The sequence below is a fragment of the Limanda limanda genome, chromosome 19 (genome assembly GCF_963576545.1).
Source record: "Limanda limanda chromosome 19, fLimLim1.1, whole genome shotgun sequence".
NCBI lineage: Eukaryota > Metazoa > Chordata > Actinopteri > Pleuronectiformes > Pleuronectidae > Limanda > Limanda limanda.
Window position 1 is genome coordinate 13,927,132 of NC_083654.1, and position 62,230 is coordinate 13,989,361.

Here is a 62,230-nt window from a genome sequence, read left to right on the forward strand (position 1 = left end):
GGCATGGGGAGGCGTAGGCGGGTTGCTCGGGGGGGGGGGTCTTGGTCATTTCTTGTTTTTCAAAGTGTTAAACCGCAGGAATTATCAGGCAGATTCTCCGCAGCAGCAATCAGCTGTGTGTGTTAGTGTGTGTGTGTGTGTGTGTGTGTGTGTGTGTGTGTGTGTGTGTGTGTGTGTGTGTGTGTCTTTGTGTGTGTGGTCAACATTTCAGAAAATTGGGGGAAATGAAAGTTTAGGGTGATGTCTTGACTTCATAGTTTTTGCAAACCTTTTTTTACTTTTAATTATATAAAATTGAGAAACATAACTCACCCTTACTTTTTTAGAAGCCAAAAGTGAATGTCATAACTTGATATCTATCTTGATAACTTGACAACCTAAAACATAAAATGGATTATTCAAATATTCTCCAAATAGTTTGAGGTCTGATTTAAAAATGGTCTTTTTTGAATTCTCAATTAATCTGAAGCTGCAAGTTGATCCTATTAAAAATCCACTGCACAGTCGATACCTTGACTCAACCACATTCCATCAGTCATTTAATTTAACATATATTAATCGTTCCTACGAGTAAAGATATATAGTGCAGGAAATATTATCTGCAGTCAGTCCACATACACGTCTGCATCATACCAGCTCTGACTTTCACCTCCTGATGAATTCCTTGCTACTAGTCATTAATAGTGATTCTAGTCGACATAGACACTCATAATTACATGCCAACGTGGTTGTACAGGCTCCCACCTGTGTCAATAGAACCTCAGTGTATTTAGCAGCAGCTCTGGGCGAAGGGTTCGTTGTTTCCACGTTTGCAACAAAGCCGCGAGCGCCTCCAGGGTCCAAGTGGAAGAAAGATTACATGTGTCACTGTATTAAGAAGCGGACGCGATATTATAGGGTGACATACATTTTACATGAGTTGCACGGAGCGGCTACTGCTCCGAGGTTGTTCGCTTCATTTAAAGCACGGACAGAATTAATTAGGTAAATGTCTCAGAGGTTAATCATTCCCTCCCCCCCCACCCCCCTCCGTCGCCTTTTTCATGAGAGTGTGGGTTTTCTTCTGCGCTCGCAGCTTTTTCATGTTTGTGCTGTTTTCTTTTTCTCCTCGAAATTCTCGTCTCGCAAAAGTCTCTTAAATTGCAAATTACATCTGTTTGTATTTAAAGGGCAAAGTGGTGACTGATTTCTTACAATACTCCACTCTCTCTCCCTCTCTCTCTCCCCCTCCCTCTCTCTCTCTCTCTCTCTCTCTCTCTCTCCCTCTCTCTCTCTCTCTCTCTCTCTCTCTCTCTCTCTCTCTCTCTCTCTCTCTCTCTCTCTCTCTCTCTCTCTCCCCCCCCCTTCACACACTGATTAGGGGTTGCCTGTAAAGCCTCAGGTTAAGTTGATTAATTAACATTGATATAGATTAATTAGCTGTAGCGACACTTTGATCTAAATCACCTCCACATGCGTCGCACACTTTGTCTTTAGCACTGAGGGAGTTTGTTTACGGAGGGATGAGACAACACGCTCCTCAAACTCTTTTGACTCAGCAGCAAGAAACAAAAAAAGTCGAGATAAACGTATAAATGTTTGTCTGCCGTTGACAGAAATGAGCAGAAGGTGTTTTAAAGACACTAACGTGACATTACATTGATGTAATGTCATTTATATGAGTAGTTTGTTAGTTTAAAGTGCCGTCTATGTGCAGCACTTCCTCTGTCAGCCGTCACTCATCCACTGCCTGTGCTGCCTTCAGGAACCATCTGGGACTCGGTGTCTTGCCCAAGGACACTTCAGCATCACATGAGGGAAACTGGGATCGAACCGCTGAACTTCTGGATCTCCTGACCCACCGCCGCCCACCTGAGCCTTGTGTTTATGATGTTTTCTTTGTGAAAGTTGTGTGTTGTCGATCCATGAACACCCCCAACCTCCTCCTCCTAATACGGCCTTTGTCGCTGTTTACACAACTAAAAAAAGTCATAAATCATTTCTCCGGTTGTTCCAAAAGAAGCACAGCAGCGACCCCCCACCCCTCCATCTTCACTTCACTTCCTTCCCTCATCCCTTCGCCCCTGGTTCGCAGCAGAAGAGGGTCTTCCACTGGCTGGCATCATTAAAAATCAATATGGCTGCTTATTTAGAGATTGAACTGTGTGTGTGTGTGTGTGTGTTTGTGGGTGTGTGGGTGTGTGTGTGTGCATTGAAGATGGGGGTGGGGGGGCGGGGGTGGAGGGGTCTCTGACAATTCCCCAGTGCTAAGCCCTCCAAGTCACATGCGGTTTGTCAAGCTTTGTCAGAGGACAAAAAGGGAGAGGGAGGCAGGGGAGACGGAGAAAGAGAGCGAAGGTGTGTGTGTACGTGTGTGTGTGTGTCTGTGTGTGTGTGTGTGTGTGTGCGTGGTAAGGGTGAAAGTGTCGAGGATGAGTGGGGAGGCATAGCTGCTGGGGTCTCCATGGCAATGATGCTAGTTAGCTAGCTTGCGCTCGGGGGCCCTGGAGAAAAGTGACAATACAAGGGACTTAGCAGCAGCCGCAGCTCAGCAGCCGCACTGCATTAATGAGATTTTTCACACTTATTATACACACACTCCCTGCTAGTGCCATGGCAGGAGCGGTCGAGTGGTGTGTGTGTGTGCACGTGTGTGTGTGTGTGTGTGTGTGTGCTCATTGTGCACACATGCAGCCTTCCTTTTTTTTACGCGAGCATGTGTGACAAGGAAATTAAGGAGCGGCCCGTGATTGTTTACGAGCGGGCGAACGAATAAACACGTACAAACACATGAACAATATTTTCCCTCTAAATCAATTTATCTTCCCAAATCTGCTCCCCGACACACACATAAACTAGGATGTGGAAACAAATACACAAACAAACAAAGACCAAATTATGGAGCCAGACTCCAGGCTGCTATTACGAACCATTATGCTCCTGTATTATATCGCCTGTGTAAAACACTCCTGTCGTTCGCCTCCTAGTCCTGCTCATAATTTATCTTTTTATTGCCAGAAACGTTGACGTATAGTAACCTTGGTACAGCTGCTGTTATTACTTCTCTTGTGGTCAAATACTGAGGGTTGTTTTATAAACATTCATCAGAAATAGACAGATTCTAAGTGTAAAGGCAGAAGAAGATAATAGAAATAACATTATTGGTGGTTATTAATTAATCTTGGAATACTTTTAATCTCTATAATCCCAACTCCAAGTTATATTTAACAACCGAGCAAAACCTTAAAATAATGGTCAAATAAAATACTGGGAATTCAAGAAAATCACAACAATAACGTGATAGAATGTTTATTTTTAACAGAACACTTTTAAGTTTTCTTTTGAAATAAATTTCATCTCTTTGTCTTCTGTGCATCAACTTTAAAATATTCTTTCTTATGGATTCAATTGACTTTGAAAAGTGCAAAATGAAGTTACAAAAGGAGGCGTTGTTAGAATAGAAAGTTTGGTTGTGATCATTTAAAAATCATATCATTTTAAAGATACAGTATTGTATAAATTGTTTATAAAAATGTCCACAGATGACTGTGTTATATATCTAGCTAACTTTGTATATGTACATCCTCCTAAATTCTTCCACAATGTTCAAACCCATCACTGATTTTATTCAACTGACATTTCATGTGTCATATCCACTTTACTCGTGTCTCTGCCCGTCTCTGTCCTGTCACTGGTCACTCGTAATGGATCACGATCAATAAGTCCATTTGCTGCGTGTTCTGTCCCCAAAGCTCTCCCAGTAATGTGCCGACACAGAAACACGAGGGAATAAGTGACTCGAGGTGATTATGGGCCAAGAAACAGTGGAGATCGACTCCCAGGATCCCACACCTGATTCACCACGTCACCAAACTGGACCTTTTTGTTCATTGTGTTGATTGAGCTGGCAATGTTACATATTGTACGTTTAAATGAGAAATAAGAGTAAATTTAAATGATCCCAGAAATTGACCTTGTGTTATCATTCATTTTTGAGCAGTTTCCTGAGGACAAATCTCATTCAATAGTTATAATTATATTGTTTTATTATATTTAATTATTTAAAAAAAGGTATTTTCTACTCTCTACTCTTCTCTCTACTCTTCTCCTCTCATCTCATTATTATATACCAACCCACTGTCCATCCCTTTACTGGATTTACCCCATCCACGGACTTTACCACTACATATTCTTATATATTTATATATGTATATATATTTTTTTTTTATATATATATATATAAATATTTTTTTTTTTTATTGTACTTTCCACTCCAGCAGCACAAGAACACTTCCCTACTGGACACTGACACAATCACATCATTGCATCCCATTCCTGTATCTGTATATATATTCCCCGTATGTGATTTATGTACGTATGTCAGTGAGGTGTTTAAGTGTTAACTGTATAAGCTACTGGATGATCTAAATTTCCCTCTGGACTAATAAAGTATCTATCTATCTATCTATCTATCTATCTATCTATCTATCTATCTATCTATCTATCTATCTATCTATCTATCTATCTATCTATCTATCTATCTATCTATCTATCTATCTATCTATCTATCTATCTATCTATCTATCTATCTATCTATCTATCTATCTATCTATCTATCTATCTATCTATCTATCTATCTATTTTAGTCTTACTATCCTGCGACACCTCAGTCTGGTTGAACTGCAAGTTACATTCATTTTCCAGCTTGACTGTATCACACCATTTAACAGAGGGAGAGACGTTCTGCAGTATGTGGGCCGGACAAAAGAATATACATTATAATGTTTCAGAGCAATTCTGATTGATCAGCTTTGTCCTGCGACGTGCGCTGACAGGATCCTCGTCAACAAACCAGAAGGGAAAAAATATCCCTGCATTAAAGAAAATGTCAATTATCCATTTCCTGTGATTTATGCTCACATTCCCTTCAGTGTGAGCAGTAAGTGGAGCAGCGGAGTGGAGGTGACGCGTGGTTCTGCCTGACGGAGGGAAAACAATCGTGTGCAGAGGAAATAAGAATCTCATTTTACAAAGGAAGTGTTCCTGTGCTGCCTGGCTGCTGGCTCACAGATTAAAGCAGCTGTCAATTGATCAAATATTTGCATTCTCCTTCCCTTTCTTATGGTGTGCATGTGCGAAACACACACACACACACACACACGGATACACACTTATTGAATAAAACGTGTATATGGTGTGCACACACATTCAAAAATGAGGCAGAAAAGAGCACACACACACACACACTTTCTCTTTCTCTCTCTGTCTCTATGTATTTCTCTCTCTCTCTCTCTCTCTCTCTCTCTCTCTCTCTCTCTCTCTCCCTCACTCACACACACACACACACACACACACACACACACACACAATCTCTCTCAACACCATCCATTTTCATCAGGGGCTCTCTCTCGACACCCTGAGCGAGGGGTCCTTTTGCCCCCTCACAGGCAGCAGAGGGCAGGGGCCAGAGTGCAAAGGGCACGGCCTTATCACCGTAGTAACATCGCTCTCGGGGGGGAAATTCCCACCAGCGTGAGGTCACTAAATCTAACTAGTGATGCATACATTTATTTTTATTCTCTTGATTGTTGATTTATCTTTAAGTGAAGTTAAACTCCAAGTTTGACTGTTTGCTGAACAGGGACCGATGAAGGTTCTGAGCTCAAATGAGATGAGAACTTCCAGTACTTGATATATTCTTTGAAGTAAAAAAACTTCACTGATCCTCTGGCTTTCAGTCTAGTTCATTTAAAATATTTTGTAAAATCACTCGATGGTCGGTTACATATACTGTTGCATCTCTCACATTTGCCTCATGTTTGATGATTTAAACTAAATTTAAGAGGTTTTATTTTGCCAGTAGCTTCCAACACATGTATCCTGTGGTGTTAGAAGATTCTGCAAAAGTATTTCATCCTCGTTAATTATTGACTCAGCGTTCAAGTAATGTTTAACTTGTGTGTAAATAAAGAAGTACCATGAAGTTTCACATAGCTCCATGAACTGATATTAGATTTTTTCACCCCTTCCCCTTGTTTGTTGGTTTGTTTTGTTTTTGTTTGTAAGCAAACTAACACAAAAACCACAAATCAGATTTCCACGAAACTTGGTGCAGGGATGTGATACGGGTCCAGGAAGAACTTATTAAATTTGGATGCGGAACCGGATTAGGGATCAGATCCAGATCTTTTATCGTTGCATGATAGTGTGTTTTGTATGTTGACATTTTCACAATTTCCTGAAGAAGAATCAATGGCTTTTGATAAAAGACATATTCAGTGAACTGATCTTTGAGTGTGTGAAGTCTGGTGCAGCTGGACTGAGTTTAAAGGGACTGATGGGCCTTATGCGCTCTGCTGAGTGCTATCCCAGTTTGATATGATTTTGCAACACAGTGATTTCATAATAACAAGTAACTATTGTAGATGTTTTTACTTAGCCTCCTGTGTGTGTTTGTGTGTGTGTGTGTGTGTGTGTGTGTGTGTGTGTGTGTGTGTGTGTGTGTGTGTGTGTGTGTGTGTGTGTGTGTGTGTGTGTGTGTGTACATGCCAGCCGAGCAGACATGTTTACAGCCCATGTAAGTATTTGTGTGCTTGTGTATGCATGTCTCACCTCCTCCTCACCCGGCTCCACTGAGAGATGAACAGATGGACACAGTGGGGAGGAGGAGGTGGAGGTGGTGGTGGTGGTGGGGTGGAGGAGCGAGTCTAGCGAGGCGCTGGGAGACAAAAGGATGACGACAGAGGAGGACTTCTCTGTATCTCGCCGCCTTCCTCTCCGCGGTAACGCGAGACGCCAAGCTGTGCCGCAGACGTGTCAGACTAACAGGTGACACAAAGGTGTCTCCGAGGGAGCGTTCGGGTGACAGCGGGACAATGGCGGATAGCGACCCGGGCGACAAAGGTGACATTGTGCTAGGAAAACGACACTGAGAAGGTTTACAGGTGGCACGAATGAGATTTGCATGTCGCTCGCCGGTGACACGACAAGGAGGAAACAAACACGTATAAATTAGGACAGGGCTGTTTATGAGTAACCAGATTCTCCTTGTGTGTCACCTCTGTTGGCTTTTGAGGAATGTGGTATTGACTTTCCACAAAAGATTGACTGATTGAGACTGTAAATTAGGATGGTGAAAAATAAAAGTCTTTAAACACTAGGTCATGTGGAAGGACTCATATCATACACGTGAAAGGTCGGCACAGCAAAGATAAGACCTGCAACCTTTTACTTGGAAATTTTAGGAAACAATTTAAATTTTGGCTTGATCTGAGTGAAAATGTCACTGTTTTGTTTGAAGTGAGACCTTTTCATATTTGAACATGAGCCATTTCTGCATTTTCTTCTATTTACCATGATCCTAGTTGGAATTAAAATGATAAAAGTGTCATATTAGGCTTTGATTCCGTAACTGGTCCCGATGAGAAATGAAGCCCAGGGTCTCATGAAAGGCTCCTGATCGGAGGGTTTGATAAAAGATGACCAGGCATCCGGAGTCGAGGCGGTGCAGGGGTGGAGGAGGGTCACCACCCAATGATCCTGATGAAAACTGAAAGGAAACGGAAGAAAGAGAGGATAAGAGAACGTTTCTAAAGTTTGACAGCTGTCAAGTGATCGGCTGAAAGCGAGCACGTCAGGTTGGGATTGGATGAAAACGTAGATGAGCAGGAAACTGGGGTCGTCCCTTAGAGGGAAGGCAACAGAAGACGGCCTTTACTGACTTTCACTAAACTTTACTTCAATATATATGTTCAAAGGCTCCAGTGTCTCCATAAATCATAAAAGATGAGAGAAAAGGTCAAAACACTGAAAACAGATTGTGTGTCAGAAATTCGTTTTTTGTTCCACCCTTTTAGCCAATTCTTCACTGGGTGGTGTCGCTTCTATCCACCACATTTCAGGGAAATCAGTTTGGTAGTTTTTGAGTAATCCTGCAGGAAGACTTACAAATTTAGATGAATGAATTATGTGTTTCTCTCTTTTGGATGTAATGGATCAACGGGATATTGCAACACCTAAGGTAAATATCCACACAGGTCTTTCTCACTAGAAGAGATTTAGTCTTTTATGCATTTTGCTGCATTAAGTTGATGTTATTTATTAACGTTTATTATGTTGCAGAGTCAGGTCCCTCTCTCTCTCTCTCACTATGTGAAGAGCAGAGGAGTCGAGTAGTGTCAGTTTCACACTTCAGTTCCTCTGTGCATCACAGATCTGCAGACCAAGCAGATTGAATAATATCACGAAGCCTGTGCTTTCAGGTGAGGTAATATCTTCATGTAATTGAGGAACTGTAAGAAACAATGCTTCTGTACGTGTCTTTGTTTTGATCGTGTTCACGTTCGCTTCCCTCCGTCCGCCTGGAAGTGGATGTGATGGGTTTCTTCCTGTGACTGTGTGTCAGCTCCACTTTGCTCTGACAGTCTCCTCAATTTAAGCAGGAATTAGATTTACTTCCCTCTGCCGGCGTCGGCCTTTCATCAACAAATACAGGGCGGCGAGATCACATTTGACAAGTGAAGCGTCGGTAATACACTGACGTATCCATCATTTCAAACTTTTTTTCATGTCGGCCAACGACAAGGCGTAAATCCTGAGGAAGAACAGTGTGTGTTGGGAGGACGTCAGTGAGCTGGTGAATGTCTGCAGGACACGAAGGACTAGAAGCAGCAACAGTAAACTGTTCCTCCCTCAGCCTCCACACTTTGAATAACGTTAGTTCATTTTTTAAGAATGTGCAGTAATAAATTATACGACTCAATAAATCTTAGGGGGACAGAATATACAGTATATTGTTTTCTTTTACCAGTAAATTAAAAGAGCAAGTTGTAGGTGCGACTTCTTCATCAATATATGCAATAATGTGAATTTACATTTATTTATTGATTTTATTCTGGTAATATATAAAAAGTTACTACTTAATAAAAAAAATGAGTATAGCCGAAGTATAGCGGATAGGAGCCGCCATCTTGTGCTTATCATGACGTTAAAATCTAACCTAGCGGATATGAACACTTGAACATGCATCAGTGTGATAAGAACTATTGTAAATATCAGTAAACATCTTAGAGAAAATACATTTAATGTGTTTACTTAACTTTTTTATTTGGTGCACGTCCCACTCACTAACATGGAGGAGGCCGGGTTTTTGATGTATAGTACAGGCGGCCACTAGGGGGCGTCTGTTTATAGTTAGATACATCACATATTAGATAAGTTTAGAATTTGCAGATGTGTTGAACTGTTATTGAAACAAGCTCCAGCCCTGGATTTAGGCCTTTCATAGAAACAAAGATGTGAAAGTGATAAAATGAGTCATATCTACAGCAGCCTGAGCTGAAAACAAACATTATTTCTGTTATGGTTTAAATATTTTATGTAACATAAACAGCTCAGAGCGAAACCGGTGTCAAGTGGAGGTGAGGACGATGTCATGAGTCGTAAACTGCTCCTCGGGGACTTTGCAGCTGACTCACAATTCTTTCTCTGCTGGAAACTCAAGACAGGTTAGGAATCGAGTTCCCTCCCGACACCGTCCTTATGTCTCCATGCATCCACTCCGGTGTCCTCTTACCAAATTACATCACACACAATCCACAAGCCCTCACTCTTATCTCTGTTTCTCTCTCTCCACGGGGGACGTGCAAGTGCTGGATTGTCGAGCTCGTCCTCTGCAGATAGCGATCGGGTCGGACGCTGTTCGCTCGCAGCGCCGCACAGGGAAAAGATGGATGCATTAGCGGCCCCTTTTCATTTATGAGCGAAATAAAACGTTATGCTTGACGGTCTGTGCCAAAATGGATTCCACTCGCTACCTGCAGGGATGTCTGAGGTGCGCTCGTAATCCATCTAATGCCGTTCACGCATGGGACAGCGTGGCAGGTCGGCCTCTGGTGCTGAGTTCCCTCTGTGCTGGTATAAATATGTGGGTATAGTCTGTGTGCATGTTAACGTCTGTATGAAAAGTGTGGGTAATGAAAACGAGATCCTCAGATTAGGCACATCTGTCCCGTGTTCATTCAAAACACGATCACTGCAGAGACACAAATGTACGTTTTTCCTTTCAGAGCAACAGCAAACTGTCTTTCTTTGTTTCAGAGCAGTTTGGATTTACACGAGATATGCGTTAACTGTGAATAAGATCAAGAACAACAATATCTCATTGTGCTGTCTGAGGCGAATGACATCTAAATTAATATACGGTGGGAAGTGATAACAACATAATCTTGTGGAAGTGGTGGGAGTGACAGGATTGATTAGACACCGTGATCTTTCCGGCAGCAGAAACAAAATGTGTCGGAAATCGACTAATTCAGGCTAAACTGATGTCGGAAAAAGAAATAAAACGGGCTGTGATTATGGTGCGAGATGGTCAAATAATTAGACTATTTTTCTCACACACACTTTCACACGCTCCTCCGTGTGTGTGTGTGTGCGCTCGAGAATATGTGCTGAAATATTTGCACAAAGATGGAGATGTTAATAAATATAGCCCGCAGGCAATCAGCAATTGATCACAGTTTGTTTCCCGCTGTTCGGTTTAGTGTGCCATATAAACTGCACACACACACACACACACACACAAACATGACTACACACAGATATACATAAAGCCTTGTAGGTGCATGAAAAATCACCAGAGACGTACACAAACACAACCTCCAGCATCTACACAAACACACACAGACGCGATGGAAATGAGTAACACTGATCATCATTTAGTGACGCACATCATTTTTGTTCAGGACATTGTTCTCATTTGTTCGGCTTGTGAGATCCACACGCTGGAGAAACCACTCAGTGTTTTTGGCACCAGCTTGTATCTTTATAGCTGCTTATTTTCCGCTTGGCATTTGAAAGTCGTGTTTGTGCCTTGTTCAACACTGAGGCCTCATCGTGCTGGTGCTGCTGCTGGCGGCAGAGCTCGTTTTGCATGCTGCTTACACGGCTGCACGATCGATGTGTGTGTGTCTGTGTGTGTCTGTGCACGAGCGTGTGTGCTTGTGCATCTGCAAAAAAGCATGTGTGTTAAAGGTGTGGGTGAGACACTGCAGTGGTTTGACATATATTCGTCTGCATGATCAAACGCACACAAACACACACACACACACACACACACACACACACACAGAGACACACAGGATGTAAGGCGCAGCTTGTGTGAGATAAAGGTGTTTACATGCATTTTACAAGTTGACTTAAAGACACATCTTAAAGTAAAGAAGGTTACCGTACCAGTATATGAAGTAGCATGGGCTCTTATTAGCCAGAAAAATAAAAGATTTAAAAAAGCCTGCCCTAAAGCAGTGGATTAAGTCAGCACCTAATCTGATTTATAGTTTGGGTGTAGTCAGGACACCAAGCAGGTTCATCAGAGATAGTCTGGCAGATTTTCCAGCACATTGCACAACAATGCATCATGTTATTTTAAAGTAAACAATAGATGTATCTAGGATAAGAGGGACGAGGCGTCTCCGCTGCCTTCGAACCTATCCGCTAGAGAAAGAAGCTAAAATATCCCGGAAACAAACATTGCATCAGTCTCAGCCGTCCTCAAGTAAAGTTTAATACTTTAAAATTGGATTAAATACATATATTGAGTAAGTGTAAATAGCTACATGAAGTACATACATTTAGTTTTACAGCCAACAACTGAATGTTTCAACTTGTTCCTCTCAGAGTCCTCTTTAAAAATCTCATCAACATGTAGCTTTAACAAATAGCGTTTCATAAATCAGTGACTCCGGTTCACCAGCACTTTGTCGGATCAGGTTAGAACTCATGACTCAGCGTGGCCCCCCCCCCCTCCAAGCCTCGCCGGCGCCGCTCAATTTCACCACCTTAGCCCCCCCGATATCATATAGATTTACTGAGGATAGCCCATAAACCCATATATGACTTTTCAAACTGTTATCATACACCCGTTGAAATAGAAGTCGTTTAATGGGACGTATTAAACGGCTAATTGAAGTGTAATGTGCTCAGGTTTTATTTCCATTGTAAGCGATGGTGACACGTGAGAGCATAAAGCCCACAGACCATTAAATGAGCTCAATGAATTAATTTTATGCAAGCGCATGAGTGTGTGTGTGAGTGTGTGTGAGGGTGTGTGAGTGTGTGTGGCTTCTAAGTGGTTAAATCTTTGGAGGACATACACTTGTCTGCGCATATTTAAACGGTGTGAGAGAGAGAGAGAGTGTGTGTGTGTATGTGTGTGTGTGTGTCTGTGTGTGTGTGTGCAGTGGGTAGAGGTTCTTGTGTGCCGTTCGTCTCCGAGCTTTTGTTCACATATGTGCCCGTGTTTGAAAGCAGCGCCGTCCCAGAGCCAGTCACCGCCGCCCCCTCATCAACCCGCTAATCACTGTGATTAGTGACTCATTTCATCATTACAGGTTTCACACCACACACTGCTTACCTCCGTACACAGCCGTTCCTGGAGAGAACTTCCTAACACACACACACAGACTCACACACACACAGGGAGAGGCCTGGCTGTTGATCACACACTCCTCCACCTTCACCCCTGCAGTCTGCCATCCATCACTGTGCCACTGGGGAGAGAGATGGAGAAAGAAGAAAAAAGATTTGGAAGTGGAGAGAGAGAGAGAGAACAGAGGAGAGAGACAAAGGAAGGAGTGACCGCGTCTGTCTTTTTACCTTGAGCTGGGCCTCTCTTAATCTCTGCCATGCACGCACACACGCACGCACGCACGCACACTCACACACACACACACACGCACACGCACACTGAAAAAGATATTTGAAACCTGAAAGCCTTAAACCACTTCCTCAAGGGGCACCTCGAGTGTGTGTGCGTGTGTGTGTGTGTGTGCGTGTGTGTGTGTGAGTCTGTGAAGAGGTGCACCAGAAGCTGTATGAAGTGCGGTCAGCTACGCGAGTGAAGCTGCAGCTGACAGACTCACACAAACATGCAACGCAAACACAATAAAAATGCACAGATCACACGTAGAAACAACTGTTAAAAGTTTCTAAATCATAATTTGATGACTCATTTAATTTCTCTATAAAAAAATAGTTTAGAATAGTTTGTAGTTTACAATATTTAAGTTGAAGCTTTTATAGTAACAATATGAAGATTTATAAATGGCCCTGTATTGTATAATTAACATTTTCCTGTTTTGTATATTTTAAAAAACACACAAAAAATAAATAAAAAGTTCTGTATTAAAACTTTCATCAGATAACTGGCCAATTTATGTTAAGAGTGAACTTAGTACTTGTGCATTATCAGCATTTACAAAATCTTAACTTTTAATCATATAAAACAGAGCTTCATACATTTCACATTAAAAGGAGCAGTAGAAAACTCTATGGAATTTGTTTTTATATCATTTTGACAGCACATTGGGAAAATCCACTTGTCTGAATTTGTGTGTGTGCGTGTGTGTGCGTGTGTGTGTGTGTGTGTGTGTGTGTGTGTGTGTGTGTATTGTAAAAACTGCCTGAATAGTTTGCCACTGTGTGAAAGCACAACTTTACAAAGCACATCCTTGACCAGTGGATTACTCCAACAATTTGATCCTTTTACACTGATTTGTAAAGTGTGGAGGGAAATGTCTCTGCAGAACTAATTACATTCTGAACTGAAGTTTAGGTCGTGTGTGGGTCAAAAGTTGTTATTTACACATCCAGCAGTGGAAATAAGCAGCTCATTCATCCATCATGTGGAATCGTGGTCCAACATTCACTCTCTTTTAGCTTTGTGTTGGTCTCTAACACCTCCTGACAGAATGATCTGGCTCTTTAGCTACCACTTGCTTCACTGTGTTAATCAGCAAGTTGAGACTTTTGTCCGTCTAACATTTGATGCAGAGCAGGAGGGGAGCAGTGTTTGGGTTTTTTGTGCTTTTACACTAAAAACAGATGTCTGCTGCAGACGAAAAACAATACTATGGAAGTGGTTAGAGGGAAATGAGACAACTGTAAACTCATTATGAAGCTGAGAGGAGTGAATTCATTACTATTAGCAACCTTTTTCATGTTGTTCTTACATTGTCATCTGAAAAAGAAAAGTTTATTTAGGGTTAGGGTTAAGTAGACCAATGCAAATATTTTTTTCTTTTATAAGCACTGGTTTTTACACCATGCCGCACTGAACTGTATCATCACTAATGCAAACTTCTATATGTGTCTGATGCACAGACAACATGAAGCCACAATCTCCTCTGAACTGCCAGAGAACTTCTTCCAGGAAACACCATAAAGAAACTAGAGAAGAAAACTGTCTCCGTCTCGTTCTCTACGTGTGCGTGTGCAGAACCCTCAGATTGCCTCTGAACATATTTCCTTTGTTTCATTTCCATCGCTCCACCGCTCACGTGCTGTGTCACAAGCTGAGCCAATCCACCTAGTTAGCTTTCTTTGATAGCTTGATCGCACATCTGCGGTTCGATGGCACGTCGTCCGACCGGCTGTGAGTGATCCAGCCGGGCGGGACGCACTCCGAGCTGAATACTTCCCCCTGTGCCAAGAGACTGTCGATACAATAATCCCACCCCAGGTCAGAGTACATTAACAGTCTCTTTTATGAGGTAGCGTACCCCCAGAGCCTTTAAGGAGCCTTTAGAACAATGGAGGTTGTTTCCTGGAGGCTCTGAAGCAAATAAATTCGGCCTGCAGGGACCTTCGAAGGGAACATGGCGCTCACACCGAGCTGCTGTAACTTCTCAGCAGCAGATAAGTGTTAAACTCCAATGCTCCGATTCCCTGCTGTGTACCCGCAGCCGCAAAATATCCACACATGAAATCAAGACTGGGGCTTCAAAGGAAACGTAATAGCTAAGTGTTGAGAAAGCTACCGTACAAATCAGCGCTGGAACAGGTGTGGAACAAAGATAGTGAGACAAGGAGTCCGAGGCCAGACTGCTGGGACAGGGTGGCAGGGTAGTGGGGAACTAATCCTAACCAGACCTCCCTCGTCTGTCTTCAACCAGCAACACCTCATAACACTGAAGAGAGGGTGTGTGTGTGTGTGTGTGTGTATGTGTGTGTGTGTGTGTGTCTGTCTGTCTGTGTGTGTGTATGTGTAGGAGGAGGTGGGGACTGGTCTGCATCATGTTCCATTTAAAAAAAAAATAGAAGGCATTTTCTGCAGAGTCCGCAGCTGCAGCCTCTCTCGTTGCATGAGTGTGTGTGTGTGTGTGTGTGTGTGTGTGTGTGTGTGTGTGTGTGTGTGACAGTGTGAGTGAGTGAGTGAGTGTGTGTGTGTATGTGCATGTGTGTGTGTGTTACAAAAACCTCCCACCATATGGGCTGTTTTACCAGGTAACCCAGCGGACTGCATTACTGTGTGACAGAGATGCAGCATGAAGTCTCATACATCTCCACATCTGCGGTGAAGGTGTGTGTGTGTGTGTGTGTGTGTGTGTGTGTGTGTGTGTGTGTGTGTGTGTGTGTGTGTGTGTGTGTGTGTGTGTGTGTGTGTGTGTGTGTGTGTGTAGGGGGGGTCACAGGAGACGGATAAGATGCAAATTTGTGAGGAGCTCACGCACGCAGCCTGGTTTCTTTCCTCTGAGAAGAAGATAAGCTCGTGACTTCAAAACTGCTTTTTTTCCCCACATGTGGCACTTTACTGAACAGCTGCAAATGTGGACGAGGTTTTAGAATAAAATCACGATTTGATTTCATTGTAATTAGCGTTGTAGAAGTGGTGCAACTCTTTTTTTTTTCTATTTCTAGGTGTGAGCATTAATTGCACTTCAGGGAAGAAAACAACACACAAACACACTCACACACACACACACAAACATCTCCCCAACAGCAGTTCTCCTTCCTCTTCGCTTGTCTCTCCCACGCTCACTTTTCTCTCCTACACAGCCTCTACTTCACCATGTCATGAACATACAGTAAACATGTCAGCTATTTTTAAGAGAATAGGACTTGGTAGTCACAGTGATTTCGAGTCAACATAACTTGAGGGAGTGCTGAATATGTTCTTAAATAAATAAAATGATGCAAGTTACGGCTTTAAAGGTTTAATCTACGTTCCTTTGTTTGGAGCCTGAAAACGACTCAGAGCTGGATTCACACCTCGGTTCCTATCAATGACTTTAAGTTGTAAGGTTCATACAAATTGATCCTGCTCTTTTTTCTACAGCAGCATCAAAGTGTGCCCCGAGTTAACGCCGAACAAAAAGTCCAGAGAGCAGCCCGACGGCAAACAGACAGAAGAGAGGAGGAGGAGGAGGAGGAGGAGGAGGAGGAGGAGCTGGCTGGGGGTGAAGGGAACAGGGGCATGTTTACCTCTGTTCTCTAGGGGGGCTCTGCTTTAGGCTTGGGGGAGGAGGGGGTCTTCACCAGGGTATAAGGGGAAAGGGGAGGACTCTGAGGTGGGGGGATAAAATTAGATATTTAGGGGGAGGCTGTGTTGTTCTCCACGGGCCTGTTTTTTTTAAGCAAGGCCCCTTTTCTGATTTGTCAGAAGGTTCAATGAAACCATGACGATAACAACAAGCCATCCTGTAATGTGGTATCACGCTTACACAGTAGCAGCGTATGTAGTGAAGGATACTTCCCCCGAATAAACTGTTTGTGAAGATGTGCGATATGAAAGCTGCAGAGAAGAGAATCCAAAGCGTCTCACTCTCCACCTGGTGGCGGCTGGCAGTAGAGGTGGAAAACAAAAAAGTTGTCTCCTCCATGTTAGTGGATGGGACATGGGCCAAATTTAAAGTCAATATTATACATCAAATCACTTATTTTCTGGTGAATGGTTTCTGTTATTTAATTTTGTGTCTAGTTTTGTGTAGTTTGGTTTTATTGATTCAGATATTCATACCTGGGATATCTAGCTTCATTTCTGGATAGTGGGAGGAAGTGGGGACGTGTGATTCATGCGATGGAGGAAGAACAACTTCTACCTCACATTCATCCTTTCTTCCCCTCCTCTGCTTCTCTCCTGAGAATGGAAGATAATTAATGTCCAGAGTGCTGCATTAATCTATTTGGAGAAATAGAGCATGTTACAGTAAAATAAATCCAGTGTGAGATGGCACTCTGATTGGTTAATCGCCTATTAGACAAAAGTACAACTCCACTAAACCATGTTCCGGGCATCACAGCATTTTTCTCTGCTGTTACAAAAGAAAAAAATGGATTTGGACACGTTCTAAGATATACATCGTGAGTTTAGATCATTAAAGTAGAGTCTTACTGCTCAATTACGCTCGAAAATAAGTGGGAAAGCAAGTAAACTACAAAACAAACACCCAAGAGTAAATTAGCCAATTGCTCAAGGAGGGAGATGTTCAGTTTACTCTGTTCAGATCATGCATGTAAACATCAGCGCAGTAATCAGATAAACTCCAGCCCACATCGACACCTCTGATCACACCCCCACACCCCCACCCCTCACTCACACACAAACAACACACGCACACACACACACACACACACACACACACACACACACACACACACACACACACACACACACACACACACACACACACACACACAGAGCGAGAGAGGGTTGGGGACCCACCGACTTTGAATACAAGATTTACTCAAGCGTGCTTATTCCTTCTTTTCCCTTTCTTTGCCTCTCTCACTCCTCTGCTGCCCCCTCTCTTTGTTGGCAGGTGTGTGTGTGTGTGTGTGTGTGTGTGTGTGTGTGTGTGTGTGTGTATGTGTGTGTGTGTGTGTGTGTGTGTGAGTGAGAGTGAGAGTGAGAGAGAAAGAAAGAGAGAGAACTGGCACACTCTAACCTTGACACTTGAGCATCATGGGGGTGATGAATGGAAGTGGCCACAATGCATTCTGTTGGGGGGGGGGCATTGGAGGAGATGATGATAGGTGCAATCGAGAATCTGAATTGTGTGAACACACAACACTGTGGACAAACACACACAGTGCATTAATCTATAGATATTCCTCTATAGTAAACATATACTTATATCATAGAGGTGAAAGGCAACAAACAAAATGAGTGTGTGTTTGTTTGCAGAACCTTGTGCATCACTGTGTGTGTCCACTCAGCAGGCAGGGGGGGGGGATCTCTGGTCTAAAGCCTGCCTGTTATTTCAAGGCCTTGGGGGGGGGGGGGGGGTGCAAGGTTGATGTTGTTTTCTTTCAATCAGGCAGGCGTGTGGGACGCGCTCACACTGCAGACTCCTCACATTAACCCTCCTTAGTGCCGAGAGGAGGACGGAGGCAGACTCTGTGTCGGCTTCCAAACCGTCTCCGTCTCCGTCCCTCGTTCGGATCCTCTCCCCATGTGACAGGAACCTTGGTGCAGTAAACACCTCCTCCCGGTGTGTTAAGAAGCTGACGTGGTACAGACAGGTTTTCAATTAAGATGCATCTACGCATGGCGGATTTCATTTTCTCTCACATTTACTGAATACATTTACATTTCTGATATCTCGTTTTGTTTTATACTCTATTCTTCTCAGATTCTTACGGCTGCTTTGCTGACAGCCTGCACTGTTGATTTGTGATTCTTTTTGCTAAAACAGACATAGGACATCCAGTTAAATAAAAATGTCTTCGTTCAAACTAAATATCCAACGTTTATATATCTCTGTTAGTTTGGGACTTTGAGGTTAAATCAGCCCAAAATGCTGTAGTTCAATTATTAAGTTTTAAAAGAGAGATTTTGTTTCTACAGCCCAGAGCCAAATAGAAAAGAATGGAGCGGATCTGTCGGCCTCATTGTAAAGTTTCAAGTCGTTCAAGTTTGTCCTCGATACATGCAAAAAAAATAACTAAGCTACACTTCACAGGAGCCTTTTCTGTCTCTGGTACAGCAGATATTCACATCTCAGCAGCAGCCCAACATACTGGTGACGTTCAGCTCCCCCTTGAGTCTGCAAAGCAGGAAGAGAATCTGTTGATGCTGCAACAATGTCGTCCCTGCTTGAAATCTAAAGGGGACAAGAGAGAGTGAGTTTAGACAAGACTGCAAAAGAAAAACACGAGTTCAACTCTTTGTGGAAAAACTGTCCAGACCAAGCACCGGAATTTGATCGAGTGCACTTCTTAAAATATGAATAAACCTTTGAATATAAAAAGTTTTTGGGTATTCATCTATCCAGGTTTATATTTTATAACTTCCGTAACTCACCGCAAACGTTGTGATGAGCCAAACTATAACAGTCCCTAGTCAAAATTTATTTACATTAATTTATCAATTTAAAGTGAACAATAAAGTTTTCTTTAATAGGTTAATAAAACTGACGAAAGCTAAGTTAACTAAATAGTTTTAAGATCCAATACATTATTCGAAATGTGCATTCTGAAATCTATGATATTTTGAAGTGGGAAGGTTCATTCTATCCTGTGCAGATCTATTTAAATACGTCTGAATCTGTGTGATATTGCTGCAAAACACATATTACTTGTACACTTGCTTCAACTACTCTATTCTACTACTTCTATTGTAGTAACCTGTTGCACCAGTGTATAGAAGCAGTAGAATCAGCTGTACAGTACCAAGGTGCTGTATTTCTAGTTGTTCTGTGCAGTATTTCATTCTTTCTATTTGATTTTCTAAAACACACAGATGTTGCCAGAGATGAGCACGAGGATTCCGACCCGTCACCTCCCGATCGTTTCCCATGAGGCCGTCTGTCCTCACACCAAATGTATCACTATTTGCACTAACACCTGTAATGTATGTAGGGACCCTCTGCTGTACATACATTATGATTAAACTGCTCTGCGGTCGGGGACAGAGTCGGAAACATCACACCCAAAGGTTACTGGTAGAGAGGGTTTGCATCTCCATGGCAACTACACACACACACACACACGCACACACGCACAGGAATAGTCTCGACAGAGCGTAAGAGGAAGTAGAAGCATAACTCTGTTTTCTCGTGAGCTCACTGTGCATGACGACGCCACTGACTTTCACTTTCGGGGCCCTTTGTGATTTCCGACCAATTAGGACGCTGTGGTGCAGAGGCCAAAGGAGACCTGTTACTACACCAGCTCCCAGTTTGTCCTCCTGCATGTTATCGTCTCTGGCAGCCGGGAGATGAACACAGTCATGGTGGAAAATAACTGGAACAAATGGAGGGATACATTGGATGAAGAGGGCTGGTGAACACACACACACACACACACACACAGACACACACACCTCATACCTCCTAGCAGTACCCTCTGTGCCTTTTCCCTCCCTCATCGACCAGAGCTATTGATGAACTGAACGTTAGAAGGCTGAGTCAATAAACAAGAGGAAAAGCTTTTTGAGGAGCGAGCGAAAGGAAGGAGTGTATCTACAAGCACTCCATCTCCTCTCTTCTCCATTTGTGCATCGTACACATGTGTGTGTGTGTGTGTGTTAGTCTGTTGTGTGCATGCATTCATGCACAGTGTCTACCTGCACATTTCCCCTGCCTCTCTCTCCTCCTCCCTCTGAAGTGACTCTGTCCGTGCGCTGTCTCTTCCCCTCTCCTCATGTCGTCTCTCGTCCTCGCTGCAGACTCACAGAGCTGGCTCGTTAATGTTTAATGCTCACTCAGGAAGCAGACATGCTCGGTGAGGCTCGCACACACACACACACACACAGGGACACACACAGGGACACACACACACCCCTCCTACATCCCCCTAGCGACGCCGTCCTCATTACCAGCCTGAGATTTAACCTTTCACCCCTGGACCAGATGGCTGATGTTTTCATACTGGAGGGAGAAGAAATGAAGCACATTGCACAGCATCACAGGAGGAGGAGGAGGAGGAGGAGGAGAAGGAGGAGGCGGAGGAGGAGGAGGAGGAGGAGGAGGAGGAGGAGGAGGAGGAGGAGGAGGAGGAGGAGGAGGAGGAGGAGGAGGAGGACGAGAGTGTTGAAGGATGATGGAGGTGTTTGTCTATCAACAGGGGATCAGATGGAGCATTTGCTGAATCAGACCCGGCTGCTGTGCATTTGTATTGCGCGTCAAGAAATGAGGTTCCCAGGAAAGCAATGGGGATATAACATTACCTGGAAATATGGATTTCTGCTAATGAGAGAAACTGCTGCTTGATGAAAGTTTGGTCGATTTTCTGAGCGCCGTGTGCAAAAGAAACCTCGTGTCAGAAATGAGTCAATTAAACAAAAAGTGCGTGGCTGGATTTGAACTTTTGTTTTAAGTGTGAACGTGACCTCACACACTCGTTTCTTTGGTGTCAGACTTTGCCGACCTTGGGAACTGTGACAGAATCCAGATCAAGCTGCAGGTCGGCGCCACTCAGCACATCAAAAGGTTCCTGAAATCACAGTGTGGACGAGAGGCGACCTCCAAACAGGACTGAGACTAAGCAGGCGGCGACGAGTGAGAGGTGGCATTCTGTGTGTGTGTGTGTGAAAGATTGAGAGATAGAGAGAGAAAGAGAGACAGATAAAGAGAGGGGGTAAAAGTAGAGGGCAGTTCACAGCGCTGTGTAAGTGCCTGACCACGTGTTCATGAGGAGCTATTGGAATGACAATGGCACACTCAGGTGGTGGAGTCTGTGATAAGGGAATGTGCATTCTGGTGGTGTGTGTGTGTTTATATAGAGGTGGTGCTGCCTTCATGTACTGTCGGAAATCTTACACCTTTATACAGAGTATAAGTTTTTATTAATTAATATGTTTGCCTTTTAAAACGAATCTGAGCCCTTTTATATCTTCATATGCTCCATATGAAAGCAGAGACTGTATATAAAGATGGACGATATTACAGCGACCCAAAAGTGAAGCCACATTATCTCATAAAGGCTGAAGTATAGGTCATAAACCCGGCCTCCTCCATGTTAATTGATGGGAAACAGGCCAAAAGATTAGACAAAAACAACTGAATGAATTATATGGACTAGGTGGAGGATCAGAGAATAATTATTTCTCTAACTTTGTGGCAGATCTGGATTATTTGATGCTGTAGAAATGGGATGAGATGTCATACAGTCATGTGTAAACTGGATGTTGTTACCGCATGTTCATCCCCCTGATCACCACCCCGGAGTCTCAAGAGTTTTTACGGACGCTGTAAGAGACAGAAAGAGATACTGCTGAGTTGACCTAATTCACTCTCTTGGAGAATTAAAAAACAAAATGGCATGTGCAGTACGTTCCACCGTTTTCCTTTTCTTCACTCAGGTCCACTTGTACCAAAATGTAGCCGTCTGATTTCTCTTTTTCTTGTTAATGCAATGGCAGCAGATGTGTGGCCGGCAGTACTTATCAAGTCGCCCCCGTACCAGAGGTGACAGCCCTCCAGACAGCTTCTGCCAACAACACTCCATGTGTTCATTTCCCTGCCTCTCTCTCTCCCTCCCTCTCTCCCTCTCTGCCTCCTTCACACACTCTCACCATCCTCTTTCTCCTCCTCCTCCTCTTCTCCACCCTCCAACACACAGACATATACACGTTGAGGGCTACACAGCGGGAGAGAACAGCAGAGTGATGGAAACACTGTGGGGGAAAAAAAGATTACTTTTCCATTTTGCAACTTGCCCCGTGCCTGCTCTTCATTCTGTGCAGCCTGTCGAGGAGAGAGAGAGGGCAGCGGGCGCTCGGAGAGTCTGATGGTGTGTGTCATGACTCAGTGTGGTCCTGCAGGAGAAGGGCTGCAGCTCTGCTTACGTTAGAAAGACACAACCGCAATATCTGTTCAGTATGACTTTGGATGAGGGGCTCGGCCTGGAGATGCATGTGAAGGCAGTGTGTGTTGGAGTGTGTGTGGTTGTGTGTGTGTTTGTGTGTGTGTCCTCCTTTCTCTTTAATCACAGAGCGAGTGGAGCAGAACCGAGCGGAGGGTTGATTCTGGGGCCTTTCTGCAGGCTGGCACTGCTGCCGTCTGAATACCCGCCTGTAACCAGCTCCTGATGTTTCTCCGTCTCAGCGCAGACGATGGATTACTGCGAGTATCTCTTCATCTCGCTGTAATCGTCTCCTCTCACATTACCACTAGGGGCCCACCTGAATTCAGACATATGGAGCTGGATTAAAACCACACAGGGCTGTGCATATAAAGTGACTTGTCTGCCGGGCTCCTCATGCACACAATGAATGCAGTGACTCACTCAGCCTCTTTTTCCTTTTTCCTTTTTAAACCTTCTTTCCCTCCTTATTCTCCTTTTCTTCATTTATCCTTCCTGCCACTTGTTTATTTTCTCTCACACTCCTGATTCCATTGTTTGAACGAACCCGTCTTCCCTCTGTTCTTTCTCCTCTTTTTCCTCCTCCTCAGCTATTTCGTTTGTCTTCACCGTCTGTCTTTCATTACAGCGTTAATGATGTCAGGTCATCTGGTTCACATATCCACTGATATAGGATCAGGACCTATACAAAACAGGTAAATAGAGAGGCAAGTACATATGAAATCGTTTATATAGGAAAAAGCACTCTCCTACAGTTTCATCAGATTCTACACTTTGAAGAAAATACCTTATATTGGTCCAGATTCTCATTATTTTCTTCTTGGGTCGTGACTCTCCCATCTCTTCTCTCTCTCCAACAACAAGGAGCATTTTCTCCGATTTAACTTTTATTCACTGTTCTTTTGTTTATTGTGCATCAATCTCACAAGAGCTGAGTTTTAAAGTGAAGAATCACTCTTTGCAATCGCCCTCTGAACCTGACAAAGCCCTTTTTATCAGAAAGAAGAATAACAGGCCTGTAATCTTAAATGGGTGTGTGCTGAACTCTGCTGGTCGAATGTGGGACTGCTCCATCAGGTGAAAAGGTGAGAAGTGAGATTCTTCCTATTAAAATGAATCAGGGTCAATTTAACTGCATCTCAAATAGTTCCATACTCTCTGATACATACGTTAGAAAATAGATTTAGACTTTGTCATGTGTCACAGCAGTTTCAGTCAGAATTCATCCTGGTTCCTATGACACATGTATGTTTGTGATGTGCTGAGCTCACTGCAAAGGGATTTGAACCCTGAAGCAGCTGCAGCATCTTGTGTCATGTTTTAAAACAATTCTAAGAGATTTACAGTCATACTGTATTAATGCTACGAGATCTAATTAGGCCCCGCCCCCGGCTACTTCCTGATCTGACTTAAGATTAATCCTGTGCAGAGTTTCCTACTCACAGTTTTAATGTGATTTGGTCATGGACGTTGTTTTTTATCTGATGGTACTACTGAAACTGTCCTTAAGAGGAAGGTTGTTTATACTGAAACTAAAGCTGATACTTCAACTCAAATTCGTTTTACCCTACTGATATCTGTTACCAGGTTTTTGTAAAATGGTAAATCAAATACATTCATGTTTCTAATATATTTATATTTAGTACAAAAGTTTAAACTATCAGCTACAACTTCTGAATTTTTGATCAAATATTTTTTCCCTTATAACCGTTGTTTGGTTACAGAATTGGTTAATATATCATTAATAATTTATTAAATCAAGCTTTCCACCTTTCACGTTTTGCAATAATGTTAATTGTCGATGGAAGTTGTTGATGGAAATCGTTGCAAAAAATATGATAAAAATAACAAAATGTCATCTTATACCCAGTTCATTTTGCAGCACATAAAAGGCTTTTTAATAGCATCGTTAAAGTGGAACCTGTAGTAGATATTTGCAGTTGGGAATATAAGCCTGAGGTAGGCGCTACAAGCTTGTTTACCCAATTTCAATACAATATAAAAGTTACATACAGTGAATTAGCATTAATAGATATATTTCACACAATTTACTACACTAGTATCTATATGCATCAATTGTTATTTGCTCGAGTATTAAAGCAGTAAGTGTCTCTTTAGACCGGCTGATTTGACAAATTATAGAAAAATAACATTAACAGATGAACGCAAAACTTATTAAAAGTCACAATAATCATGCTGCAGAGACTGAGGAGGATCAAAGACCTATTCTCCATATGTCACATCTTTCAGAATCATATCATCATGTCTGAGTTTCACATTATTTCTAAACTGTAAGAGATTTGAAATAAAACACAACATTATGACATTCAGTCTTGATAATAATAATAATAATAACATGACAAAATATCGTTTTCCTGCCATTACTGGATTCCTAACACGGACATGAAACCAGACCCACCACTACATCAAATCACACAGGCCACACTGGTGCAGCCACAATGACTGACCTGTAGGTTTGTAACTAGTCAACACATTCCTGTAGTGAGTAAACAAGCGGTAGCGGCTGCATGTGTGGGGGGGGGGCACCGAAACCTGCAGCTGTTGTACAGGCAGCTCCAGGGAGTCTGGAATGTAGTAAAGCAGGACAGCAAGTCTGAGACATGCATCAGAAGTTCTTACGCTGTGGGAGTGGGTGACTGGTTTGGAGGAGAAATATCAGGAGGGCTAAATGGGAATCATGCTGCAACGTCCACATTTAAAATGTTATGACAACTGGGCAGCTGCAACGAGGACCACCCACAGGAAAGGACGTTTAAAAATATGATCTCTGCATCGTCTTAACTTTGTCTCCTGTACTTAAACTGAGCTCAATTGAAGATCAATATGAGATTTATACTTTTTTCTCATACTTCTTAAATTTAGTTGCTGAGAAATAGCGCCTTGCCTGGAGCCTTAAAAATAATCTATATTTGTCTCAAGTAAGGAGATTGTTGAGATAAAATTAAGATCCACAAGAAAGGACTATTTCATCAATAGGGGAAAACTATCTCCATTAGTTTAACTGTAAATAAATAAATAATTCCACTTAATAAGGTTTTCCGTTAAGATAAAGGTCCAGTTTCTAAGATTTAGGTGAAAGGGATCTATTGGCAGAAATTGAATATAAAATAATCCTAGTGATGTTTTACTAGTCTGTTTCATCTAAATTGTACGATTTGTTGTTTTCTTTACCCTAGAATGGGTCCTTTATATTTAAATACTTTGTATCTGTATTTTTAGAGAGGAGCTGGTTCTCTCTACAAAAGCCACCATGTTTTTTACAGTAGTCCAAACTAGACAAACTAAACTCCTTTCGAGTTTTTATGACAACTGAAACCAAAGGTTCTCCTTCATGTTTGGAAGAGGGGGGTGAGGTGAGGGGTACTCAGCTGCAATATTCAACTTCACCACTAGATGTCACTACATTCTGTACACTGAACACTTTAAGCATTTTGCTGTTTCAACAAGAGGCTCATAAAATACACTGAACAGCCCCAACATGACAGAGGACCTACCAAGTAATACGGGGGTGACGGGTGTTCCTCTTCTGTGGAAATGGCCTTGGTGAGCCTGAGGTGTTCTCTGACTCTTCACCTTTGCTCCAAACCACCCACTCGTGTTAATATTCACTTCAACAGTCAGTGGTTTGTGGCTGATCTGTGTAACTGGGAGATGAGAAGTGCGACCTCTGGCGCACCGGAGTACCAGTGAGGTGGTGCTGCCTTCATGTACTGTCGGAAATCTTACACCTTTGTACAGAGTATAATAAACGAGCAAAAAGTAAAGTATAGATCTTGCTGGAAAAATGAAGTTTTTATTTATAATATGTTCGCCTTTCAGAACGAATCTGAGCCCTTTTATATCTTCATATGCTACATATGAAAGCAGAGACTGTATATTAAGATGGACGATATGACATCGACCCAAAAGTGAAGCCACATTATCTTCTAAAGGCCGAAGTATAGGTCATAAACCCAGCCTCCTCCATAATAACCGAAGGGACACAGGCGTGAAACATGGCTGATTTATCAAATTTGTTGAATATATTGTCTACAATACTGAGATAGATTATTTGTAGCTATATGATACGTTTATAGAAATATAACAATTGTGATGTATCTCATTCACGGTGCATCGTGTCATTAATAAATGTGTTGATGTATAAATCTGTAGTTGAATTGTAGCTTTTAGTTGTGGGGAAGGAAATACTCAACTTTACTTAAGAAAAAGTACAAATGAATAGACATAGAAATGTACTCAGGTAAAAGTATGATATGAACTTTTCTACTTGAGCAAAGGTAAGTACATAATCGCTTTTGAATAGAATTAAAGTATTCAAAGTAAACGTACCTCAAGCTATTCCCTTATTGATTACTTTTAAAGATATGAATGTAATATGGACTTTAAAAAAACTATTTAACAGTGGAGTAGAAAGTACAGATATTTGCTGATATATGTAGTGGAGTAAGAATGAAAGGAAAAGGTAAATAAATCTACAGATACATGAAAATACAAACACTAAGTGCCACCACTGATGAGGTGCAACGCTGACAGAGTGAGTATTTACGTGCGGCCCGTGAAGGCACCGTGAGCTCTCATATTTTAGGAGGGCTGATGTCACTTGAAAACTTCTCCCTCACTCAGGAGTCTGTGCGGCGGCTTCCCTCCTCTCCTCCTCCCGGTCGATCCTCCGTGTCTGTCCCGGAGCCCGGTACCGAACTCCCGGAGCGGAACCCCGAACCGAACACCAGCGACCACTTCTCCTCCAGAGGCCGGAGCAGGAGGACCTTTCCCCCGCAGAAAGCCCGGGACCAGAGCCTCTGACTGAGGGCTCCGGCGGAGGAATCTTTTTTACTTTTTCCAAAACTACAAACCAGAATAAAAAAAGACTCAAAATGAACCGGAGCTTTAACAAGTCGCAGCCGCTGCGGAGCGCGGACTGCAACGCGGTGGAAGTGAAGAGCAAGGTGAGTGTGGAGCGAGGACGTGTGTAGACCTGGAACCACAGAAAGAGTTCACATGGTCCCGTTAGTGACTGGGAGCTGTGGGAACCAGTCCGCAGCCATGCGCACGTTTTAGTGGGGAAAACGGCCTTTTTTAGAACCGTATGAATCGGAACCTGAACGCACCACGATGTGGATCATTAGCACAGATTGTTTCCTTCAGACTCTGAAGAAAAGATTCCACTGATTTGTTTTGCTGAGCCAAACTGGTTGGACGTAGTTCAAGAACAAACCAGTTTGATCCACTATATGTTTCCATAGGAATGTTTTTATCTACTATATATTACTATAGGAAGGTTTTATCTACTCTTTTACTATAGGACGGTTTTTATATCGTATACGTTACTATAATTAGGTTTTATCTACTATATGTTACTATAAGAAGGTTTTATCTACTATATGTTACTATAAGAAGGTTTTTATCTACTATATGTTACAATAAGAATGGTTTTATCTACTATATGTTACTATAGGAAGTTTTTTTATCTACTATATGTCACTATAATTAGGTTTTTATCTAGTATGTGTTTCCATAAGAAGGTTTTGATCTACTATATGTTACTATAGGAAGTTTGTATCTACTATATGTTACTATAATTAGATGTATCCATATTTTCCAATAAGAAGGTTTTTATCTACCATATGTTACTATAAGAAAGTTGTATCAACTATATGTCACTATAAGAAGGTTGTTATCTACTATATGTTCCAATAAGGTTTTTATCTACTCTATGTTACTATAATTAGATGTATCCATATGTTCCAATAATATGTTTCTATCTAAGTTCAAATAAGACGATTTTATCTTAATTGTGTGTTTGTATCAATAGCTCGCACACTCTGGTGTTTCAGTGCCACATAGTTTCAGCCTTACCCGTTGTTGTGTGTTATTTGTGACACACTGTGTAACAGCTGTACAAATCAACTTAACCAGCCACTAACTCACTGCTTATTTACCAATTTCCGCCTGGTGCAACGCAGACCACAAACATACAAGATGTACGGAATGTGACACATCACATGATTCTTCTCAGACCAGATTGAAATATAACACACGTTAGAATCCCAGTAAGGGTCTTAAGGTGTTTAGTCTGCAGGCTAAGAACAGGGATTTTGAATAGTTTGTTGTGTTGCTGGTGTACGTGGGTACAGGGTAAATACAGACATCACACCATCAAATCCTGACCGAGAACTTCTTATACCAACTTTTATTACTCTACAGTGTTTTATTGCATATTGCAATAATTAGTAATGCTTTATTTTCCAGCCAGAATATCTTTCATACGTGTGTCTGCACATACGTGAAAGGATGATCCCCTGAGTCACAGGTTAAATGCCAAATTGAGTGTTGCAAGATGGTGATTCATTCGGTCCACAGGTCCTTTTCCCTTTGAGTTCTGGCTGCCTGGTTTCAGTGTAGCTGTGGGTCAGTGACCTGGAGGATACACAGATATACACACTGGTGTTTGGTGAGAGGGCATGTGCTCCAGGATGATCATAAATCCCACAGGATCATCTGTTTTAGTTTTTTGGGTGTTTTGAGGCAGGGTCGGTTTCATGTTTGTTACACAGAAACAGGAGTGGTCACTTTTAGAGCTACCAGAGGTTGTTTGTGGGTGGGTCCCTCACGCCGGGAGGTGCGTGGTGAGACCGGCAGGTTTAACAGCATCATCACCGCTGCTGAGCTGACTCACTTGTCCTAGAACGTCACAAGTTTCCCTTTTTAGATCAGATACTGTACAACTCATCACTCTTAATAACATTTTGTTCTGTTTTTTTCTGGTTCAGCTTGTTTGTGTTGTGAACTGGAGGCAGTTTTATCCTTGCTTCATTCTCAGGGAGAATTCTGGTAGAGAAGACAAGTTGAGAAGATTTGAAACGAAGCGAGAATCCATTGAATAAAATAAAATCTTACATAGAAAGTAGCTCTACCAGTGTTTAGTCTCTGTAAAGCAACATTTGATCAGTTTTTTTAATCTTTTATCAGTATCTTGTACTGATAACAACAACTGTTTAAAATTTCATGTATTCTTTCTTCTTGAACTTTAGTTGTTTCAGATGATGTGATGAAGTTTGAATAAAGTTGTAACTTCGATTAATCCCTCGAGTCATTTTAAAGCAAAAAATAGTGAAAAAAAAGTGTAAATATTTATCATCTATGATTCCTGATTGAATTTTGGGACTACGATTGAGATATTTAAAGACATATTGTTGACTCTAAACCACATCATTTATAAATTAAGAAAATATTAGGTTAGATAATAGGGAAATTGAACATTCATTGCAGTTGTACTGAGAGTTTACTCCTTTGTGCATAGCTGTCAAAATTGATCTTTCATGGTCTATCAAGACTCCAGCTATCAACCTCAGTTATTAGCATTTGTTAAATCAGATTATTCCGACCTGTTTGTCTGGCGCATGTTACGTGTCTGGTTCTCACCGGTTCACGTTTGGTTTTCTCAGGGGAAACCGTTCCAGTGATAAGCTTATCAGGGTCAACACCGGAGGTGTGTGGCTGTCTGTCCCGGAGCCCCGGCCAGGAGCTGGTTTCACTCACTTGAAGCTCTTATCAGAGACAGGGCTAGAGTGCAGGGATGCCGAGGGGGCTGGGATTTCTTTTTCCTTCACTCCTTTTTCCCTGATATGGATTTTTTGCTAGATTTTCAAATACTTTTTTTGTGGTTCACTTCTCAGATCTTGTGTATTATTTAAGGTTTCATCGTCTAAAAGCCCAGGAATGAGTTTGTGATGTCTTTCAGGCGCGTTGTCCCTGATATGCAAGGACAAAGCCAATCCTGAAGTCAGTTATCCTTCCATTTTTCTCCAGTTTGTCAGAGTGTAGCGTCTCCCTGGCATGTTTCAACCTGTTGACATCACTAGGCTCTGATTGGCCAGGACGCCCGGTCACGTTTTGTGATGATGTAGGCTTAGGTTTGGGTTGAGTTTTGGAGCCCATGATTAATCCGTCCCCTGTTCAGACTTGCTCGTACCCCGGGGCCATGTTCTGCCCATGAAAACAGATTGTACCGACTGATCACCGCCTACAGTGGCAAGAAAAGAGAACGTTCAGATTCACAGCAGCAGCCAAGTGTAGCAATAAAGCAGATTATTATTTGGGAAATCATTTCGAAACTTGATAAAGTGTACCGTAAACTGTTAACGGGGGATGAGTCATGGAAGGTTTCACTTTCTGAAACGTTAAGTACACTTGTCGAACAAAGACAAACCAGTTTGTCTGCATCTTCCGGAACTGTCTTCGAACATAGAGTTTTATAAGGTGGAATCTAGGTTGGTGCCACTCTTGCATATATATGCCTCCATTGGCCACAGTAACTCTGCCTGGCTTCCCCCTAGTCTCCTGACATGCCCCCCCCCCCCTCTTAAACTGATGTGTCATCGTCTAATTACGGAGCTGCTGAATGTATCCCCTGCTCTTATTCTCACCACAGAGGAAGAACTTTGGTATTGACATTCACACTGCTGCGTTATTGTTTGAGAACAAAAATCATCGCTGCTACGGATATGCCTGGCGTCCACACAGCCACGAAGTTTTTAGATTTTTCGAGATGTTTAGAAAAGGTGACGTAGACACTCACAAGCACTTGCTGATTGGGTCTTTTCGCCGATGCTCCGATCACATGACCCTCTTCTAGCATAAAACAACCGGCCTTACCCTTGGAGACCAGTGTAGAACACAACATGGATGTATCAGTTACTAGCTTTGCTGACCCTGTTGTCATTGACACATGCCAAATTTAACCTGCACAACAATTGTTAGCAAAAGGTACAACTGCTTAGATGTAGGAGACGAGCTATTACTCGAGCAATCTGCGACAATTCCTGTGTCCAGCGGAACGCTCTCGCCTTCCTGTTTACACTCGCATGCGCATGCCCAGGGTACATGAGAGGTCAGGTGATTTTCAGGCCTGTTGGCTTGTGTTGACAGATTGTTTGATACAAAAACAAATATGGATACATCCTCGGTCTGGCTTCCCCCTGGTCTCCTAACATGCCCCCCCCCCCCTCTTGTGCCATCTTCTAATTACCGAGCTGCTGAATGTATCCCCCGCTCTTCTTCTCGCCACACAGGAAGTAAACTCTCCCTTCTGCTACTCTGTCAGCATTTTTCACTCCCTCTCTTTTCCCCTCCCTCACATCCTCTCCTCTCCTCTGACGTCAGCGTCCCCCCCGCTCTGAGCCCATGATTACAGTAACAAGCAGCACCTCAGTCTACAAATTACCACTGTGATTCCGACGCCGGTGCTACAGCGATTGTGTGTTTGTGCGGTTTCATTAAGCTGCACTTTTTGTGCCTCGGCCGTATATCTCTCTCTCTCTCCTTCCCTCCCTCTCTCTCACGTCCACGCTTGTCTATGACTCACACCATGACCCCACCGTGACCTTCAGCCGCGCTCTCATTGGTGGTTCGGTGACCTCGCCGGGAAAAGCTGTGGCTCAATTGTTAAGTCTGGGCTCTTGTGTGCGTAAATGACGGGTGGGAGGAAGAGCTGCCCAGCCACTGTCATTTGTATGTGCTGAGACAGCTTACTCATCTACCTGTATTGTTCCATTGTACAGCAACATAATTGTCCCGCTGCTCAAAGCTCCGAGTGACGTGCGGCTGTAATTTGTTTTCGCACTGATATGATCTTGATGTGCAGTCAGTGTAAGACACGGCTCGGGGGCTGGATCCACCCAGATCCGGATGCATCTCATCTCCTGATCAGTTCGTGGATGATGGACAGTTAAACTACAGTCACACTCAGATTTCAGACATATTGGGAAATTCTAGTTTGTGATTGACCCAGAGGTAGATGAACCTGTGATGGGACAGACATAAAATCATTGAATCTACATTTAGCCAAAATATTATGATTTCACCCATGGGAGCAATCAACAAAGTAGTGCATTGGTATTTTTACACTGACTCATTCACTGAGTGCTGTTCAACAACATTGTTAAGAATTTCTAATATCGTGCAATTTCAGATAAGCGATAATCTCTCAGCAACGACCCAAAAACAGAGACCAAACTTTTCTGGATGTCCAATTTGGAAATATAGTGGGGGTTTTTTTGCCATTCAACTTAAACTGTTATAGTCACTCTTATAATGCTGTAATTTTTGACATGACCAAATCAGCATGGAAAATTGTGATGATTTGTCATGGAAAAAAACCCTTATCCACTTTCTTGGATTGATACAAGATTGATAAAACTCATGTCTGTAAATAAATACGAAACAAATGCTGCATCCATTCACACAATGTTAGCCGAATGAGAGGAAGAAGAAGAAGAAAACGCCCCTTATTCTGACTTGGGAGTGTTCACATATTGTTTGAAGGTGGTAAGCCATATGCTAACCTTGTATTCACCCAAGGCAAACAACCTAAAATAGATGCTTTTGTTGTGTTGCATATTTTTAGCAGCTTGTTGCCAAGTGAAACCAGATACAAACGGTGTGTAATGTAGCGCTTTTAAAATTAGCTGAATCAATTCTATTGATGTAAGTTTCAATGACAGTTTTATTATTGACATGTCTGTAGTTCTTACTAAGTTTAGGACATTGTTTGTGTCATGATATCTCTGACCCTGACATGTTTTAGCTGAGTCTAGGAGTGTAATGCATCTTGCTTTGTTGCTCACCAACTACTTCCCCTGTGCCATTTTCTACATAAGGTCATGGCCACAATTGTGACAGAGCTCAGAGGATTTCCACCCTGTTCTTTTTATGTATGCCAGTCAGATGCTTCAGATAAATGCATGTTGGACATCCTCGCTTCCTTTTCCTGTTTGGCCGTCGCACTGACTGTCCCTTTTTTTTAATGTGCCTTGTCTTTTGATCTTTTTTCTCTACTCAGTATGGGGCAGAGTTCCGCCGCTTTGCGGTTGACCGGGTCAAGCCCGGCAAGTTTGAGGAGTTCTACAAACTTATTCTGCACATTCACCGCATCGCCAACATGGAGGTGATGATCGGCTACGCGGACATCCACGGAGACCTGCTGCCGATCAACAACGACGACAACTTCTGCAAGGCGGTGTCGACGGCTCACCCGCTGCTCAGGATCTTCATCCAGAGACAAGGTATGTCGTTTGAAAAATGGCTTCCTTTAGCTTGTTCTTTATAGCCCAGCAGAAATCAAGCTTACTGAGTAAAATATATGCTTTTCCTCCATCAAAATCGTCTTAAAATTCATTGTGATCTTAAATAAACACTGGATGGATTCTTGTTTTCAAATATCCTGCGACTGGTAAACCTTTGAAACAATCATCTATTGAATTAGCTGCGTCTTGGGCTGCAGTTATTGTGCTGACTCAAATTAAGTTTCCCCGCAGAATATTTCCTCATCCAATTATGTCTGTCTTCCCGCTATGGGAATTTGAGGCCTTTTTGTTTACTTCATGCGAAGCTGTGTTTGTGTGTGTGTGTGTATCTGTATGTGTGTTTTGTGTTTCCTGCCCCCTTATTGGCTGAATCCGTCTCAGTCTGTGTCTGTCTGCCTGGCCTAAGTCCTGCGTCTTATCCAGAGGAAGGGCTCGCTGCAGGCAGATGAACACACAACCCCTCACACACACACACACCCCCACAAAAATATACACACGCAAGCGCACACACACAAGTCGGTGCCGCGGCAGACCCATAGAAATCAGGTCATTGAGCAAAGCCTGTATCCCGGCATACCAGACATTACAGCGAGACAAAAGATCTGTATGAAAGGAGAGACTCCTCACTGAGCTCCCTCCGTTTGTGTGTGTTTGTGTGTGTGTATTTGTTCAGAGACGACACCAGGGTACGCTGAATGGCAATCGAGTCCCAAGTCCCTCTCTGTCTCTCCGTCTCTCCCGCATTGATCCCAGCTCTGGAGTGGGTCTTGACTGCCTGCCAGCGAGCATGCAAATTAATCTATCGCCATTCACTTCTATTCATACCCTCAATCCTACGTGGAATGTCCTTGCTCGGTCTTGTAATGAACATGTACACTCCAGGGTATTGTTTAAATTGTCGTGCGGCAGGTTAGGATACAAAAGCGAGCCACGGAGAGATAATTATCGTGTTGCAGTTTTCTTGCAAGCGATAAGATTTGAATATTCAAGAAGAGGCCCCACCAGACGTCTTTAATGTGTGATTTGTTGTCTTGCAAGAGTATGGCTGGAGATGAAGTAACTCATTGTTTGTTGCTGATGAGTTCTGATTTATTAACACGCTTTTTGGATAGTGTAGCTGTTTTTACACAAATTAACAGAAATCGTCTAAGTGCAAAACAGACCTGTCAGATGTTCTGTGCATTAAAGACTACTTGTCTACTGCCTTTCAAGATCTTTACCCTCTCCCCATACTCTTAGCTATTTTTAAGAAGGGTAGCTTTGACATTTTAGTCTTTACTTACGTTTCTTTGCATAGCATCCCCTCGTCAAATGTTGAGCATGGGACTAAGTCTCCAACAACAACTCGTGTTATGATCTTAATTTGCAGACAACAACACACTAATGGAACTGCTGCTTGAAATAGAAATTCTATTATACCTCCCCAGTTGTACAACTGTCACTAATGTTTTTAACTGGCATGACTTGTAGATAATGTCCTAGCAGCTCAAACAACCCATTACGCCACCCGTCTCTTTTCTGTCCAGTCATGCTAGACATCATTATCATCCCAATAGGGAATCTCTGTTTGACATGTGGTGTATAACAAGCATATGTTTGTCATGTTCTCTTAAATCCCATTCTCACTTTCTGCCTTGCTTCAAAATCCCATTAAACACCGGAGAAGGATGGAGTGATCCTTGTTGGAGGACAGATTAGGTTGGACTAAGGGACTTATTTTGTGCTGTTGTGGTCTAAACACAGCGCTGACATGGTGATGTGATTCAGGGGAATGTGCACTGTTGTGACTGATGCTGCAGCAGTATGAGCATCTTAAGCCTCACTGCTGTCTATTGTTAGGAGCTAGACAAAAAGGTTTGTGTGTGTGTGGATGACAGTGGGAGTACCTCACGTCTCAGAAGAGCTCTCCCTGCACCGCGTGGTACATGTAGGAGAAAGTGCTTGTGTGTGTGATAATGTCTGTATCAGTCAGTACCAGCCTGTTAGCACAGGTCATCAGTGAGCGAGCAGACCACCCCGGATAAAAAGAAAAGGCTTCACACACACATTTAAAGACACTGTGACTCACCCCTCACTCATAGCAGGGACTCTGTGGAACTCAAACTGGACTGGACTGGCCTTTCATATGCATATGTGTGCAAGAAGGGGAAAAAAAACACATTTAATTGGACGGCTCCCATTACAACTCGGCCAACAAAGTTTATACGTCTCCTTCTATCTGTGGTTGGAGGCAAGGAAATCAAAAGATCTCGAATGGACAAAGACGTTTCAGTGTTGGCCGCTACATGGAACAAAATGTTCAAAACTCCCAAGTTTCTGGATACATTGTTGGAGATAGATCTTTTTAAAGGCTCTGGGTAGAGTAAAAGATCAAAAACAAAGGGAGGGGAAAGGAGGGGTCTCAAGGACAAACCGGAGTGGGATAAAGTTCAAGAGGGCGGCAGAAAAAGTACCTAAAAGGTTTGCTCCCTTATCTCTACTGGGTCCGCTGGCTTATACCTTTTAAGTTTTTGTAGTTCATTTCTCAGTAAGATAGCATATCCTCTCTATCCCAACAAGTGTCTGGCTTTGTGTGTCTGTGTGTGTGTGTGCTCAAAGAGTATCATGACATGTGTGTCTCTTTTATCTACCCGACACCCACCTTCCGGGTTTTTGTGTCCATTGTTGGTTAGATCCCTTGCACACGTGCGGCATTTGTGTGGCGACACAATGATGACACCTGATGTCACCCCCTGTGGGCAAAGCTGGCAGGTTGTGTAATGGTGACCTCCACCTGCAGAATAGAGGTTTTAAACTCTGTGGTTTATTCCCATACACAGCACTTATGATCACACACGACTCCTTAGTCAGAGCAAAGGGAAGTTGAAGTAGAGCAGCTGTGTTGTTTTTTAGGTTGAACCAGGAAATTCACTCACATTTTTGAAACTGTTGGTTTTGATCTTACCGCAACAATGTCTGTGTCCTTTCGGAATATACTGCTCCTTGTCTTTTTGTTATTCCTGGTTGTGTCACAATCATATTTGAGGGTAATTTTACTACTTGATAAGAAATTGTTTGCTTTGATCATTAAACTTATAACATTAAATTTAAGAATGCATTTTGCACACAGACATGAAAGTAGCCAGATCTAGATAACTGAATTAGTGGCTTAATTGACGGATAAATCTCCTTAAAGTTACTAATTTAATAGAGCTGGAGTATTTTACTCCATTAGTGGTACACGTCATTTATCTAGATGTGCGAACAGTGGAAGGAATCCTTCACTCTTAAATAAATTACATAACTTGAGCTGTAAACACTCGTGTCTCTAAACAGAGAGAAAACATATTTTCACTGAGTCACTGAGCTGTGCAGGAATCAACATGTACAAAGTGTGACAATAACAGTGTTGTTTAGCAAGAGCCTGCTGCCTAAATAACATTAGGGGACGACACGTGCAGCATAAGTCTTTGTATGCATGTCAGTACTTGTCTGTACTTTTTGTATTACAGGGCAGGGTAAGAAGTTGAAAGTAAGATTTTTGTTGCATTGCTTCCACTGTTTCAAACCCTTCCACCTCTCGGTCTGGAGCGGCACTCCCAAAACTAAGAAATGGATTTGTCACTGCCGGAAAACTGTGGACTGCTGTCTTCACAGTCCCAAGTGAAGAACTTTAAGTACCTCAGGGCCTTGCTGTTGGAGCGGGAGATGGGCATGTGTGTTGGTGCAGCATTAAGCAGTTGTCAATTTGTCAATCTACGTTCCAACCCTCACCTGTGGTCATGAACTCTGGGTACTGACCAAAACAATGAGATTGCCAAGAGGCTGAAACGAGGTTGGTTGGACCCAGCCTTGGAGATGGGATGAGGGGTTTGCATATCCAAAGGGAGCTCAGAGTAGAACCGCTGCTCCTTCAAGTCGAATGGGGCCACTTATCAAGATGCCAGCTGGGCACCTTACATAAGAGTTTTAGTGGGCTCACCCAATTGGGAGAAGGCACAGGGGTAGACCGATCTGGCCTGGGAACATCGTGGGTTCCAGGAAAAAGCTGGAAAGCTTGGCCAGGGAGAAGGATGTCATGGAACACCTTGCTAGGCCGGCTGCATGTGCAACCCAATTTTTGATAAGCTGGTTGGATGGTTGGACCATAGCTTGTCGGTTAGGGTTTTGCATGAATGAAAAGAACATAGAAAGTCTATCTAGTGCTTTACAATACCTCTGTGAGCCATTCTGTATTCATATGTCAAAAACTGGTGAAATCGTTAAGGGGGGAGGGTAGTCACTGAACAGAGGGAAGTTTGGTCCTGGGACACTTCAACATTTCTCACACAATCAGGTGGGGGAGGGGTGAGCAAGAACTGTGGCGCATCAAAAGATTTGTGGTGAAAGAGGAGTTGGTGGAGCAGCTCTATGTGCGGAGGTGGACTCCTGGTCTGCTCGAATGTGGGATTGTAGTTTGTTTAGTCATGTTTGGTCGGCTGATGATAGACGGCAATATCTTTATCTCCATCGAGACGTCAGTTGGCGATAAGAGCTGCTGTGGCCGACTGAGCGGAGTGAAAATACTACACTGAAAATGTGTCAAAGGTTTATGGTGCGTTTATCTAGGAGAACTACTGTGAGAAGGAAGGCTCTTGTGCAGACTAATGCAAATTCCTTTCTAATGGCCCCTGATAGTAGTAAAAACATTAGATAGAATATATCTTATCTGCTTCCATGAATCTATTGTTTTGGACGAACATGGCCAGTGAATGAAGGCTGCTAAAAGGCTTGAAGGTTTCTGCAGCTGGCAAACTCTGCATATCCAAGCATGTCCTCTAAAATCCCACACTACAGCAATGATCTTGATGATAATTTTTAATGAACGTCTGTGTACACTTAAAGACAATCAAGGGTTCAAACAAGGACATGTGTGTTTGAATTTCATTAAAACTTTACCTGTAATTACATAAATGGTCGAGACGAACAGGTCTTCATCCAAGTGAAACACTGGCCTGTTTTCGCAGCGCAGTTTTTGGAGGGAAAAGTTGAGTTATTTTTGTAGACAGTGCCAGTGGCCTGCTCGCAGACTAAACTTTCAACAAAAAGAAGAGACCCCTGTTTGGCAAGGGGCTAAAAGTTTAAATAAATAGTGGAGGGCCAAGGTCGAGTCTGTATGGCTTCATATCTAGCTTGCTGAGTGCTGGGGTTTTTTTTGCAGCCCAGGCACAACCCAACTGCTCTCCACACCTGTGAAAACTCCAGGACCAGATATCAGCAGCAGCCAAACTAAAGAGAGATGTGGCACAGCAGAGAAAATACAAAATAAAAAAAACCTGAATGTTACAGCAGCAGCACCAGTGAAAGCTTAAAAGTGCAGACGTCCAGACCAGCGCTGTTTCTCAACAGCTTGGATCACACAGTTGCTTGGAGATCAAAGAAATGTTATTATTCTATTTCCATGGCTGCCTTCACTGTCTGCACTGAACGACTTTCCACACTTGGCTCTCCGGCTTTTTTCTTCTTGCTTCAGTTAAATCGTAAGTGTGTTGTTAACAGAGCAAAGCTTGTCGGACTGTGAACAGAGAGGTGTTATTTATCCTGAAAACTATTTAGAGAGTACAGCAGTAAAATAAATGCTGCGTGGTGGAATCATTTGCGCAAAAAGCTCATTAATAGTTTTAGGAAATTTTTACACCTGAATGGTTTCGAGCCAAGGTTCTACTGTGTTTACATTTGATCCTGAGAGTTTAGACTGAAATTGAATTACACTCTAGAAGAGCCTTCTATCTTTGTAGAAGAAGCTGTAGTTGGGGCTGTGTGGTGTGGACAGAGATGTCGGGGAACATGGCTTGACCTTACCCAGACCTGACCTGACCTGACATCTATGGAGTCACTCCGGCTAGAAGCAGCAGCTCTGGTCCACCATCAGCACCCCCACTCAACCTACTTACAAGTTTTCTCTGGAGTTCTGCATGGAATGTGGTTCTTAATGATTCCGTCTGTTGTTTAATGTTAAAATTAGAAACAGCCAGACAGTTGTAAAAGAGATAAAATAGGGCGGAGGGGAGAAATGGTTTGCCATCTGTGAAGCAGAAACTCTCCTGCCACGGCCAAATGCCTGAAACACTACAGTCCAAATTCTAACTGAGGAAAGTTAGTGAGGTTTGTTTGTCTGGTTTCATGGTTTTGCCGTACTTCATTCACCTTAATTTTCATAAACTCTTATTTCCTCTCTCAAAAGAATACAATTACAAGCAGACCTCTGATTCTTTTAGTTCTAATGTTGCTCTCTGCTCTTGATGATAAGCGTTGAGATTTACTTCTTAATCCACATTAACTCTGGAACATTGAGTTTCCTGTTATTTTTACATTTCTTATCATATTTTATTGTGTCGCAACTACAAAGGCTGAAAGTGTTTCCATATAGAAGCATAAAGCAGCCATTGTGCATTTTAGACCCGCAGGTCTTTGATGTGTTCTTCTCTCTGGATGAATCCTGTCAGCACATCTGGCCACTCTCACACCACAGGGCTTCTGAGAACACCTGGAGGTGTGTGTGTGTGTGTGTGTGTACTTATGTCCACATGCCTCATTCACTGGATGGGAGGATGGTGCAGCAGATGTGTCAACATGCCAGTGCTCAGTCATGGTAGCTGTAGGTGAAAGCTGTGACCACACTGATCCATGTTGAAAAATAAAAAGAGCCACTTCAATAATTAGCATTGTCTCTTTATCCCAACCAAATTACTGACATAGCCAGATGATTTGTGAGGTCGGGTGAAAAGATGCCACACCAACAGTTAACGTTTAAAGGTTGATTACATTTGGTCTAACATTATTCTGTTAATAACAGTGTTTGAGCTGTGATGTCAGAGGAATGGAGTCGCCATGTTCAAATGGTGAGTCTTGGACATAAACTACGCTTTTCCTCACACCAGCAGATCCTATTGCTTTGCTGTAGTGCGCTTGTGTAAGTCTCTTCACTGACCATCAGTTATTTAGAGGGAGTTTCAGTGTAGCCTGTTATTCCGAAGACTCCTTTATCTACCTTTTGTGCTTGGTTGCAAAGAGCCGCCTGAGGCCGTGCAACGATGGAGCTGGTTTAGTGAAATAGCTCGCTGTGATACAACCGGGCTTACACGCTACCTGCTGCTCCTCGAAGGAGACGGCAGCTGTTTTTTAAAAACCCATCTCCGACCCCCCACTTTTCTTTTTTTTGGTGCGCTTTTGTTGTCTTTATTTCATCTCAACCCGTCTGCACTCTCCCTTTCCCTGTAGACTGTGTTGAAAGTGCACAATTCCCTACAACGTCTACATCTGATCAGGTCGGTCTGCACTCAGGAATGCTGTTTTAGGTAGCTGCTCACTCTTTTGGCTTCAGAGCTCATGCATTGCTCAGTCATCAGGGGGCGAGGAAGAGAAAACCACGGCAGACAGTGGGGAGTCGGCCTGACGGTAAGGAAGACGGACGGGCACTGAGAAGGAGGAAAGGAAAGGGGGGGGGGTGAGTGGGCAGGTTGAGTCCCCCTCCATCCAGTGGTCTTGCTGTTATCCTCCTGTTGCAATCTGAGCCAACGGCAATCAGGAAGCAAGAGGGGAAGCCCGTGCAAGCAGAGGTGCCACAAGCCAAATGTCATGTACAGTGAGAGACAAAAAGCCTTTTACTGGAGCTTTGACGACGCATCTGGGTTACATTCAGGGGGCATCACCATGGGAAAATGCGCCGCCTTTGAAAATGCCTCATCTCAGGCCAGTGAGGTGTTTAAGGGCTAGTGAGTGTAGGAAATCTGTCCCCGTTTCTATCAGGGAAGGTTTCTGTGCCATAAAACCCTTTTTTTGAAGGTGCTGTGTGTGGGCTTCTCAATAAAACCTGCGTGTGGCCCTTTAGTCTGCTTGTCTTCAGACAATGCCAGCCTTAGTTAAAGTGTGATGAGATGCCAGGAGCAGGACAGAGCAGCAGCAGCCCTGTCCGGCGGGGAGTCGCCTCTGCCTGCGAAGACACACTGCAGACCAACTTGGTTGATGCCATTAATCATGTCAGCCGGCACAAAAAGGGGCGAAACTTGTGCATGAGTGCGCACGAGTCGACACCCATGCAGTGTTTGTGCACTGCAGTCTTCTGCTTAACCGTAACAAGCGCATCAATGCAGAGGATGCACACACAATTGCTGCTAACACGTGTTCGTATGCATCAAAAATCACAGCTGACGCACATGTTCATTCCTCTGTGTTCTTGAGGCCTACGAGAGGAGGTTCCTGTGTTTTAATTAAACCTTTGAGGGCTGTTGTGTTTGGCAAAACTACATTGGTGTTTGTGTTTCCTAAGTCCCTGCCTTCATTTTGGTTTACGACCCCACTTTGAACTGAGCAGCCGCTCCCCCACAATGAAGTTTCCAGACATGGCGGGACAGGAGTGTCTGTGTCGCGGGACTCCTCCGCTCTGTTTGTCACTGTTCATGAGCATTTTTTAGATCTCTGTTTTTGTATAAAACCCTACTCAACAAGTCTCCTTGGTGGGTTTAGATGATCACAAATTGTACAAATAAAGTGTTGGGTTCGTAGAAAATACATCTCCTAACAAAACTGCCAAAAAGATTTCTCCGGTGTTTGATGTGCACATTTCCTGAGGGTACATTTTCAGGGCTTCATATTGGTTAAAAAAAAAAAGAACAACAAACACATCTGCTCTCAATTCAGAAATGCCTCCGAATCTTGACATAACTTTTTGTTATGACTGCTCAGATTCGCAAAAAAACTCGGTGGCTGAAACTGACCTCACGCTGCATCTAAATGGGCCCAGGCTTTGGAAATTGTATGCTGGTTGTGATGAATATAGCCAGTCCTTCAGGGACAAACAAACAACTTCCTCAGCCTCCAGCAGCAGCAGCTCTGCAGCCACTCCTCAGCAGCGTGAACCTTCAAAGACAGAAAAACAAGTTTGAAATACTTCAGGGCCTTTATTTCTTTCTGCTGCTTTATGGCTGGAAATTGGAACGAGATCCTGTGACATGTGCGACCCAGACTTTCCAACTGTGTGTGTAGGTAGTTGATCCTTGTGTGTTTGTTTGGACGCTGTCACAAAAATAAGTAGCAGGGCTCGTTGGACTCCTGGTTTAACTTTGTAGGACAGCTGTTTATCAACACAATAGAAAACCAAAAATTATACAAAATTATTAGAAAAAAATGTTTGTAGCTATTTGTTTTATCTTGCTGAGATATAGATACAAGTTGATACCACACTTGAAAAACCAGCTTCTCTTGTCTTTTGTGCACATTGAACAAATGAGAGCCGTAGCGGTGCTGGTAGGTAGATTTCTGTTTTCCTATTGTTTCCAGCCTTGATGCTAAGCTAAATTGGAGCCTTGAATACTAGCTTCTCATTTGGCCCAAAGGTGACTTTCCCAAACTTTGAGTTATTCCTTTTAAAAGTAAGCGTAGAGCTATGGCGTGAGTTTTGATTGACCAGTTTTCTTGCTTTAGAAATATCTAAATCACCCGTTTATGGTTAATAACAGTTGAGGGATGGTTTTCCTTTAGCCAAGACTATAGTCCAGACAATGCTGAGACTGGTCGAATAAGGGAATGCAGTGGAAAATTCCCAGGCCACGTTTAGAACCGAGCCATGAGCCCAGTGAGGGGAAGAGGGTGTAGATTTGGGGTTAGAGGGAGCGCAGAGAATGGACGCTGGGTGGGTGTTAGTGGGTTTCTGAGGGAGGAGTCGCTGGTTTGTGCAGAGAAGGAATCGCCGTGAGACTGCTCACTGCAGTTCCTATTTAATTACAGCTGTACTTGAAGGACAAGGCCAGGCATGCTCTGCCCGAGCATCTGAAAACACACTAATTCATATATGCTAATGTGGTGAACAAGTTTGAGCAAAGGGTTTGTGTCCACTGAGGAAATCCAAGGTTTCCGCACTTCCTCAAAGCATACAGGGTCTCTTGAATCAGAGTAACATCAGATAAAAATACCGGATGTTGTTTCAATCTGGTTTTAACCATTTTTGGGGTTTTGTTGTCCAACTCCACCAGAGATGAGCAGTTTAATGTTTGTTTTTATTGAAGAATTTGAAGATCTCTTTCTCTCCTGATTACATTTTTAAAACTTTGGATCGCTCCAGTTGAATTGTTATTTGCCAAACAACTGGCACCACATCTGCCTCTTGCTTCTCTGACCTCAGAAACAACATGTAGCTTTCTGGTGGAAGCAAGTCGAACCATGAGAGCGAGCTAGCACACCATCAACCTCTGCAAAGGGTTATTTTTGGAGTCCATAATTACAAAGGAGGGACTGACTTTGCTTCTCGGCAGCTCATCTGCAGCAAACACACTCACCACTGGCAAGGTTGGCTCTAGAGCCACCCAGCTCACTTTGTGTTAGCTGTGTGTCGGCTACAAAACAAGCTCATGCAAACGGTTGTTGGCTCACCTAAAGATTAGTTAGTGCATTTTTAAATATATCATCCCTTATAATTTTGTTGGATTACTAAATTAAAGTAAGGCACTGAACTTCCCAGGTTCCTTGGAAATTAGTCTGATGTGCATAGCTCTGCTGCTGCTGCTCATATGCTATAAATCTGTACATAGCACACAAACACGCCCTGTGTCCCCTGAAACCAATCAGATGTGTTCGACCCCATGTGAAGTCATTTATTTCCCCCCATTTGAAGTTCACTCTCCCTGCGGCAGGAACCATCCAGAACTAAATCCACTTAACATAAAAGCCTGTGCAAACATGGCTGATGTAGGCCGTGTACAAGTTCACTATTAACTCTTGACTGTGTCCTTCGGTCTGTATGTACAGACAATATGAGTCAAATAACCCTATTTAAGTGTGTATTTCTTGGATTTTGGTCATTGGAGCCTCCGGATCCCTACACTGAAGAAGTAAACTTGCTTACCAATATTGGTAATACACAAATTAATAAAATTGGTTCAAGTTAATCCTTTAGTTTAGTTTTGGTTTGTTTGAAACCGAGACTGGACGGATTACTACGAAACTTGGCGGAAGGATATGATATGGATCGGCAAAGAACCCACTAAATTGGGCTGGTGGTGGTGCGGTTGGGGGTGGATCCAGGAAGTAATTTCACTTCGAGGCATTTTTCAACATTTTCCTTGAATTCTCAGTATAATTATGTGATTTTGATGAAAAATACCAGGCATACTTTAGGGGATTAATATTTGTGTTTGCAATTTGGTGCTTTTCCTAATAGAAACCCAGATCTATTGAATTTAAATGTGGTTTCATAAGGGGACTACTGATTGCTATTCTAGTTCGTTCTTGTTAACAATTTCATTCCTTTTTTAGTCGATAAATAATTGTCTTTTTTTTAGTGGAAGATGGGGACTGAATGTACATGTGTGCATTTACTGAGAGGGAGTTGGCCGTTCCTTTAGGGTTGTTTACTCTTCTAATATCTCCCTGGTGCCCCACTGACAAGATCTGGGGCCATTCTGTTTGTTTTTAAGGGAGAAAAGGAACTGCCTTTTAGATTTATCACATTTTCTGTTGGTGATATCCAGAGAAAATGACAAATTCAAGCTATTAATCTCCAGACGATGGGGGTGAAGTGGATTATGCAACAATATCCTGTGTGTGTGTGTGAGCGCGAGGAATTAAAAGAACAATTACAGCCAGCTAGAAGTACGGCCATATATAGGTCACGAGGCTAAAACAATGAGACAAGCTGTCAGGCCCAGCACCAGTCTGGCAGTTCTTCAGCCTCAACAAGCCCTTCACTGCATTGATTGGCTAGAATGAAGCCAGAGGTTTTTATGATTGGACGTGACAAATCACCAGACCTGGCAATGAGCATGACAATAACCACGGGAAAATTAGTTTAACATCAAAGTGAATCACACAGAGGATCTATAGCACGTGTCTAAATCCGTGGTTTGTCCACGTTGTGTTATTGATTGCTGCTGGAAGAAGTTCTCATTTGGCCTTTGTTTATTTGGTTTTAATCATTTACTCTGGTTTCCTGTGGAGCCAGATTATCTTTGATGAGCAGTTTAGTGATTAAGAACAGCACTTTGTCCTCGGCTGCATTTTGTTAATGACTTTTGATTAATAGATGTAGGATTCAGGATCAGCTCACTATTGATGCTTAAAGAAATTGGGGAAAATAGTTATAGTGTGTATTGTAGTATGTCTCTTTTTTTGTATAAAGAGGACTCAGAGTGAGTAACTCTGACTTTTATTATAAAAACACCCCCTACTGCATACCTTTTAGTCATAGTCACATAAAGGTGGACTTGTCTGGATTACTGTCTGCCACTGAGCCTCACTTTAAATGAATGCCGCTCTGGTATATTCAGCTTACCCTTAATAAAAGTTCATAAATTAAGTTTTTTTTTTTTTTTACCCAAAGCCCCCTTACGAGCAGTCTTGCGAGTGCTTGAAGTGACTCACAAATGTCTGGCAGGGATAGACAAGACATCGTAAGAAGACGCTGCCCCTTCTCCCACACAGCCCCCCCCCCCCCCCCCTCGTACCACCCTCCCCCGAGTTGGTGCTTGAATCAGGCCAGCTCAGCAGTTCAGGACGGGAGGAGAGGAAGGAAAGAGAATGGAGGAGGGGAGGAATGAGCCCCAACTCTTGTGTGCTGATATGAACTGTGTCCCATAGACCCAACGTAACAATGGACACTGACAGCTCATGTGGAAAGTCTCCGATAGACAGTTTTGACAGTGTGAGTGTGGGGGTGTGTGTGCGTGTGTGTACTTGTTTTTGTTATCTCTTTAGGGCCATTTCCAGTTGAAACAAACAAACCTGTACACCTCATGGGAATCGAACCATGGTTGTCATCAGGCAAATCTTAATTTTTTTGAGGTTAGGGTCTAGCTAACATTTTGAGTTCGGCTAGATTAGGGTCAGGAAAGCGAGGATGTTATTTGTTTTTGATTTAAGGCATTAATTGGTTATTGTTAAGGTTAGGGATAGGGTTTTGGGTTTGTCTGTCCACAATGATTGGAAGTTGATGCAAAATCGTAATAAGGATAGCTGCATAAAACCCCTGTGTGTGTACTTGAACAGATATCTGTGTTAGGACCAGTTTGAGCCTACAACTTTAGTTAAGTTGTGATGGTTAAGGGGTCTAGGGAATGCACCATGCCAATGAGTGTCCATACCAAGATAGTAGTTCAATATTGTGTGTGTGTGGGGGGGGGGGGTGATAAGGACACAAGGACTTGATGGAGCAAACCACAAATGGAGTCAGTGGAGCAAAGCAGGAGCAGGAAGAACTAAGGATATGTGTCACCATGCACAGGAAGTGTTCTGTTATGCTGTGTGGTTGTGCAAGAGCGGGTGTTGGTGTTTTCAGGTGCAGGGAGGATGGGAACAGGGCCTGTCCAGGCTCGCTAAAGGACTTACCCGATTGCATCTCCGGGGAACGGGGGGCCCTCACCTGGAGGCCAGAAGAGGGGCTTTTCAATGACCCTTGTTCCTGACTGAAAAGAGGTCAATGAGGGAGCTTGCACTGATGGCAGTGTTCAACACATAGCCGGGCAAAACTCATGCTGGATCCCTTTCAGAGGATTAAGAATAGTCATGTCAATGTGGATCAACGACAAAAGTGGGCAAGAGCAAGAATGTCCGGGTTAGTCCTGGGGTTAGACATGTGGTTGCGATGGTTAACGTTAGGGTAAGGGCCAAGAGGCATGTGTGTGTTTGTGACTGTATCTGTCTGCTTGGGTCAGGATAAAAACAAAAAGTGATCTCATTTGCCTTCGGAGATAACATTTTCTCTGGCCTCTCATAAGTCGAGTTGCAACGGGGTGGATTATTATTCTTGCCCGTGGTGTGAATGAGCTGAGCGTCTCCAGAGGCAGCTTCATAACAAAGGATCACTTTTCCTGTGGGTTGATGTAAGACCCTCTCAGCAAGACACCTTCTGTGAAGACAGACACAGTCTCGCCCTTTCCCTGTCTTTCTGTTTCTGTTTCCATGAAAGCCTTTACTTAAGTATAAATAAAAATGAAACTGGCTTTGAGGCATCTTGATGAGTTGTTATGTATAATATTGTCATATAACTACTATATTTAGATGTGTCCGTTCATATATTTGGCTTCCAGATATAGTTCAGACTGTTCGACAGCTAAATGCAGCAGATAATACAGAGGTTTAGTTCAAATCAGTTTGTTTATACAGTATTGTAACGTTGAGTTCACCCACCCCTCCACAGAGTCCACTGTGTCCTACTTACATGTGGGTTTATTATTTTTAGCTCTCTTTCAGTTTGCCCTGTTTTTAGATGCAATGCTATTTAAATAACACGAGTAATTTCTACACTCTTAACTAAGACGATGGATTGGTTCTATTCATTTTCTCTACAATTATACTGTCCCAAAAAGCCGTTGCAAATGAGCAGTGTGGGCACATGTACATGGATAATATCCTCACAGGACTCGTAAACATTGTTCTCTTCATTAAGCAACGTGAAGAAAATCCAATGGAGGGCAAATCCGTTCAGTCTGGGGCTCATTAAACATTATTTGATGAAAGCTGCGAAGCTTCTGTTGAGGTTTGTGAGTGTTGGAGAGGAACTGAGGCTTTACACAGTGATTGTGAATATTATGTTGTTTTATATTGGCTGTGAATGAGAAAAGAGGAATATCGAAGAAAGAGGCTGTGAGGAAACATAATTTTTAGGCGCATTAAGACCTGATATTGCATCCGATCAAAAGTTGTCTGCGCTAAGAACACAGACATCCCATCACTCAGACCAAACTCGAAGGTCGTCTGTGACTATGTAGCCGCATTGTTTTCGCTGCGTGAAAGGAAATCATTCCTGGGCCACATATGAAGGATCGACTACTCCACCGACCTCATCTGATTTCCACAATATCACCACAGACCTTCACTGAATGACTGATGCTTTTCTTAAATTAGTCAAATCTTTCTTCCTAGCTGTACACATTGATTTATTTAGCCCCTCTTGACTCTCTCACTGGCACAAACACACACACACACACACACAAACATTGTCATCGGACACATCTAAACTCAACAAATGTTGAGCAGGGAAGTGAGATCCGGTCACAGGAGACCCCTTCAGGACACATTTTAATTTCATGTGCAAACACTCATACTCAGAGGACCACTTGTGATTGGACCTCTCAGGATGGATGTTAATACTGTAGGTCTGAATGGGGCCTAAGAGCAATTCTGTGTGTGTTATCTTTACAGTCTTTGCTCTCTCACACACACACACACACAGACACACACACACACTTTACAAGCAGACGGCCAGACAGGTGGCAGTGACTCCCGTCCAAGTCTGCTGCTGTGAGCTGTGTCCCCACAACACTGCCAGATTCTATTTCCTCTCATCCCTTCTTTGCCAAAATGCATGTAAATTATATTATTACTCGTATGGCTGCAGGAAAGTATTTTGATGTTTACTCTGGAGTCAATCTGAGTCCTCATCGCTCAGTTTGAAAATGTACCCCCTGTGGTATGGCTGTTTTTGAAGTAAAGAGTCCAAGATTTCCATTAACGCTGTGTTCCACAGGGATGTTTATTTATATCTTTGCATGGGTACTAAGCAGAGCAGGCCGCCCTCATACCTGTGGGCCAGATGGAGCTGAGACTTAGTGGAACTTAAATCAACAGCATGTGTTTTCCTGGTTGGAAACATGCATATGTGCAGCGGCAGAGAGGCGGCTGCATTAGAACCAGGAGCAGTAGTTGAAGGAGGAGGAAGCAGGAAGGGTTTGAGAACCCCCCGCCAGCACAGGTTTTTCTTGAAGGGTGGGGGGGGGGGTGCTTGATGGTGTGTGGATTGTTCATTTTGAGGAATGCAAGAGCCGTCGACTCCATTGCTCTCCTCGTCCTCCCTCTTTGATGTTCTCCCCTCCTCTGTCATATGTCAGCACACACACACAAACACAGGTTAATCTCCTTACGTACGCACACGCACTCTCCTTCTCCCTTCTTTAAATACTCCCCTGTCCGTCTTAACCTCTGTCCCCCCCCCCCCCCCCCCTGTGATTTGGCCCCACAGATGTGTGTGTGTGTGTGTGCTGGTTTTGTGTGGGGTCTTGTGTGTGTGTGTTAGTGTTAGGATTAGGCAGGTACTGGATATGGTCAGAGAACTAGGGTGTGTGTTCAGGCAATGAATGGAAGACTATGCAATGTCACGATAGGGCCTTATTACGGCCTTGTGTGTGTGTGTGTGTGTGTGTGTGTGGAGGATGGTGATACCTGTAGCGAATCTTAAACCTGTAACTCTCTCCTCACTCCACCACCACACACACCAATTCAAACCAGAGCCAAGCAGACCAGGCAGCTCCCTTTAACTTGTCCCAGATGTGCAACCCGGCCCCGGTGTGCCGCGCTGACTGTTACTGAAATGATTGAAGGCGTGAGCAAAGAGTTTTGTCTCATTCTCTTCTTGCGGATACTTTCACCGGACTCTCCCCGGACTCCCATTTTTATTACCAGCCTTGTTGGTGTGGCTTTCACCTTGTGAGTCTGTTTCATCACGGCAGACATTTCGCAGGAATGACCACAGAGGGAGTTTTGAGGAGCGGGTGTCTGCCTGTGGACAGATTTTTTAATGGTGTTAGCATCACAACTGTATAAGATGCATTTCACAGGTGTGTGATTTGAGATCAAAATGAAAGATGCTCATGGTCATAACAATGTGGTAATGACTCAATAAAAATGAATTGTTAACTTGTTGATGGGCACTGTGGCCATCCTTAGTGAAGTATAATGTGCAATGTAGTGAAATACAAATATATAGTCATATAAGATGTAAATACTCAAGTACAAGAACAAATATCTATAAATGCATCATTTGAAAAGCATTCTCTTTTCCGATGATGCACAAGAGCAGAAACTTCCAGAGAATTCCTCGACCTTCGGGAGGAGGAGTCGTCGATTGTAACCACGTAGGTTTATCAAGCTCCTCCAAATTTTCCACCCTGGCCCTGCCTCCACCACCCCTCCAAGAATGTGAAATATGTTTGCATGTTTAAAAAAAAAAAAAGTTCATCTTTATTCTGTCTGGATTCTTTTTCCATGTTAGTACTAGCCGAGCGCCTTGGCAGGAGACGGCCCCTAAACACACAGATTGACTTCCCAGCCGTCTCCCAATGCGGAAGAGACGAGACGTCCATGATTACTGATTGTTTTGACTCGTCCGATACATACGTGTACGTCCCACTGGAAGGTGGCTCCGTGCATGCATTCGTGCATTATTTTTTTAACAAAGGTGAAAATCTGACCCGGCAGCTAAGAGGAAGTGTGTTACAGTAGAAAAGCCTTTTTTAAAGTATTCACTGCAGCTCCATTTCATGGGAAGGAGACGTAGAAATGTGCAGTTCAGCTCATTCTTTCCTTTTATTTGGATCTGTTGTGTAAAACCACTGGAGAGACATGAAAACCAGCTATTTCTGACCCCAAGCTACGAGAAGAAAGCAGCACAAAGCATCCTGCATTTCATTAAACTGTCTTTTCTAATGCAAACAGGGGAAAAATGCAAATGTAGGTGAAGGAGAAGAACGTTTCGGTGGATGAGCACAGCGACTGTTCAGCGGTGTTGTTAATGGCCTGCGTCTCCTGCACGGCTCTGCTCTGTCATGTGCTGTTTCATCCCGCTCTACTTTCGTGCCATATTCCTGGTGGTTTTGAAAGAGAGGAGCTGCCAGCTGTGTGTATGTATGTGTGTGTGTGTGTGTGTGTGTGTGTGTCTGTGTCTGTGGGGCTCAGGAATGAAGCCCACTGCCACAGCATCCAGTGACCTAATGCAAAAGGCAGCAGGGTCGAGCACTATTCACTCGTCTCTCTCTCCAGCGATTGTGGTCTCTCCTGTCACTAAGCACTTTGTCACGCTCGGCCGGAGACAGTGATGGGGGCTGGGGGCGGGCGGGGGGGTAGTTGGGGTGCAGGAATGTCACTGGCATAGATGGACTGTAGCTGAATATATGCTGCAGACATAGCAACAAGCCGGAGGTTGGAGGCTGTAGTTTGAGAATACTGCAGTGAACTGATGATTTTAACATCACTCTCCTGTGAAAGCAAAAAAGTCAACATGTTAACTTTTCCTGCCCCAAGAAAATAAACCTTTCAACAGCTTGGTTAATGTGCATTCTTCAAATATTTTTTTGCCTGTTAGAGAAGATGGCAATGGAAGTTTAATACTTCAGCATTTGGGGGATTTTTCACTTTTTTGCCTAAGCTGTTTTCAGAAGTTCCAGAAATTGTCCAGATCTATATCTCATTTGCCTATTTACATACAGCCCCTCCAGGAAATTGTCCGGACCTAAGTGCTTACCTCAGAGCAGCTTTAGTTACAGTAAAGATGTTGATAGACAGTAAAGTCTCCCTTAACTTTATTTGGAGCATAGTTTTCTCTGCTTCATATCTCTGGCTGAGTGTATCGTCGGCTTCTTCTGCATGCTCTGTTGTCCCCACAGTAGTTATTGCCTCTGTGAAGGCGTCTGACTGTAAAGTTCCTGAGCTGCGCTGCTGGTGTCTGGGTCGTATCACTGGGTAAAAATATCATTAGCAGTGGGGTCACTGGTCACACCCCCGAGTGCCGTTAGCAGAGTGTTGATGTTGTCGCCTTCACCCCAAGTCTCACATGCTCATAGTATCGAGGCTTTTCACTGACAGAGTTTAAGATTCAGTGATAAACATCAGACTTCAGATTAACAATGTTACAAAAGATTGTGTTATAGAAGAGCTAAAAGTCTGAGATTTCAAGAGTTGAGTCGTAATATTTCAAGAAGAAGAAGGTTGTAATTTATTGAGAAACAAAATCAGAATATTCCGAACAGATATAATTTCTTGCATAGTCTTTTCAAAGTCCTGATACATATGATAATGTGGACCTAATGAGCCAAGAGATGAGTGATTGTGTTATTTATGGATCCTATACTAAAGTATAACTTAACAAAATGCCCCACATTCCTTGAGTTAACACAGGTGACAGGTTGAACTTCTGATATTCCCCCTCTAACATGACTCGTAGCCTTAAGACTTATTCTCATAATATCATGACCTTATTCTCAAATTCTTTGCGTTTAAGTGGCTCTAATAGTCTGTTATATAATATCGCTTTTGAATGTTAATAGAATAAATTGCTGTACTATTATAGCAGTATGTTTCTTTGTTTTAAGCTGCTCTGGAGCTTTTTTAAAAGGCATTATGTTCCCACTAAGCACAAAGATTTCCTTTCTTAAACATGTGAAGTGGCACGCAGGCACAAGCTAGATCTACTGAGACAACACAGTCAAATCACCAGAAGATTACTATAAAGTCAGACTTCAGCTGTGGCCGCTTGTGTTTCTCCCTCTGCCAACACAGGTATACTAAAGAAAAACACTTTAACATGGGAAGTGCCAACTTTCACAGAGTCCTGTGTGAAATATCACACATGAAGTCGGCCCCAAACACCTCTTCAAATGTCATTAGTGTGAAGGTCCGTGTTGTTATTACCAGACATGGCTGCAATGTTTGTGTTGATCTTTGTGTGTATTTTACTCACATTGCATCTCCAGTAAAACGAAGCATAGCAAGGATGTGAAATACCGTGTCAAAATGTCAACGTGTGTGTTTTTGTGTTGGTCCATTGCTGTCGTCATTCGAGTCCGTGTTTACAGTTGTGTGTCGAGTCAGCGGTGGATGTAAGAAGAGCTGCCAGGAACAAGTGTGTGTAGCCCCTAATGGCTGATCATAAAACCCTGTAGATTCCTGCCTTTTTATGGGAGATGGAAAGCAGTAGGACTTTCTTTTCACAGCTTTGCTTAACTAGAGGTGAGAACAAAGACAATTTTTCCACTTTTGCTTTGTGAGCTCGAAAACGGCATGGGGCGTTCGCCAGCCACCAGGGATCACAGAGAAACCAGTTTCATTCTCCTGAAGGCACTGGTATCATACCAGCAGGCTGCGTGTTACGTTTTCTAACTAATTTGAATATGATCATCTGATAGAGTTTCATAGAAGTTGATGCAAAGTGTGGCTGTAAATAGGAGCATCAATATGCCAGTAATGGAGCCCGTTACGTTTAACAGTATCCTGGCAAGTTTAATGGCCATGTTCTGAATGTCTTCAACTTGTATGGACACTTCTCCGACTACATTTACCCCCACATTCCTCGACTGTCGTGCACAGACACACACACACACACTCGCAGACACACACTCCGACAGAGAGTAGAATGTACAAGTCACCCAGAAGCTGCCTTTTCACCTCTGATCTTTTCCCCCTGACCTTCAGTGGGCTCCACTCTGGAGCCTGGTGTTTTCTCGTATAGGCTTGAGTGTTCAGAAATAAATCACCTTGCTTTGGGATTTACAATCACGAGGCTGGAAAACACGGCAATGTTGAAAATCCCTGTGTCGATTTCTCTCTTTATCCGCGGTCTCGCATTACCCTCGCTGATACTCTCTACCACAGACGTTTAATGTGATTTAAGTGAACGAATGTTTTTCCGTCTCTGTCAGCATTTTGCATCACTATGAGCTGGAGTTTTAGCGGAATTCCCCAAGAACAAACTGAAGTTTAGGATAAACGCAAACAGCTGCTGTGCTAAGCAAAGGGCATCATCTAACGCATTTTATATTCTATAGACTGATCAGTAAATCACATCTGAGAGTAAATCACCATGTGGAAACACTGAGTAGCACCTAATTGAACCGAGTTGTTCTAATAGGCTTCGGTTGTGAGGTGCTGTTGAGCCTGCAGACGCCTGGCAGTGACCCAGTGGGCTTTGATCAGCGGGTTCACATCGGCTTACCCATCATGCTCCAGTGTAGCCGGGATTAGGGTTGTCAGGAGTTGTTACGATAACCTTTGTGTGATCGGCCGGAACATGCCCACTTCGTCTAGCTCTGCTCTACATCTGTGTGTGTGTGTTTAGAAAGCATGGACACCTGAGAGTTCATTCTTACTTAACTTCTCTGAAGTGATTATTCACCTTTACGAGGTCAGATTGTTTCATCTGCAGTTTAAAGAACATTCATTTCCTTAGACTGCAGGGACGTATAATTAAATCCCTACAGAAGGCCTCACAATTTTATTTAGTATCTGCATCCGTAACAGAGAACATATAATTTTATATAGTTTTCAGCCTGATGAATGCATTGAATATAACACCTCATAGACACAGACAGAGTTTGGCCCAGTTTGCTTCCATGACTCAGCATTTTAATTTGTGTGGCACCTCCAGATGCTGTAATCCCACAATGCTCCAGTGGTGCTACTTACCGGGGGAATATGAGGAGTCTCAAGCATACACACAATTATTTTCTCCATCAGTTAATTTAGTGGTTATTTTCTTGATTTGACAGATGGCAATCACAATTTCCCAGAGCCCAGGATGAACTCTCCGGGTTCCTTAAATACTATTACAAAACCCAAAGATGCAAATAAAAGCAAACGATTCTCAAATCATGAGGCAGGTTCAGCATCGTTGATTGAAATAGGACGTAAAGGCAGCAGCTCTCGCTTTCGTTTTCTAGCTTTATTCCTTTTTTAATTCTTCTGACTGTTTCACCCAAAGTTTCTGGAGGAGAGGTGTCACAGGTCGTTCCTTCCTGCTGTTGTCAGAGTCTCCACATGCTAATATATCCACACTCCACTCAGGTTTTTAACTGATTTAACTACACAAGAATACTTTTTGTGTTTCTATTCGATCTCTACCTATTTATCACTTTTTACCTTTGCGTCTGTTCACTATTCCCTTCCCCCACACGTCACATTTCCCCGAAGTCGAACTAATAATAGGTTGTTGTTATCTTATCTTAGCTTTTGGAAAACACAAAATGACATCAGTGCTTCGTGAATGTGAACCTGTTCCACCTGCTGCTGTTTCCATCGTTTAAATTCCTTCTTCATTCTTTACCTGGAACTCACATTCAAACTATGTGATTACATAAATAGTTACAGGAATGGAAATCACCTTTTTAGTGAGGTGACAGATGTCCCTACATGGCGATATCGGATGAGTATCGGTCGGTTTGCTAGGCTCATTTTCTTTCCACCTCCTTTTACTTTAAATTCTGCTTTTAGAAAGATTAAAATACAGTAAGATATGTATTTTATTTTGGTGTTGTTTTTAATTGAACACCACTGAGGGAGATTTTAAACATAGACCTATTTTAAATGCCGTTTCCCTCGTTGATTGTATATCAAACCCACCCCATGCCTTTGTGTTCATAGCTTTATTTAAACAAATTACACTGACACGACCTTCTTATGGGATTTAGCAATGAGCAGCTGTGAGACATAACACACAACGCATAATTATAGTTGTGCACACAGGATTTATGACTGAAAGATCATCCGTCCTACTGAAACACGCCGGTGATGTGGTGCGGCTGTGTGGCGTGCCGTCGGTTTCGGACTGAGGTGAGGGTGTGGAAGGAGGGAGGGCGTTGCACCATAGACCTGTAATGAGACTTTGCTGCAACTCCCCTCCAATGTGGTTCCCATCAGCGTAACTTGCACTTGTGGCTGAAATTCCAGTGCTGTTGCAAATGCCTCGTCTGGATTCAATCAAATCAACTACTGCCGCAACATGTGTAGAAAACTAAGAATACCATGAGCTCGATGATGCCCAGATACCTTTTGCAAGAGGTATTTTCCAGACTTTTTTCTTGATCAGGTGTTGTGTGCTTTTGGCTCAGCAGTTTGGCCTGAGTCTATGAGCAGTCGACAACATTAAGTGGCGTCAATGGCTCTGGACATTTTCCAGAACTTTTCCCGCCACCTTCCTTGTAAAATATCTGGAAAAAGGTCTTGAAAATACACTGCAAGCGAGAGGAAGTGTTGATGAGGTTTGTAACAAGCGACAAATACGAAACTGACAAAAAAGTCAAAGATCTTCGACAGAGATTTGAGAGGTTTTGGAATTACGGGCCAATTTTGATGTGCTGTAAACAAAAACACGTGATTTTCCAGTTGTTGTAAACGCGTCTCACCCGGACAATCTTCTGCTGGCTTCACATGTGAAAGGCTTGTCTGAAAACGGCTGAACAATCATTTATCATCCTTATTTATTAGTCGCCAGCTCGCCCTGTGTTCGGTGTCACTGTTGTCCCCCACAAGCTGCTTCTCTTCACCTGAGGACTTGCACCGGGACATTGTGCACAGACCTAAACTCCCACCACGTCCCCCAGAACCTCAACACTCCCTCTACTTCTTCTCCAAAGCTATAATTAAACAGGCTCCTGCTTAGTCGGCTTTCTGCAGGACCTGTAAGAGGAGGTGGTGGAGGAAGACGACGTATATTAATGAGTCAGCGCTGCGTCGGGAGCTGCATGGCAGACATGCACGCTCCTCTGAGGCCGGAGGGACGAGTGGCCAGCTGGCTCGGCTCCGAGTCTCCGTATTTGTTTCGATGTTCTCTCCCTCCACAGTGAACTTTGACTGGATCAAATATTACAGTCGACACACACACACTCACACTATCATTTATTATAAAGCAGGTGTCCCACACAGTTGGGCAAAGATGAGTCATCATTGTGCCAGGGAAGTTGAGGAGCTGATGCTCCCGCCTGGGGACCCTCACTTCCTGTCACATCGGCTTCGCTGTGTCCAGATTTCCTGTCTGCCGGAGAGGGGAAGATTAGAGGGCTATGAAGTTATTTTTTAATCAAGAAGCGCACACACACACATTTCTCTGTCCGAACCACAACAGAATGCATTTAGTCAGTCTTTTCTTCCTATGCTACATCCTCATCTCTGCTATGGATCCACCTGGGGTCCACAATACTTGTAGTTTCAGAGCCTCTAAAACTGAGAAGTGTGACGACTCCAGGGCTGTGTTTTCGTCTGGAGGGGCAGTTTGGAAACAATGATGTAGACTCCCTCTGACTGAGTCTTTACGGTCAGGACGTAGCCTTCGCTAATTGGACAGGCTCCTATCACATGACCTCCTTCCAGGAGAAAACAACCGGCATCAGCCTTGTAGAACGTGTGTGTGTATAAGCGTTTCTGACCCAGTTTTCTTTGCTGACTGTTCGTGCAGTTAAATTCTGCATTTTACAACCATGTAGGAGACTGGCTGTCACTGAGTCCCATGTCCAGCGGGATATGCATTCCTTCCTGTTTACTCCAACACACACGCCCAACAATAACAAAGTAGCATGGATGTTTTCCTCAAGTTTTACACCTTAAGGGAATCAATCCACCTTTGTTTATTTTGGCCACGCAACTCCATCTCAGCTGATATGTTCAGAAGTGAGTCTGTCGGTGTGAGGATGATCTCGTCCTCCATGAAGGGTTTCATTGTTTCACTGATTGCTGTAAGTCTGTGGTTGGCAACATCATGCTTGAACTGTGTGTAACCCACTGATCTTGCCTCACAGCTCATTCTTTGCACCGTGTTTTATCTTGTCTTACTTCGAGTTAACTGGTTCAGCTGGTTCAGTTCCTGTCGTATAACTTGAGAGTTAAATCCGTATTTTTGTCTGTTTTTAAGGTTTGTGTTCGTACATGTGTGTGCCTGTGGGTGTGAGTGAGTGAGTGCATAAAGGCCCTCTGAGGATCCCTTCATCTACCGCCTGGTAGCAAAAGGGTGGGTCACCTCTGTCAGCACAGGCAGGAATGTTCTGCACGCTCAGCATTTTACCCAAACACACACACGCACTGCATCTCAGTAGTAGCAGTGTGTGAATACAGTTGACACGCTCGCATGTCATTTTTGATGGTCATAGTTTGGACCCCTCATTCCAAAAGGGACCCGGTTCAGGACTAAAGCAGCGAGCACCGGGGCCTTGTTTATGGCTTCAGTAATAAAAACTGTGCTAATGTCACATGTGGAATGAAATCTCTATAAATGATTAGCAGGTTTCTCGCAGGAAAATTCTTTTCATGTCCATCTGTGCATAGTTTGAGCAAAGGTTGCTGAGTTTGTGAGGCAGGGGGTTTGATTTAAAGACGTAGGCAAACACTGGAGCGCTCGTCTGCACAGGTTTTCTAGTTCAAGTATGGAAACCTTTATGTTGTCAGCTTGTTGTGACTCAGACTTTTTTCTATACCATTTAGATATTTTCTTCACTATTTGTTGCATTTGGAAACGCGTAACAAGTGAAAGACTGTTTTTCGACCCTGAATACTTAACGCTAACCTTTTCCTGTCTCTTTTTCTGTCTTTGCAGAAGAGGTCGACTACGCTAACTTTGGCACCAACACAATCACCCGCAGGAAGAAGGCAGTGGTCGCGCTGCGCAACAACGACATCAACCGCAAACGGCCACACATCCGCATTGGCATGCCCCAGGACTTCCGGCCCGTCTCCTCCATTATCGATGTAGACATCCTCCCTGAATCTCACCGTCGTGTCCGGCTGTATCGCCACGGATCGGACAAACCCTTGGGTTTTTACATCCGAGATGGAACCAGCGTGCGGGTGACACCACACGGCCTGGAGAAAGTCCCCGGCATCTTCATATCCCGACTGGTGCCCGGGGGCCTGGCGGAGAGCACCGGGCTGCTGGCGGTGAACGACGAGGTGCTGGAGGTGAACGGCATCGAAGTGACTGGGAAGTCCCTGGATCAGGTCACGGACATGATGATCGCCAACAGCCACAACCTGATCGTGACGGTCAAGCCCGTGAACCAGCGCAATAACGTGGTCCGCAGCAGCAGGATATCGGGCAGCTCCGGCCAGTCGTCCGACAGCAGCGGATCGACCGGTTATCCCAGTTTGTCTGTGGCCTCCATCGGAGCGACGTCCTCCTTGGCACACGGTTACCAAGACGACCTGGAGAGTGACGAAGAGACCGATATTGTCATTGAGAGCAGCATGAAGCGGCCGTCTCAGAGGTCAAACGCCTCCCTGGCGTCCAGCGTGTCTCGCACACACCAGCAGACGCCAACGACGCTTCCAGGCCTTGCTGCGCCTCCCAGCCCCCCCACACGCCCCTCATCGGTCGTCTCCACCGCCTCCTTCCGCTCCCAGACGAGCCTCAACGGAGGGTCCCACCACCACAACCAGCAGCACCAGCACCACCAGCAGCAGCACCACCACCAACAGCAGCACAGCAGCCTCAGCTACCAGCTTCACAGAGACCTCAACCTGCAGCACAGCCTGAACCAACAGTCCCAGCACAGTCACCACCACGTACAGCCGCCGCACCACAGCAGCAACCCGGCGCTCCGCCACAGCAACGGCAGCCTGCACAAAATCCTCAGCTCCCTGAAAACGGACCCACGGCACAGTCTCGCGCTGCCCAGGGGGGGGGTGGAGGAGGACGGCACCGTCATTACCCTATAATACTTAGAAAACACACGCGCTCAGAGACATTAACATCCCAAACTGCTCAGAGACTCAAACTGGAAAGCGGATAAATATGAGCACAAGTGGGTTTTTGTCAGATTTTAAGTTGAGTAACTTCTGTTTGTTTTTACAAGATAATAATAATAGGAAGTTGCAAGCCATGACACAAGGAAACTGTGTATATTTCTTATATTTTTAAGGTTGTTTTTGTCTTAAAATGAAAAAACTTGTACGTATGTATGTAATAAGCATCGGATCAAATAATTGTTTTTAGGCGAGTCCACTTTATCGGATAGTTCTGAACGACATCTCCTGCTAGTGACCACTTTTATAAAGACCTTTCATTCTTATTACTGGGACCAACTTGGGGTTGCTTATGGATGTTTTTAAAGAGTAAATCTATATTTCTTATATTCTGATAAATGCTGTGTAGAGTATGATTTTTCTTTTTTTTTTAATAGTTCTTTTATGCATTGATGATTGTGATCAAATCCTTGTATCTGTTCCAATAAATTATTCTGTCTCACAATTCGGCTATTGTTAACTGTATTGTGTTATTACAAAGCTATGATTCTTAATTATTATTATTACGAGAGCCTCTTTATAGCCACATTTGTTAAATTTGAATAGAAATTTGAATATAGATAGTTTGCTTAATTCTGGTGATAAGACAAATTGATAGATACCTGAGTACTATGACGACTTTTTACCACTTAATGGCCAATTCAAGGTTTTTTTAATTAGAAAATATTCCCTTGCATATTGTGACTTTATTAAGTTAAGAAAGTAAATACAAATTCAAACTGAAAGGTCAAAATACACAATCTTTTCTCAAAGATGGTTTCTGTTAAAGTGTAACACCTCGCTGCAAAATGGCTGCATTTGTATCTGGGATATTTTGGCTTCATTTCTAGATAGACTTTGTTCACAGTTGTTTGTGTATAAATGTAACGTAATTGAATTTGTTTCACCAGACTTTTGTAGCAAAGAATCATTATGCAGTGGGTTCAGCTTTACTTGAATAAAATGTACAATTCAGAGGGAAAACTGCCTCAAACAAGCATTTTTGGTTTCAACCCCTCAGAACAACAAGTGTCTTCTAGCTCTTCACTACAATCATAGTCAGACTCTGAGTTTCCACTTCTTCACCAGCAGAAGCATCGTGAGGACGGGAATTCCAAACCATAAAACATGTCATAAGCTCTGCGACATCTTTTACGATAATGCATTCCCCTCAAGGGTGTGACTTTCTGGAAAATACTGAGCTGTTATTATTCTGCAGTTCAAGTAAACAACAAACAGATTGCTTACAGTGAATTATTCAAAGATGGTGAACGGTTGAGGGCAAACGAAAGCGTTATCGGAGTGTCTCTTATTGTCGCTTTAACCTCGCTGTAGACATGCAGATCTGCAGCCTCAGGCCACAAGCCTGTGCCTGTCTCAGGTTGAGTGGAGGGTCAAGCTTTGTCACAGAATAAATTGTGTAGACACCAGAGAGTGAAGATGGAGAATTTGAAGGTTTTCCTATCATCCTCTGACTGTTGGCTGCAGCCGGTGTATCTGACCTGGACGAGCAGGAGGAATGCAGCTCTGTCACTCAGAAGCATCCAACTCCTTTCACCTCTCTGCTAATGAATGTTTGTCTGCTGTGTTTACCCAGCATGTGACGCTGCTCCAAAAGAAAACACATCATCCACATCCAGCTGCTCTGTCTCGGTTGGGATCTGCACCGCCGAGCAGCAGATTGCGGGTTCAGTGGGAGACCCGCAACCCCGTCAGTCACATAATTAGTCTTTGCTATCAGTGTCTGTCAATCATGTGGCAACCTGCACATGGAGGAAATGCTCGGTTGCTAAGTGATGCTTATCTGGCAAATCAAATGAAAATAAACTGAAGATTAAAGTGGAAAAATACTTCCAAGTTATTCTGCTACCATGTCTAAATACATATTTGAGAGGATTTCATCCCTGCATCTTCTCTCCAAATAAACTGAATTGACAGGAAACTTATATGTATAGATATGCTGTGCACTGAAATCAAACGCAAGCCATTTTAACCTGTGCACACAACTCAATCCACTGCAGTGATTCTGGCTGCCACCTGCTGGCCGAGATTCTGCAATACAGGTTTGCAATTCTTTCATTGTTGATAATTTATTTGTCACAATTGGTCAATAATATATTTTTCAGTTGATAGAGATAAAGCTATAAACTTACTGCGAACTTTCACTCACATCAGTTTGTGTTTCTCCTGTTTCAAAAGTATGTTTGTTTGTTTGTTTGCATATTTAGGGCCCGAGCACTGACAGGCACTGACAGACAGTGAGGCCCTATTGAAATTGTAAGGATTATTATTATTATTAT

General features: G+C 43.2%; 1 protein-coding gene across 1 annotated transcript; it reads left to right on the forward strand.

The window, feature by feature from the left end:
- Positions 1-27,188: 27,188 nt before the first annotated feature.
- On the forward strand, positions 27,189-60,396 carry pard6gb (par-6 family cell polarity regulator gamma b). Its single transcript, XM_061092659.1, has 3 exons — positions 27,189-27,533; positions 33,428-33,650; positions 58,747-60,396. The coding sequence occupies exons 1-3, from the start codon at positions 27,462-27,464 to the stop codon at positions 59,862-59,864; spliced, it is 1,413 nt and encodes a 470-aa protein (XP_060948642.1). The 5' UTR covers positions 27,189-27,461; the 3' UTR covers positions 59,865-60,396.
- Positions 60,397-62,230: the final 1,834 nt, after the last annotated feature.

Coding starts and splice junctions, on each gene's coding strand:
- pard6gb (XM_061092659.1), top strand. CDS start 27,462: ATGAACCGGAGCTTTAACAAGTCGCAGCCGCTGCGGAGCGCGGACTGC. Junction 27,534..33,427: donor CGGTGGAAGTGAAGAGCAAG/GTGAGTGTGGAG, acceptor TTCTCTACTCAG/TATGGGGCAGAGTTCCGCCG. Junction 33,651..58,746: donor GATCTTCATCCAGAGACAAG/GTATGTCGTTTG, acceptor CTGTCTTTGCAG/AAGAGGTCGACTACGCTAAC.